Source organism: Bombus vancouverensis, unplaced genomic scaffold (genome assembly GCF_051014615.1).
Source record: "Bombus vancouverensis nearcticus unplaced genomic scaffold, iyBomVanc1_principal scaffold0026, whole genome shotgun sequence".
Classification (NCBI taxonomy): Eukaryota; Metazoa; Arthropoda; class Insecta; order Hymenoptera; family Apidae; genus Bombus; species Bombus vancouverensis.
In genome coordinates this window covers 866,775-938,863 of record NW_027468917.1, presented here as the reverse complement: position 1 = coordinate 938,863, position 72,089 = coordinate 866,775, and the positions used below count along the sequence as shown (strand labels likewise).

General features: G+C 37.4%; 1 protein-coding gene, 1 long non-coding RNA gene and 2 pseudogenes across 12 annotated transcripts; 1 reads left to right on the top strand and 3 right to left on the bottom strand.

Annotated features, from left to right (window-relative positions):
• Positions 1-12,761: 12,761 nt before the first annotated feature.
• LOC117165621 (very long chain fatty acid elongase 6 pseudogene) lies at positions 12,762-15,456 on the bottom strand (annotated as a pseudogene).
• A 2,002-nt stretch (positions 15,457-17,458) lies between these two features.
• Positions 17,459-20,619, bottom strand: LOC143304204 (uncharacterized). Its single transcript, XR_013060904.1, has 2 exons — positions 20,174-20,619; positions 17,459-19,971 (listed from the first exon to the last, which is right to left on the bottom strand). It is a non-coding gene; the product is annotated as an uncharacterized LOC143304204 (long non-coding RNA).
• A 22,127-nt stretch (positions 20,620-42,746) lies between these two features.
• LOC143304206 (omega-amidase NIT2-A-like) lies at positions 42,747-55,091 on the bottom strand. 10 transcript variants are annotated; one of them, XR_013060905.1, is made up of 7 exons: positions 54,982-55,080; positions 51,273-51,454; positions 50,712-50,880; positions 50,164-50,437; positions 46,529-50,052; positions 46,246-46,374; positions 42,747-45,997 (listed from the first exon to the last, which is right to left on the bottom strand). XR_013060905.1 is itself a non-coding variant. In XM_076626592.1 (4 exons), exons 2-4 carry the CDS (start codon positions 51,354-51,356, stop codon positions 50,304-50,306), a joined length of 387 nt encoding a protein of 128 aa, XP_076482707.1. In that variant the 5' UTR covers positions 51,357-51,454; positions 54,982-55,080; the 3' UTR covers positions 49,722-50,303. The 10 variants fall into 10 exon arrangements, 3 of the variants coding, with proteins under 3 accessions (XP_076482707.1, XP_076482708.1, XP_076482709.1); XR_013060906.1 differs by having other exon boundaries at positions 46,529-46,755; XR_013060908.1 differs by lacking the exon at positions 50,164-50,437 and having other exon boundaries at positions 46,529-46,755; positions 50,707-50,880; positions 54,982-55,088.
• LOC143304212 (venom serine protease Bi-VSP pseudogene) lies at positions 53,182-53,847 on the top strand (annotated as a pseudogene). The gene is made up of 2 exons (XR_013060919.1): positions 53,182-53,413; positions 53,582-53,847. The product of XR_013060919.1 is annotated as a venom serine protease Bi-VSP pseudogene (transcript).
• Positions 55,092-72,089: the final 16,998 nt, after the last annotated feature.

The window sequence follows — 72,089 nt, the reverse complement described above, 5'->3', positions numbered from 1 at the left end:
GCATATGCTTGTACGAGTTTAAAATAATCTTCTTACCATTGAAATCTATCCATAGTTACGCTATAAATTATAATACAATTTGTATATTGTATTTGTATTCAACAGTACATCTCAACTGAACAAATGTATTGCGTAACAACTATTTATCACTAAAGCGAAGATGTCTAACCCAATCGAATTTTATTGTCAATGTTAGTATTATTTTAGAAATGATATAAATAGTAAAAATGAAAAGGAAACAACTTTTAATTCTCTGATAATTTAATAAGAGGAGCATCTAACGCTCCTTTTCTCTCGATCTGTTTAGCAATAATTTTATTCACTAATTTTTCGAGAGCTTCCAATATGATCTCACTGCGCTCAAGACTGTCAATAGACAACGTGCAGAGAAAACTTTGATGCCTCATCTGTGAAATGCTGTCAAAAAGGCTTTAAGTGAAAACATACATACATGCCTGTATGAAAACTGCAACTGCTCATGAATTCAATTTCGACTCGGATTTGAGAATCCTATAAGATATCATTTTAAACTATACTAAATATATAGAGTATGCTGTCTCGCGTATCCTGAAGATATCTTTAAAATGACGGTCCTACCAAATTAAATTCAGACTGTTTTCTGAAACTGCTTAATCAAATGATGCATTGATTTATTTTTATAATAGTAAATCTGGGCATCAGAAATTTGCTCCGTCCATTTGAAAGTCCATCGAACTCGGTCTATTTATCACCGTTACGAAACATATATACTCTAGTAGGAACATTCCTAACACGATAATGCTTAGAGGAAAGCACGCCAGAATCGCTGTCTCTCAAATCCATTCAATGAATAAGAGACGAATGAAGATGCGTATTATAGTTATATGCAAGTATCCGTAAAGTGGTGTGAGACGTTCGAACAGGTTTGTTCGATGAAAATCAGCTACATACTCTGTTCCGGGTGAAGAAATGAGCCGCAAGTGGAAAAGGGTGAAAAGGGAAGGGGAAATAAGGAGAATACAAAGAGTTGATGAACGTAAGGAATGGAAGCTGAATCTCAAAATAAAGAACAAGAAAAAACAAGCTACTTACGATAACACGATTGCTAGTCATTTGTTCTCGATGACGATTGCCTATACCACCGCCCTTGTTGAATATTTTAGCAGTTCTAGTATATTTGAGCATATTATATTTATATTTCGATGCACACTACCTCTTCGACCGTTTATTTCCGTGATTATGACTGAGGAACAAACAGAAGATACTTATCGTAAATGAAATTTAAGCAAGAAGGAACTTTTTGCGATGTTAACTCCAAATGAGAAAATATGTATATATCAGTATGGATCATGACCTGCCTTTTTTTTATATTAAATGTTTTGAAAAGTTGTATTTCAAAGTATGGCATGGTTTTCGTCGAAGGAAATCGTTTCGTGGAAGGAAATAGTTTCAAATAGTGAAAGAGCAAAATTATATAACTCTGAAAGAATAATATAATTTAACATGAAAATATTAAAAAACTGAGTACATCGAAATATAATAGATATTTTACAAGGGAAGTAAAAATATAGGTAAATAAATATAAGTAAAAAAGTATAAGAAATCATTTATTTTTTCTAAAATATATTTTGTATATATTTTATCTTCTATTTATATTTCTTTACATAATTTTCACAATATATTTATGAATTAGATGTATTTTCATAACCTACTACTACCGTTCTACTAGCGAGTTTTCGCATGCTCAATGAGATATGCAGTATAGGAAGTGCATAAATATATATTTTTTATGTATCTTCAAACATGAACTAGAATATCGAGCATGTTATCATTTTCCTGTGGATTGTAAAATGATCAACCGTGGTTGATAAATTAACAAATTGTAAAAATTTGTCGATTTGTAGTACGAGTGCGGAGTGCGAGTAGTAACGATAGTGAACACACAATTGAATACCCAAACGACAAACTCCTGAGCTTTATACTTATTTTTACGTGGGTCCAAACTTTATCGATTCGATATAGGCTCTGATCGCTCTGGGTTATTTAAAATATATGTCGGGTTAAGATCGGAATTTTGGGCGCGTGACAACTCTTCGCGTGGACTAGCCATCGTTTCACAAAGCCGAGATTATATGTACGCGTATATACAAGACTATCACAAAGCTTAACAAATAATTAAGTCTAATGAATAATAAATTTGATGAACAATGAAGTTAATAAATAATAAATTATACGAATAATTAAGTTTAACAGATAATAAGTCTAATGAATAATAAGCTTAACGAATAGTAAGATTAATGAATAATATGATTTACGAATAATGAATTTAATGTACACTATTAACAATGTGTTTGTTGGGTTCAAACGAATCCACGGCCAACGAGATAACTCTTTACTAAGCGTAAAAATAATCTTAGGCGCAAAATACGATTGACGAAAATGCTCGAGGTGTCACTCTCCAAGGCAATCGCACGAATTTGATACGCACTCGTTAGAAGCATCGAGAAAGTTCCGAACGCCGTTGCTAGGCAGTTTCTGCTTGGAGTTTGGTTATTGATACAATGTATGTCCCATTGTATCGGCACCTCCGAGGTAACCTCACACGTGGCTAGGCCCGCTCTCGAGGCCGCATGCCGCCACAATCACACTTCTCGGAAAACCCATACAACCACTCGTCAGACCTCCGTTAGGCAAAACGTTTATCTCGTGACCGTGGCTACGTTCGGCGACCAATTGTCACCTCGAAGCCAATCTCGCTATCACTAATTTTAAACAATTACAGCTATAATAAAATCTAGGCTAAAGTACTAGAGGATGTTCCGAAAATTTCCAAGGAAAGACTTCGGCTTTCCTTTCATCTCCGACATATAGGTAGAGAAATAGGAAAGGATAGGGGAAGACGTTTGGATATAGTGGATTTGAAGTACAATTTCATTCGCAAAATATAGCGAACCAAGAAAGAACCGTGGAAAGATTTGGACATTTGTGCGCTTCATGTGACGCTGGAGAGAAGAAAAGAAAAAAGAAACGAGAGGGAAGAGACCAAAAGAATGAAAAATGAAACCTTTCTTCACAAAAGACAGAAAAGATTCACTATGCATATTATTCGCTTCGCCTTATCGTTATCCACGTACGCACGCACGCACGCACGCACGCACGCACATTCACGGTTTCACCTTATACACTTGTTGTCTACTATCGTATCATTTTACCGACCAGTAGCGGTTGAAAATCCTATGTACTGTCTACCTCTCACTCGGTCGCAGATACATCGTTGAAGCCAGTTTAGACTCTAGCTCTGTTTAGACTCTAGGATATCGCGCGGGAATATACGCGCTTTTTCTCATACCTATAGAAATGTTAACTCAAATTTGGCGAAATTACTTATAATATTTATATTGATATTTATTTGATCTATTAGAATCGTTTTTAGATTAATATTTATATAATATTCCATAATCCATACAATGATTTTCCTCAAGCAAATAATAATTTAATATTTTTTTAAAAGTGTGATATCGTCCAAAACAATCGCTTCTGTGTAATGGAACATTGCAAAATTTACAGACAAAACATATTCTACTTCTTTTCTTTTTTAATTGTGCAAATTCTACATTGGGGTTTTGGGGCTTTTTTACTCCGACGACTAGACACTATGTTTATAAGTTTATGTTTTCCGAAATTTGGTAGTCTTTGTGGGTGATCTAGTCTGGATGATCTGCTTGTCATATGTCTCATAAGTGTTTGCTGTACTAGATATTTCTTCGTCGTTTTCCTTTGATCCACAATCTTCTATCCACGAAATTATCACTTTTTGCAGGAAATTTTTTATATGTATTCTTATTCTATGGCCCATAATCATTCCCATTGGGGCCCCGGGAGCATCTTCTTTCGTCCCCTCGTAGTGGTGATCCCCACCGCTTGCCCTTCACCGTCGTTACTTCTGAGGTGATGGGCGTGATAGGTATTGAAGGAACACTCGAATATGTTTAACAATAAATATTTATTAACAAAATATATTCGGTGAGTATACTTGACGTAAAACTCGCGGTTATTAATTTCGGTTCGCGGTTCGCGGTTCGCGATTACAAGTTCGAACTCGGGTAGATTCGGGTAGATACGATTCGATATGCGCTACGAGTTCGGACGATGATTGCCTGAGATGTCGAGCAACTCGGATCAGTGATTGCTGCCAACTATCAACTATCAATTCGGACAGGCGTCTCGCGACTGACTTTCCGTCACGATGATGCTGGATAGGAAAAACTATGATGGGGTGTGTCTAAGGATACGAGATCATCGGATTCGTTTAGGAAAGCGTTGGTTCGGAAAGTGAGGGAAGTGGACGTCGTTGTTAATTGGCTAAATTTTGAGTTGGTGGTTGGAAAAGGATACTAACCATCCTTGAGAGAAAGATGCTAGTAGGAAGCGTCGTACGTGAGAAAAGCAGATTTCCCGTATCTTCCCGTAGTAGGTGGTAGATTTAGGGACTATTGGGATAAAGACTGTTTGTCTGTTTGAAGGACCTTAATTAACAAAATCCTAAGATTTGTAGCGGGCCCTTAGGTTAACTGAAAATATTCTGTAAGAATGTATCGGCATCTGGCAATCATCTTGTCTTGTATAGGGTCTTTGTGTAACGAGCCACGGGACAGAAACCGTTGGAAAGTTTGCTGTCGAGTGTCGCTACAATTCCTTCTGTTACTGCCCTCTTAGTACACATTCCTTGGTCAGCCGTTCCACCGTCTTCTGGAGATGACTGACCTCACTCTCCAGAAAGCGCACCGTCCTCCGCAGATATGCGCTGTCCGCGTGTTCATGTCCGTGAATCGGTTAGCTGTCCTTCTCGGTCCCTTCTCTTTCATCCGATTCCATCATTATATCCTCTTTCCGCGTGTCGTCGCCGCCAACGGCACCGTCGCGGATGCAGAGACGGCAGAGATCGGCCATTGTTGAGGCGACGGCGGAGGTGGTGGTGATGTCACGTAAAATAACAAAATAAAAAAGGAATTTGAGGTGAAAAATAAAAAAAGAAAACTTTGTTTTTTTTTCTAACATCAATACACTTTACAATCTACCTCCGAACTCTAGGCGTGACTTTCTAAGACTGACTCTTATGATTTTACTTTCGATCGGATCCGATTACTTTCTTTTGTCATCCCTCAACATCCTCACCGTCCATGCATTTGTTAGGCGTCCGCGATCGTTGCCACGTGCTCTTTCTTCTAGAACCTTCGGTGGAAGGACCGTTGGGATGTTGATGGTTCATTAGGCACTTCAGCGATATACATTGTCGCCGAGTGCCGCCACATCTTTATCTCTATCGTCAGTCCGTCGGATTTGAAGTATGCCGGTCGTGACAGTGACCACGTGCGCCGTTGGAGTTCAGCGCTGGACGCTTTCGCCCTCCGTGAGGCCAACCTTGACCCAGTAATCTTCCGGTATGATCGCTTGCCGAGCGCGTTCACAACGGTCGAAGAGGAAGAACACGATGACATTTCGTCGTCGAATTGTTGCAAAAATTCCAACTCTGCGTTATTTGTAAAAATCTGTTTCTGCTTATTACTTGCGAGAAGAATGGAGTTTCCATACATGGATCAGTTGACCAATAGTCGTAGAGAGCATTCATTTTTACTTGTCTCGTTAGAACTGCTAGGCCTTAAAATTTCTTTTTTTCTGTTCATTTCTTTGTTTTTGATGTAATTTTGTATTTATCTATAACTTAATAATGATACCTATTCGGTTCTCTCACCAGATACTCATTAAAAGAGTCATTTCCAATGAATAAATTTGCACTGCCTAAAACACATTCTGGAGAATTCGGCATGATTTTTATGTCGGGATGTCGTGGGACGACGACGCACTCAGTGCACTCCGCTTGTTTTCTTTTTTTTTTTTTTTGTACGTGGAGAAATACTCGTGGACACTCCACCTCTGCGGCAGCAGCAGAGCAGCGTCGGTCTCTTACCGACTAAAATTCCACGGTGGTCATCCTGACGTTTGACAGAAGTGTTCCCGGGGTCTCTCATGAATTACTAACAGTGCACTCCTTGCACTCCGATCCTTTTGATCGAGCCAACAATGCAAATTCCCTAACCGATTAATTTGTCGCTAGGGGAGGCCATCGCCCCCGAGGAGACCGCGCGAAGCAGATCTTCGTCCCTCTCGCCCAATATGTGCTAATAATGGGAAGAGAAACACGGAGACCATAGGTGTTTTCTATGATTGAAAACACCGTAATTAGCACAACGTTTCGGCTGCGTCAGATCACTAGTTAATGCAGAGAACGGTCGTTGTGAATCCAAAATGTCTTGGGCAAAATCCGCGTTAATCGTGTGCTTGATATTCTTGTTCGTTGATTGTAACTGCCAACGGATACTTTTATTCCGATTTCAAATATCGTACAACTGCGAAGTTATCAGAGAAGAGAATATACAAACTTTAAAATTCTCACCTTAAATGTATGCGGAGTCAATCGTGTTCTATTATACAATTCGGCGGTTAATCGAACTTTGGCACTTATTTCGCTTGGGCAACCTTCGTAGTTAACACTTATAAATTTCGTTTGAAACAATTATTCGAGAGATAACTGGCAGAGTGACGGTGTAAACACTTCTATCGAAAGATGGTAGCTCTTGTTAATACTTATAAATTTCTACTAACTTGATTCCGATTAAGACAAACTGTAGTTAATACTTATAGATTTCAATTGAGACAGACTGACAGAGTGGAGGTGTAAACGCTTCAATTGACCAAATGGTAACTAACTTGTGACAAAATGTGAATATCGTAATTGCTAGCTTAAGCTGAGGTTTCGTTTTTTTGGTTGTCTTGTTTACGCTGTGTCTTAATTTCTCATATTCCCTTTTACCTGAGGAAACGCGGGTGCTGCTTATCTTCTGCTGAAGTTTCGTCTTCTTGATTATCCTATTTACACCGCTTATTGCATAACCTGAAGCGTCTGTCGTAAAGTTAAAGGGTTTGGAAAGATTCGGACATTGCAGAATAGGTTTTGTCATTAGCGCTGTTTTTAAATTGTTAAATGCATTTTCTTGATTCTCCGACCATTTAAAGGTGATGTCTTTGTTCAATAGTTGTGTTAATGGTTTTGCAATTTTGGAAAAATTAGGTATAAATCTTCGGTAGTATCCCGCTAGTCGCAAAAACTGTTTGATATTTTTTGCTTTCTTTGGTCGTGGAAATTTCGATACGGCTTCGATCTTCTGTGGATCGGGTTTTACACCATCTTCACTGATTATGTGTCCCAAATAACTTCGTGTCGTAGGAATCGGGTTGCAATCGCAATTTGGCTTCCTTTAGTATTTCTATTAACTCGTTAAATTTAATTTCGTGTTCGTGAGGAGATCTTGAATAAATCACTATGTCATCCAGATTGTTCACAGAGAGTATAGTTTCAAAATTGAAATAATCGTTCTTGCTCAAGATTTAATGAATTGTCTGGAATAAAACAACTCTATCAACTTTCGATCTATTTCGTTCACAATTGTTCGCTGTATCAACCAGTGATTACGGTGTTTTCAACGCAAAAAACAAAACATATCTTATTAAATAAAATATAAGAATATAGACAAAATCACTCCAATAAAATAACACCCGCTGGGAACACATTTAGGCATATATACACACATGAACAAATAAGGCACTGTTACCAAGTAAAGTCAAAATCCACACACGGAGCATCCGGATACATCTCACGAAACCTATTTAAACACCATGAGAGTACGTCCGGACAAGTACCCCCCTGACCTGAGGAATGGTGGCGTAGGTAAGCCTCCATCACTTGATCAGGGATCTCCTCCCAAAAACGAACCTTGGCACAGGCATCTGTATCAACCACTTCGATCGAAGGAGAACTTGGCGGCAACTGAAGGGTGTCCTCATCGGAGAAGGTTAGATCAATAACCAAAAGGATCACCGAGACTCGACGATGGGGCTGGAGCCACACTATTGCTACCCTCTGTGGAAGACGATCCCTCCAGCCTCCTTAACCTCTGCCCACGAGCTTTTGCGCCGCCACGACGACCACGTTTCCTAGAACGTTTCGGAGGAGGTTTGAACGGCCTACGACTTTTTTTCTTCTTCTCACACTAAAATAAAACACACAAGTTTAAGAAAACGAACAACAATACGAAACAGGATGAAGTCAAAACAAATTAAAATAATACATACTTCTACAGCTTCAGACATATCAGTATCCATGATCCAACATAACCTGTATTCATAAGGGAAAACATGAAAATGCAATAAACAAAATCGACACTACCAATCATACAAAATATCGAATAATCAAACACTATCAAAATCACTTATTACTATGAATTAATGCATATTATTACCTAAAAGGAAAAACTAACCTAAAAACTCGCCAAGCAAATCAAACTCGCCAAGCAAATCAAACTCGCCAAGCAGAACAAACTCGCCAAGCAAATTAACAATTATTACAAACTACCACTTGGCGCCACCTCCTATGGAATGAAGTATTAAAAACTTGCCATTGGAATTTTAATAATTCTTGGGGAACATAGGAAATAGAGCGTGTTACACGTGCAAAGACTCGACAAACACTAAGTTGCCACACGCCTTGTACGTTTCATTGACATGAGCAAGGAAATTACCAAATACATCACAAATGCAACCTCAGCAAGGACAAAGCTGCCACGCGCCTGGCACGTTCCACTGGCATCAGTAGGGAAGGCCTGGGAAGCATCGCAGACGAAACATCAACAAAATACGAGCTACTACAATATCTACATTTTATCACGCACCTCGTATGTCACTAACACCAAACGAAACATGAGAAATTAAGAAGACGAAACTTCAGCAGCATCTACGTGTCTCAAGGATGTGCAAAATTAAAAATAGCGTAAACAAGATAATCAAGAAGACGAAACTTCAGCAGACTCCGTGCGTCCAAAAAAAGGTGAGATAATCAAGAAGACGGAACTTCAGGCGGCGAGGCGAGGTTCTCAAATTCTTTAATTACTATTGTAGGTGTGATAAATTCGTAATCTTTCGATGTGGTATTTATTATTCTTGTATATCCTTGTCCCTTATGGTTCTTCGCACCTACATTACCAAAATAGACTCCCTTGATTGGCTCGATTTTGGGAATAAATCCCTCTTTTATCTCCAGATTTGTAATGTTAATCGAACATTTGTAATGGTACCGAACTTCGTTTCCGCACGATTATCTTTTCTCTTGTATCGAAGGGGATATAAATATTTCCCCACTTACATGCTTTCGCTCGTAATCCAAACGAGCCTTGCATCCTGCGAAAAATTCGGATCCTAAGATTCCATCTTGATCGATCAGCAATGAGTCAACTACGTGAAAAATAACTTTTTTTTTTATAATTATTATTATTAACGTAGAGGAAATCCGCACGGACACCAGGTCGCTTCTGGGGAAAAGCGGCGTGGTAATGCCGGACTCCAACCGACTAAAACCTCCACGATGACCGTCCCGGCAGCGGTCGAATAGGAAGAGCATGACGACATTTCGTCGTCGGATCTCACCGCCCCGCCGCGATTGCGGCGTCGCCGCATCCCATCCCGTGAGGGTCCCGGGCCGACGGTCATAACGTCGAGTTCCTCCAACCCTCTCCGAGACCCCCCAGTTCGTGTGTCCCCTTCGCCAGACGCATGAGCGTGTTCGGGGGCCTGGCGGCCCACCCCCGGACGGTCACGGTTGCTCGATGACGACTCGGGGCCCGTTTTACAACCCGCGGCTGCGCCGGTACTATGGTATCCCTCCCCTGCGCTGTAAACGATTTTTTGGTTCGTTTCTCTGTCCATTGTGATTCTGAAGTCGCCGAGGTCGTCAACAAGGGTTTTCATCCTGGTGCCACTCACTCTTTCGCACCCTGCCCCAGCAAAGGCCGGCGCAGGGTGACGGGGAGCCCCACAAGAAGGTGAGGTGAGTGGTCTTGGCAGATACGGGCCCACCAACTTCTCCGAGGTTCTTCGCACCGGATCGGCAAACTGGCGAGGGCCGAAGACGCCGACCAGTCACCACCCGGCTATAGGAGAACATTAGATTCATCGTGGTTTCCCGATGGGACCAGGGCGTGGTCCTACGCCCTGAGAACCCGTAGCCGCCTCGTGCTCCCCACGTGAAAAATAACTGGATTTCCCACAACCTGCATTACGATTGCATGATTGCTGCAGCATGATTGCTGATTCGGATAAGGCAGGTTTCTTGATGACATTGATTTCTGATCCGGGGTCTAATAGTAAATTTGTCTTAGTTTTTAAATCTGGGAAAATTATTCTAGCGGTGGGAGTACTTGGAGTTTCGTTTATTTTTATTGAAATAATCCGGAGAGGTCGTCGTCCAAATCTGAGTCCGGCCGAACATATCCTTTAATTTGTTCCCGAAATCGTTCAAACTGTTTAGCTAACTGTCCTGTATGGCGAGGAACGCGTGTCCGCGAAGCTACGCCGCGAAGCTTACAGAAACCTGATGCCGCGGAATCATGTTTCGTGCGCGCTCGCATGCTCTTAAATATTGAAATACTGAGGGTCGATATCTGACGAATATTGGTACTGAATCGATCGCGTCTTTTAACTTAATTGGTTGGGGGCTACCGTCTGTCGGTATTGTCACCTAGGGAATTATCGGCGGTGATGCGGGTGTCTCGATTTCCTTTTTTGTCTTGAGTGAACGCATGTCGTCTTTTAATTCATTGATTTTTGTACTCATGTCGGCTATTACTCGTAAATTCGCATCGCATTCGCATCTCGCGTCTCCCCTATCTTCCGGTAGTTGGGACAAAGACTGTTTGTCTGTTTGAAGGACTTTAGTTAACTAAACCTTAAGATTTATAACGGGCCCTCGGGCTAGCCGAACATGTACTGCGGAGACACATCGACATCTGGCAATCATCGAAGAATAGGGTCTGCGTGTGGCGAGCCACGGGACAGAAACCGTTGGAATGTTTACTGTCGCGTGTCGCCACAAATATTTCTTTTAAGGAGAGCTATAGAATTACTCCATACCTTTGTTAAACAAAGCGTTCATCCCGTGACCGCGGCTACGTTCGGCGACTGACTGTCGCCTCAAGCCCAAGCTCATTATCACAACTCTCGAACAATTACAATTGGACTGGGTGACTGCAATTATTTAATTACAGCTATGGTAGATTCTGAATTACAATGTTACGGGATTTTCCCAAAATACCAAAGGGAAGGCTCCGGTGTTCTTTCATCTCCGACATATTAATAAGGAACCATTTGGCTGAATAACGAAAAAACATATAAAGATTTCTTTAGATTATGTGACGCGGTCAAAATCAAATTTCAGGAGTTGAATTTAAAAACATTTTGTCCCTATGAATTCACAACCTCCCAAAGCTTCGAAATCCACACATATTTCTTCCTTCAGATGATTCTGTGATTACATTAGGGTTGTGAAGACATATTTTAAGTGAAACTAATTGTTTTAACTCGTAATTATTGTTAAAATAAGAATATTTAATGACAATTAATTGTTATTAAAAAATGTATAGGTTTCACTAATTGCTATTAATTTTTACTAACTAAAAATATATTTTTAGCATAAGAATATTTAATAGCAAATAATTTTTAATAATTTTTATTGGGTAAAAATTAACTCTTAAAATAAAAGTATTTAATAAAAATTAATAGTCACTAATTCGGCTGCAGTGGTCGGATCGCAAAACAGCTTCCAAGCCAGTCAAATGCGTGTGTCACGTCGAAGACAGAAGAAATCATGAAACCAATAGATCGCTGGTGATCTCCTCTCCTCGCGTCGCAGTAAATATATTCGTACGTTTCACGAATAACGTGAAGGAATTGAACTTCGTATAAGATGATGGAAATTTTATTGTATAAATCCAACGGAGTGACGGTTCAAAGTGTTACAGAATAATTAACAGAATAATGTGTTGAGCGCTAATGTAGGAGGGTTTTTATATGGAGGTTTTAGTCCCTTTGGAGGGGTTATCGTCCGATGTATATCAGAGGCGGCTATTCAGTTGCTGTTTTGTTATTATTTCGATAGCTGTGGCATGCAGGATGTTTCGTCTACTTTATTACTGTTTCTGAGCGGGTGACAGGTGCATCAGACGCAATGCAATACTTGAAACTTGCTTGTTGAAAAATAGAAGCAGTGCTGTCCATGATATTAACGCTGTGGTATATGTGTCAACACAAACATGGCATACATATGTTGGAACTAGTGCGGCTATGGATATCGCCCATGTGATTCGAGTTTTAACAAACGTAGCCGCGTATGGCGCGGGGGTACCGGAAGAAATCCGTCCTTAATTAAAGCCTTAATTAAAGCTTACCGTCACACCGACGAATATTTTTTCCTCGATTCTGAAGTTTCATAAGGCTGCTTTTTAAAATATTGTAACAAACTAAAAAGAAAGCACTGTTTGCAAAAATTTTATCATTTCTTTAATTTTTGTAGTAATAACTCTTAAATTCATAATAAAACTAGTAGATGATTTTATATAGACGCAATGGGAAGGTTATCAATTCTTCACCGGTAGTGTGTATTTTACAAAACAATGAGTATAAGTATTTTCTTACACCATTAGAATATGTAATACCACCAGAAAACGGCGGTATAATATACATATATATATACGTACATAGACAGTTCGAATGAAAATAGAAAAACGTTTGAGAGGCGTTCCCTACATACTAAACAAGATAATAATCAATATTGACACTTAAAAATAGCAGAAAATATTCTAAGGCTCAATAAAGATTTTGAACTAATGCATGATCCATTTTTTAATATCACTCGTACTTTATTCATACAAATTGTTATGTATTCTATGGCTTCTTTCAATATATATAGTTTCATAGTTTTATACGTACGACAATAAATATGTCAACCCTATAATTCATTATTATAAAAGTATATCAGATTTGCCGGCGAATCTGTGTTTAATATTTTTTTTACTATTAGATGATTCAATATTAGATACGTTAATATTACCCGAATATTTACACATTACATTTTCAAATATTATATCGCTTCCGTTCTTGTTCCAGTAAGGTTTTGTCACGTTATCGGAAGAAGGAAACATTACAAATAAAAGAGACCAAAAAATTTCTTTGGAAATCGTTTCATAAGTAAACAGATTAGGGATATATGTGTTTCCAGGACGAGATTTATTAATTCATTCGTACTATAGTTAACGATAATATTGTTAAGATATTAAAAATTTATTTCTGATTTAGTGTGCGAGATTTACTTTAATTCTATTTCTTCATTTTCATTCATTCACAATCAATCTTTACAACTTTGCCTTCACAAAGGCTTGAGAGAACTATATTCATCAAATTATTTCTTGACGTCCATATCCATCACATGAGATTTTGATAAAGTTTTTCTTAAGATATGTCACTGAAAAGCATCCGTAAAAAAGATTTAAAAAATTTTTCACCTGCTCTACATAAACTTCAGCTTGTTATAACTTGCAGATCTATTGGGCTAATCCTTCTTTCCAATTTTTTTTATGTGTTTGTTAGATAAATAAGCCTGTTGGAAGAATCTGGCAAATAAAATGAAATAGCTGAGGTACATCAGCATAGCAAGTTTGATGTTCAAAGGCGTAACGTGACATTCAACTTGGGCACTGTGTACATAGTAGTAAGCTGATGCAGTTAAAATGCAACCCACAACCATTTGTGATAGCTGTAGCGTAGTAACAAACATGGCGACCCATTTTGGTATATTGAACCGCATTGCTTTCAGAGCATAATAGGAGTACATCCAGGCATGAACGAAAGAGTTTACCAAGCCAAACCACTTGCCATTTCCTGTGGCCTCTGCATAAGAGAACCAGGTATAGAGAAGGACTGTTACGTGATGGTACCAATGTAGAAAAATCAACGGTTGCTTTCGTAACACAATGAAGGCTGTGTCGCCAAATTCTACTAGCTTCGATAGGGCAAAGGTCCACGACCAAAAACCGAAAACTGGATCTTGAGTAAGATGGCTGGAAAGAATATAATTACATTTCTATTATGATATAATATTTTGGAAATATTGTTATATGTTATGAACATGATATATAAATTGAAGTTACATAGTGTGTTTCTTAATATCTGTCTGATGTTGTGTATTTTTCATATTACAAACAATTTACTTTTATGTTGGAAGTGGCTGAATTTATTTCAAGTATAGTACAATAATAACAAATGCAGTTATTTTTGTTATAATATCAAAAATAAAAATTTCCATTTATCCATATTTTATACATTTCTTTGAAGTTTCTCAATTTTCCACAGCATCGAACAACATTTTGCAATAAAAGTTAACAAAAAGACGCGAATTTCTAGTATTAAAGAAAATTTGCAGATAAAATTAAATTATAGATTAAAACTGTTTAGCTGAATTCCTTGCTTGTAGACAATTGCTACGTTTAAACTGTCTTTCTAAACGTAATAATTTCCGGGATATTCCGTAAAATATGTTTTCAGTCTCAATTTTGCAGGATATTTTTGCTCCTTCGACATGGATTTTCCCGTGTAAAGATAATATGTGTCAAATATATTACGAATCCCCTGTTAGATACGTATGCTATCGCAAGGCGGATTGAGCATGTACAGATACTTTTAGCATAAAATCAAATTCTGTATGCATTTACATTTAAAACGTTTCGGGCTAATATTATTAAAAAGAACAGTTTTTAAGGTAAATGAAGTTTTATTATCTATTATTCAACACACATCCCTTCCTTGTCATATTTTTTTGAATTGCTTCTACAGTATTGAGTTGATGTAATGACCCACTTGAGAGGCTCGAATTGCTTGACTGACTATTCCCTCTTATGTTTTTCCGGAGGAAAGTTTGGCGTGGGTGTGCCCTTTGAACGAAGAACGCGGATTCGTTGTTCACACTTTTCGTCAAGGAAGTGAGGGTAACCATCCGCGATGCCGATTGGTTATGAGCCATGCTAATGAAAAAGGATATGAGGTAGTCTCCCACCAACGTGGATCGGGGGGTGACTTCGTTCCTGGGGAAAACCAGTCCTTTTCGATAAACATGTGTTCGGTATTCCCATTCGGTGACTACACGCTTTCTCCGTGATTTCTAAGAGCCTAATAAACTCAAGGACTTTTCCGAAACCCGAAAATAAACTGAAAATACTTACTTCTAGACAAACAGTTTGACTGGCAAACATGTGGAAACAATGAAGCCAAAGTTGACGGTTTATGGTGGGTCCTTGAGTTTATTGAGGGCCGCTGGCTGCCAGGTAGCGTCGGCTGGAGTACAGCTGTTCCATGCGACGTAACAGCGTGGGAAGCTAGTAGCGCTGTGTCGTCAGCAAATGTTGCTATTGTTATCTCTGTTGATGTTGGTAAATCGGTAACAGTGTAGATGGAGAACAGCAGGCGTCCGAGGACACTACCTCGGAGTATGCTAGATTCCATTGGGAACGCTGTGGAAGTGACGTCTAAGTATTTAACCATGAGTTGTCTATTGGTTAGGTAGGACTTTAAGATGGAGTAGTTGGTGTGTGGTAGGACTTTTTTAAGTTTGTATAGTAGTACTTCGTGTCATACTTTGTCGAATGCCTGTTGAATGTTTAGGAATATCGCTGAGCAATATTTTTTCTTTTCAAGGGATTGGTTGATAATGTGTGTTATGCGATGGATTTGCTCTACTGTTGAATGCTGTTTCCGAAAACCGAATTGATGATCTGGGAGTATTTTCAAATCCCCCAAGAGTGGAAGGAGTCTATTCGTTAGCATTTTCTCGAATAGTTTTGACAGGATAGGTAAAAGACTAATTGGGCGATAGAAGCAGAGTTTCATATATTGGTTTTCCGAGTTTAGGGATGAGAGTAATCAGTGAAATTTTCCAGGCCTTAGGAAAGTATTCAAGGCGAAGAATTGCGTTAAAAATCGATGTGACGAGTGCAATCCCTTTTATGAGAAGTTCATTGATTGCTCTATTGCCTATTAGGTCATGCCCCGCTGCTTTCTTGGGGTTTAGGCGACTGATTGATTCTATAATCTCTGCAGAAGTGAAGGGTTCAATAGGAGGAGACATTTAGAAGGGAGAGTGCAGGTGTTCAGTAATGTCTGCGGCAGCTTTGGAGGAATGGGGTTTAAATACTTTAGACAAGTATTTAGCAAACAGGTTGGCTTTACCTATAGGGCTACACGCCCATCCACCTTGCGGATAGCGGATTGATGGGATTATTTGCGGGGAGCGCGTGAGTTTCCTGGAAGCCCTCCATAGTGAGTAGTTGGAGTCAGCTGTGGGGGACAAATTGGCGAGATATTTATGAAAACAGTCGTTTTTATAATTTTTGATGATTGTGATTGGCTTTCTAGTTGCGTTGTTTAGTTTGCGTTTGTTATCCGGTGTTCTATGGGACTACCATACTCTTCTTAGTCTACGTTTTTCTGCTATTTTTTTAAATATGTAATGGGGATATTCACGTTTGCTGATAGAAGTCTTAGTAGGTGTGGAGGAGCGGATAGCGTTTATTATGCTCGTGTTTAAGTATTTCGTGACTGCTTCGATATCTTCATTAGTTTTTAGTGAAATTAAGGCTGAAGTTGAGTCATTAAAGACTTCTCTAAAGAGCTGCCAGTTGGTGAGTTGATTATGAATAAAGCCATTAGGTGTATTCTCGATACTTGTTGAACTGACTGTTGCTATCACGGGCGAATGGTCAGAAGAGAGATCAGCCGAGGAGTTGATTTGGACATATTTTGGCGAGATATTTTTAGTTATGAAGAAGTCAAGTAAGTCAGGTATTTTGTTAGTGTCAGTGGGCCAGTGTGTGGGTTCATATGTGGTGAAGTAGTCGAGATTGTTGGTGATTATGCTGTTTAAGAGATTTTTGCCTCTTACTGTGACCTCTGCCCCATTGGGTAAGTTTGGCGTTATAGTCTCCTCCAGCTATGAATCTATTGCCCAGAGTGCCAAGAAAGTTATCAAAATCTTCTTTGGCGATGGAGTGTCTGGGAGGGCAGTATACTGCTGAAGTGGTGATTGTACCATGGTAGTCTTCTATTGCTACGTTTGTTGCTTGGAGGTAATCTTTCTGGAATGATGGAAGTTCGTAGTGCTTAATGCTGGATTTGATAATGATTCCGGTGCCACCGTGGGCCTTTCCGCTGGGATGTTGGGTATGGTAGAAGTTATAACCATTTATTTTCAGATAGTTTTTGTCGGTGAAGTGGGTTTCAGATACGAGCATTACGTCGACTTGCTGTTGCTTTAGGAAGAGTTCTAGTTCGAATTTGTATTGAGCTAGCCCCTTGGCATTCCAAAGAGCTATGCGTCTTGATTTTATTTTGCGTCGGGGCGTATTAATTTATCCATGGTGAGTGTTAATAGTGATAGCAAATTATTTATTTGTTCAGATTGTTTTTCTATTAACTTTTCAACTCTAATGTCACGTTGATTCGGGATTATTTCACATTCCGCACGTAAGGTGAGAGATTCGTATTCCAATTATGATCGTTATTACAAAATTTATTAGAAACTGACAAAGTAACGATACAGAATGTTATAACAGAACAGAATAGAATGTCGAGTACTGACTTGGGAGGTTTTTTTATATCAAGGGGTTGGCTCCTGTGGAGGGGTTATCGTTGGATGCCGGTCACATAGGGATCCTGTTACTGCTTAGTTACTGTTTCGATGGCTAAGGTATGTGAGAGATATGATTATCCTATTGCTGCATTCGCGGGGCCACTGTGACACTAGAGACGTTGTCTGTGTTCTATGAATTGGAGACATTATTTTGAGAATGGTCCCTGTGGTTATTTGGATTATTTTGATTTCCTTGTACTGTTTGGGAGTAGTATAGGAGATTGAAGTAGTAGTGAATTTCGGAAGACTGGGTATTTGATTGGTTGTCTCTTTGGCTCTAAGCTTGGGATACTTATTTATACATAAGGTTTTGTAGGCTGAGCGGCCTTTGTAGTTAGCAGAATGGTCACCTTGACAGTGGATGCACTTCGTTGGGGTTTCCGGTGATTTAGTGCACTGGTCAGTGGGGTGTGTACCTGCACATTTAACGCAGCGGATTTATATGCAATCGCTTCCTCTGCAATGTTTGCATTTTTCAAAGCTTTTGTTCATGCAATAGCTCTAGTGTTTTGTTCTCGTGTTTTCGTTCTAGTTATCCTAGTTGAACAAGTTTTGAAGTGTCCGTACCTGTGTAACGTCAATTCACATCAGAGACCAGGCCACACACCACGGACAGGATGGCACCCAGATGTCTGCATATCCTTGGCGCGTGCCCTCAGTAGTCTTAAGTACCCACCAGGGGTCTTGGCATTTTCATAGTTAAGGTCCTTCGGACCAAGCGAGTATTTCTTGTCTTAGATTTCCCTTTACGTTTATTGTCTACCACGTGTTAGCCTAGAAAGTTGGTTTCCTTCACATCTGACATGTTCCGTTGGCAACTTTCTCGCGAGAGCGGCTAAAACCCTTCCTGGTCCACCAACCGTCCTATTATCCAATCGGAGACGGTATCTACTGCCCTCACTTCCTTAACCAAAATTGTCATCAACAAATCCGATAGTCCCGTGTCCTTAGACACACCCACCCCTAGCTTTCCTCAGACACAGTATCGTCAGTAAAACTTCACTTATTCTGTATCCTTAGAATAGTCAACATATCTATATCGGTCTCTACCCTTATAAGTCGCGTACTTAATATATTGTTGTAACTAAGTCTTACATAACGTGGTTGGAGTGAATTGTGATTTATGCTAATTCAGTGCATGTTACATTGTGATTGGTGAATTCACAATAAAGGTTGATTAAAACAAAGTTAATTGTTGTGTTACGACTCAACTATATTTTATTTCCACCAACCAACCCTAAAAATTACGTGACACCTGCCTGTTCAAATGGATCGAATAGAGCATTCTCTCTTCCTCCGAAGATGGTTGTATTTCATCTTCACTCAATATGTTGCGTCGTGCAACACTCTACCTGGACCCGGCCATACACCGCGGGCCAGACAGGCCCCAGATGTCCGCTCATTCTTACGGCGTACCCTCAATAACCTTAAGCACCCGTCATAAATCCCACTAATTTGCTTGCTAAGGTCCTTCAGACCCAACAAACATCTGTTTTCTGAATCATTTCTAAAGATTATTGTCTACCACGGCTTGACAAGGGAAAGTTGGGTTTTCCCACGTACGATGCTTCCTAATAACAACTTTCTATCGAGAGCAGCTAAGACCCTTCCTAGTCCACCAACCTTCGTTTAACCAATTAACAACAAATCCGATGGTCCCGTGCGCTAGACACACGCATCCTTAGCTTTCCTCCGCTACAGCATCGTCACCGAACATCACTGATTCTTCAACCTTCAAACATACAACATCCTTCGACCGGGTCTACACCCGAAGATCAGTCAGTCACTTATCTTATACATACGCACCAGCGTAACTATCTTCTTCACAAAGTTGTTGGAATAAACTGTCATTCACACCTTGTTACATCAGTGTCATATTCAATTAACCACCTCTATTATCCTAATCGAAATAGGGGATCGATCATTTCGTGGCGTCGATTATCTAATCGTGACGGGAATTTACGACTCCCGTTGGCGTGCTTCCTCGCGATCGCGTCTCTCCGCGATCGAAACACAATGTCATAGATCTGTTTTGCCGCTTTTTAATTTCTTGTTTCTGAATATTTGCTTGAAACTTTTTCACTTCAGGGAATGACTCATCTTCTTCTTTTAGCTGATGCATCTTCGTGTTTTCACTCTGTGAAAAAGTTCTCTTTCTATTACTATTTCTTGTTGTCATTGAACACTTTTCTGGCTGTATTGCATCTTCTCTTATAGGGAATGTGTCTGTGAAGTACCCGCGATTTTCCTTGAAATTGTTTCGCTTAAAACACTTTTCTCATTTACTATGTTTTGTAGGGCTTTGTGTTATTTCTTCTTCTGAGCTACTTCTAGCACTTTTCCTTTTTTTTAGATCGGTTTTCACGTTTCCTCTAAAAATGTAGGATATATTTAATTACGTTATAATAGAATTTATATGCACAATGTACATACATTGAGCGATTAGATTTCAACATATTAATTAACCGATATCAAGCATTATTAAGTACTATATATAAAGGTTAGTATTGATCAGTAACATGAGATTCGGGGTAAGATTAAAGATATTAAATTTCATCATAATATGATACAAACATTTACATTACTGTCATCGTCACGAATTAATGGCTTTCGTAATTTTGCAACAAGTGACATTGACTGTTGTTTTTTAATATTAATTGCAGCTTTCCTTCAACCCTCTCTTTTTGCTCGGCTCTTCAAAACTTTTGGCGTAGTTGTAGTTGAAGGGCCAGGTTGTGGTGTTTGAGCAAAGTATCTCCAAAATGGTCGTTAACAGATTTTTTAACACCCAAGCAACGTATATTCAATATATCTTTGGTAATTAGTGCTTTAATCCGATTCTTTGATGTAGTGCCGATATTCCTACAACCGATAAATCTACAAATAAATTCTTTATAAGTGTAGTATCGTGGAAAGAAGGGCCTGTGGTGGCACTCGATAGTTAAATAGCACCACTCGACACTAACTAGTGTCGGACGACGAAGTGGTTAGCGCCTTAGGTTACGAACGTAGGAGTCCGATTTTTCTTCCACGGTACAAAAAATGAGGAAAAGAGCGGCCGTACCCAGCAGCGACCTCTACAGCGCTGAGCACAGCTCAACGATACTACATAAGTATTTAATATATACATTAAACTATAGTTTGTAATAATACATACCATAATTTAATATTGTGGTTGAAATTATGACATATGTAACAATTAATACAAACACTTAACTTGGAAGTATATGTAAATTATTTTTCAAAAAAAATATTTATATGAAACAATAATAAAATAATGAAGTAACGTTGAGAATAAAATCTAGTTTAATTACAAATATATGCACTGTTAACAATACCGTTCTTATCAATTTTATTAAATTTACAGTGAAGCTTGCAATTACACTAATGTCAATGAATATTAACGTATATGTTTATTATTACACCAAATAAAAGTGAAAGTACTCTAATGAAAAATACAATATACTTTAATGGAAATAAAACAAGTGAAGCGTTTATTAATATTATTATACAGTACTATATTATATTATTATAATATTTATTAATATTTACTTACCTTTTACGTTTGCATAAAAACTACAAAATTGTAAATATCAACTTTTATAACAGAGATAAAACAAGTCACAGAAATTCGTGTCTTTCAATGGCAAAATGCGTTAAAGGAAGGGAAACGATAATCTCCGTTTCGCGTCACAAGCGGGACTGTGCCAGTTTTGCTCCTTGAAAGTACATGTAGCGGTACATGAGCTAGAGGACAATTCAAATTATGTTGTTTTTTTGCCTCGGAGTATCAATATCGTTAGGACATACATAATGTAGCAATAAATAAACTCCGAACAAAACTATGTTGCCGCTACGTGCAACTGTCGAACGAAGACGAATTTGAATTTTCCGATTCTCCTCCGACCAGTTTATACTGTACCAGTTTAAACGGACGCAATCGTAAAGAGTTATCGATCATGTAGTGGATCGTGTGAGGATCAATAATGTAGAGAATACGAGAAATTGCTGCTGCAACGCCTCAAATATATTTAGAATAAATAAAATAAATACGAATAAATATAAATACCGTCGAGAGACGCTCGTACAAATGTATTCGCGAAGCTAGGGTATGGTCGCTTGCGAAAAACTCGATAACTATAACTCGGATGACTCGGATAATAACTCGTAGATATTGATCGATAATTCGTAGGTACTCGGTATATACAAACTCGCGATCACGTCCGTTTATTTATACTGGGGGAGGGGGGGGGGAGTCGGAAAATTTGAATTCATCTTAGATCGACGATTGCCCATAACGGTGACTTTGTTTTGTCCGGAGTTTACCTATCGATATGTTTCGTGCGTCAAGGCGATGTCCGTGTTCCGAGGCACAACAACATGAGTCGCTCTCGATCCGCCACGTCCTATGACTCTACCGACTATCTACCGAGTATTGATCAGTTACTAACGAGTTATGAGCGAGCGGTTATACACTGTCTTAGCGAATCCGTTAATACGAGCGTCTTTGCGAACATTATCTGTTCTTATTTATTTAATCATTTTAAAATATACTTGACGGTTTCTACAACGGGCAATCTCGTCTAATAAATCTCTCGATTAACCATCCTCTACACACAAGTCCCTTAATACATAACGACTTTTCAGTTCAATTGAGATCATTGCGTTTAACGCCATCTATTCGCCCGGGCGCGCCATTTTTCTCTAGAATATAAATTGTACCGCATGCTTGAATATGTACCGCATGCTTGAATATGTACCGCATGCTTGAAATAGCCAGCCATGTTGATATGGAAGAGGAGGCGAAAGTGGAGCATATTGTAGAAGGAATAGTAGATGAAGAAAACAATAAGTCTACTACATCCATTAAAGAATTGAGGAAGAGATTAATCATGTACGAGGAACAGAATTATCGCAGAGCAAAATTGATTGTGAAGCTAGCCAAAATTGAAAGGAGCAGGATGCCCAGTCAATCTGGAGATATGAAGAAGACGAGATGTTACAATTGCGGCGACGAAGAATATGAGTGTGCAGAGTGCCCGAATAGGTCGAGAGGACCCAAGTGCTTTAAGTGTAGAGAGTACGGACACATCGTATCGAAATGCGACAACCTGAGCGAGTCCCATAAAGTTGTTTCTAGCACGTGGCAATCGTTGCAGACGAAGCGTGGTAAAGACTTCAAGATCGGAAATTTCGAATTGAGCGCGCTAATAGATACCGGTAGCGAACTAACTTTAATGAGAGTGAATCAGTATGTGAAAATTGGTATCGGGTCCGGAAGAAATTGTACACTCGAAGAATTTTCGACGAATATTGTGATAGATGATGAGTCGTACGTTGTAACGATACATGTAGTTTCAGATACTTTGATGCAACACTCGTTCATAATTAGCACATACTTCCTGAATACCGTCGAATTAAACATAAAGGACGGAAATGCTTCTATTCGTAAAGTAGAGAAAAAAGATTGTAATAGACACCCAGAGGTGTTTAAAGTAGATATAGAAATGCGGCAAGACAAAGTAATTGAGTCTTAAAGTCTTAATCCGACTTTGCAAATCCGATCGTAGTTGAAAAAAGGAACGGATCTCTTCATGTTCCTATCGAGGAGAATAGTAGAGAATGTACGGCAGTTGTAGTTACCATGAGTCCTTATCTCGAGGACACCGTCGTCATGAAACAAAAATTTGTTGGATAAACCGGTTTTTTTGCGTGAAGAGGGAAAAATGCTATTACGCGTACCCAGAGAGATCCGCGTCTCTGGGTTATGTAGGACTCGGCAGGTGACATCGCCATACGCCCTAAAAACCCCTCGATCCTTTATTTGATTAGACACGGACAACCCCGGCATAGCCGATCAGCATTCATCAGGATTGTCATTAACCGCGTCTCCGAATATTTAACGTTGCATGCTGGTACCGCTCCTCCTGTTCGCTGACCCCATAGCCATTTCCATTTCTCTTTTGTAATTTATTATCGATTTGCAGAACGCTTTGAGCTTTGTCCAGTATTCGTCCTTGGTAACCACGGTGTCCACCAAGTTGACCACACTTATCCTGAGACCCAGGAAATTCTCGAGTTCGATCGTTATGTTCATTAGGTCCATTTAGGACACACGAACAGGACGTGTTCTGCATCGTCGTTCGGGTCACCACAATCCCTACACTTAGTGTCGACCCCCTTACCGATCCTCTTTCTGCAGCTGTTGAAGATACCATGCCCCGTTAACATTTGCATCGTAAAGTAATCGATGTCTCTCCTTTCCTTGGCGAATATAGACGCATTACCTATCAACTTCCTAGTAAAGTTGTCCTCTTTGTAATTGCCCTATTCCGCTTGTCACTCCATTAGGGCTTTCTTCCTTATGTCATCCAGTTCTTCTTTTAACATGATGTATCTATCGATCACTTCACCTTCAACAGCTAAGCTCTTATAAATCTTCATTCTCTCGTATGATTCTTTCAACATCCTAGCTTTAATGTTGATCGGTAAGTTGCCGGTCAATACACAAAGCACCGCATGAGATACAGTGAGGTAGGCTGTAAATGTAATGCACAGGGCAGTACGTTGGGTCCTTTTTATAATCTTCCTGTTCTTCTCATAGTTCATTGCATCAGCCCACACAGGCGCACCATATGTCACGATGGGTTCCCAAACATTGTAATAGAGCCTGCGCGCCAAGCCAGGCGGACCATTGATATTCGGCAGAATTCTTAGGAAACTAAAGTCCTTCAAACAGACAAACAGTCTTTGTCCCAACTACGGGAAGATAGGGGAAACCTATTGTTACGCCATACGGTTTACCATAGATCATATTCTTAACTGTCGATCGCGCCACTATAATGTTGCAGACGGATCGTCGCGTCTGCCCGGCAAACAAACATTGTAGTGGCAAGCGCGTGGTTCATTAAGCAGGGCGACTTCCAGAAACGTCGACTCGTGGCCGTTATTTTACCTCGCGTAAAAGAATGTGGCGTGATCCGAACGTAGTGGGGGTCGCCTTCCAGAAAAAACGAAAAAAAATCGAAAGGCGTGCAGAACTTTTCGAGAAGCCGAACCGTCAACACATCTCTTATATCGCGCATTACTTATCAAGCAAAACGCAGTTACATTTCTTTTTGTTGTTCTCTTTATGTCTTCCTAGTTGATAATTTGTTAAAATAAACGTTAATTTATTTGTGTTAATTCTGTGGAATTCATTGAACTACCCTTATTATCCTAATCGAAATAAGGGAATCGATCAGTTCGTGGCGTCGATTATTTAATCGTAACGGGAACTTACAACTCTCGTTGACGTGCTATCTCGCGATCGCGTCTCTCCGCGAACGATCGAAACACAACGTTCAAACGACAATTGATAGTCCTGACGAAATAAACGTCGCTCAGAGAGTCGAAAATTTGTCTCTTCAAATTTTAAGCGGATACGAGTTATCCCCACTACTTCGCGGAACTGATCACTGCATGTAGTTTCCGGTGTTTTCTTTGTCTGCTCCAGCGATAACGCAATTACTCATAAATTGCCAAAATAAGAAAAACGAAATTTTCATATTTTTTATTTCATTGTTATAAAACGATTTAATTGGATTTTTGAGAATCTCACGATCAAAATGATATTGGACGATAGCTAAACTCTGGAAATGCGCAACGTTCGGTCAACTGCACAGAAGACCATGCCTAAGTCCGACACAATTCTTTGAAGTTACAATGAATGTTGATACTAAATCCGTCGTTTAGAGATACCTTGGCTTCTTACGACACTAAGTTAAACAACTTCCGTTATTTGCTGACTAGTCCAAATGGATCCAGACACTGGTTAAATTATATTTCTTTTGACTTTATTTGTCTAGATATAAAATCTGTAAGGTATCTCGTTGTATCTCAATTGCTTCCCTTCTTTCTTATTCCTACATTCACCGTATTCACAAAACAACGATCCAAAGACAAGTAACAGCGGTCAGTTTGTGAAAAGTGCTCGTTAACAAATCTTAAATTACAACGAAACGAAATTGTTCAACACCTTAAAATTGAAAATTACCGAACTAAGTAGGAAAAAGGCCACAATGTTTGTAGAACCTCGATAAGTGTTCGCCGAGACAGTTTCGACATCTGGACTACGTCGGACAGTTTACGACGGATATCCGTCACATAAAAGGGGTAGAAAATAACGTAGCCGATACTCTATCTCGCATCGAAGCGATCGGAAAACCAATAGATCACCATACGCTAGCTGCAGCGCAAGAAAAGGATAGCGAGCTACGCAAAATTATCAACGCTGGCTCGAGCGCGTTGCAGCTGAGAAAAGTACGATTTCCCGATCACAACGTCGAGTTATACTGCGATATTAAAACCGAGACCGTGCGACCGTACGTACCGGAACCGTTACGCCGCACCGTATTCCAAGCGCTACATGGACTTTCCCACCCGGGGATGCGAGCTACGCGAAAATTGGTAGCGACGCGCTTCGTCTGGCCGTCGGTAAATAAAGATTGCCGAACGTGGACACGACAATGCATACCGTGTCAGCGCAACAAAGTCACCAGACACGTATCCTCGCCCGTCGGAACGTTCGGAACGCTAGCGGGCCGGTTCGAGCATATACACGTAGATATCATCACAATGCAATATTCGCAAGGATACCGTTATTGCCTTACGTGTATCGATCGTTTTTCGCGTTGGCCTGAAGCCATACCTATCGCCGATATGGAAGCGTCAACCGTGGCTTCGGCCCTCCTTTCTACCTGGATATCTCGTTTCGGCGTACCCTTGAAAATTACGACTGATCAAGGACGTCAATTCGAATCGCGTTTATTCGAGGAATTATGCCGGTTGCTCGGCGTCAAACATTTGCGTACAACGGCCTACCATCCAGCGTCTAACGGGATGGTAGAACGCCTACACAGACAATTAAAGGCGGCGATCAAATGCCACGACACGAGCAACTGGGTCGGAATTCTCCCGATCGTCTTATTAGGTATAAGAACCGCGATAAAGGAGGACCTAAACGCAACGGCGGCCGAAATGATTTACGGCATCGGCATACGTCTGCCGGCGGAATTCTTTTTGCCAACTAGTCAACGGGCCAACTTGGAATACGCGCGAAAATTTTTGCAAAAATTTCCTAAAGGAATTATAATCTATGAGATAAATGAAATAAAAATACAAAAACCAACTGATATTAAAAGAAGAATGATTATTTTACAAGATAATATGAAACTGTGTAAGGGATTACATATGTAACATATTGTCCCGATGTACACATATCTGCGAAGCGACTTACTACCCTGTATATTCCAGAAACTTCTTAGTTTGCCCCAGCCTTAGCAATTTGAAACTATTTTATTAAAATTAAGAATTTTCCACATTAGATCGAACGCACTTCTAATAGGTACCAAACAGTATATATATATAGCAAAATTTCACATATCTCTAAATTATTCACAGAAAATTAATACGGCACATAAATTAGACTTCGGATTGTAAAAATTAAGAATAAATAACCGATACAGTCTCACAAAAATAGAAGGATAAAGATAGAGATAAGGGATCAAAAACAACAGTTATTTTTCAAATTTGTATGAAAAGCCCTTAAGAAAATAAGTTCCTCCTTAAATTGAAAACAGTTATAGAAATCAAACTTGCGATAAAAGTAAAAAAGATAGAAAATAAGAAAATTGTATTTGTTTTTATGACTCACTTTTACATGTAGTATAATTTCCACCGCTATTTTAGCATAGAACGCTATTTTCAAACACGAATTGTTCCAACTCGATAGTCCCTTGCTTTACTGTAAACGGAAAATTCTTTCGTGTTCTCAACCAAATTTATCAAATTCCAGCAATGACACATGCTATGTGATTGTCAGTAGAACATGGAGAAATGTTTCCAGTAAAGTTTCGAGCGACTTATCGGCGATTTTCAGGAAACACGACGCGACGATATCGCGTGTACAGTGCTTCTATCGGTGTTGATGCGCTTTAATACATAGTGCAAGAGAACACTAATAAGATTTCCCAGTGGGCCTGTAAATCCTTATAGATCACTCAAAAATATATCATATTGTTTGTTTCAACTACTAGCAATTTAAAACGTCGTCTACATATATTTAGAAAGTTAGCAAAGACATATATTTGTTCCTGAGCATAATTTCTATCAGTTGAGCGTTGTAGCAAAATGTCCGATACAATTTAATGTTGAATTTGTCTTTTTTTTTAGGCTAGCTTGATTGGATTACAGGTAGATTTAAACGATCCGTGTGTTGCATCTCCAAGGCATCTTCGACTCATCGATACGCAGTGATACCCGGCAAACTTCTAGTGGACAAGCGACGTTGCTTGCAGGCAGTTTATATACATGTTTTGGCATGTGTTGTCGGCAGGCAATGTCTACAGACGCCTGTAGTCTGCCCGTACGCGCCTTAAGTTTCACTGACAGACATTGTCCGCCGATTACTACGACATCTGTCTGTGGACAATAGGCCGTCAGTGTGGAGTTATCTTTACCCGAATAATTTAAGAAATATAAAATAAACTTCAACGAAAAGTTGCTAGCTTCGATATCTTACTAATACAATGTTATCGAAATTGAATAAACCTCGTTACTGTATTTAAAAGGAAATTGCATTTATATTTCAAGTTTATAGAGACAACAACAACAACCAAACAAAGAATCGCAACGAAGAAATAAACGGATACAACAAACAGAACACTGGATCGAAGATAGAACAATAAACAAGATAGAACCAAGAAAACAACAGTAACGAAGAACCGGGGCGCAGAAAAAAGCACGAAGCGTGCGAGCTGGAGAGGAAACCTGTGACCGTCGGTGCAAGCGGTAAGCCTACAAAATGGTTGCCGAGCAGGAATAATCGGCTGGAGAGCCAACCTGCTGGGACCGAGCTATATGGTGGCAGGTATCGCGTGGCGCCAGCTAAGCGAGCTGCCGCCCGAAAGGGTAGGTTTAACTTGTCCAATGATCCGCAAGGAGAGGGCAAGTCGCGCGCCGACCATCTATGCGCGCCATTCCCAAGTCGAACGCGAACATCTAAATGCGAAGCCAGTATGCGTTTTTACTGCAGGTATGGCGCGGTCGACCAAAAGGTCGGGCCCTCAAACGCACACATTACTTGTACAATTCGAGTGCTGCAGATACGGAAAAGCAATTTATAATTTATCGTAATTTATCGTAATGCGAATTTTGGCGCGTCGTCATAAATAGATTTTTATTTAAAACGAAATTGTTAAATATCCTTTTGTATCAATTCACATAACGTTAATAAATCAATATTAGACATATTACTCATAAATTGTACATATCTTTGTGCATATACGCATAGTTTTCGTGCATATATCAATATTTGTATATTTTATGTGTATAACTTTCATATGCTTTTCGCAAATTTTACATTCATAAACATCTGCAATCTACACGTTACGTTTTTCGTTGTATTTACAAGTACGGACATTAGATATTCTATTACATTCTTTTATTATAATCTTTTGATATATTTATAGTTGTTTAATTATTAGGTCATCCCATAAGTTCGTGCCGTTTTTCGAGAGGTTATATATGTTAAGATCGTTTACATACCTTTCAGTTTCATGAAAAAATGTAATCCCTCTCTCGTTGTACAACTTCTTCCCATTTTTCTGGTAGGTTCCGTCTCGATAAAAGTTCTCTTGTTTTTCTTTAAAATAATTTTCTATGCTATTTTTGAGAGTGTCAATATTTTCAAATTTTTTAGCTACTAAAAAGTGTTGTAATGCTCTGAACAGGTGGTAATCAGATGAGGCAATGTCTGGGGAATATGGGGGATGTGGTAAAATTTTTCAATTAAATTCAGACAATTTTTTTGTAACGCTTTTCGCGACATGCGGTTTAGCATTGTCGTGATGGAAGATAACGTTGTTCCTATTCACTAAACCTGGCCGTTTTTCAGCTAGTGCTTCCCTTAATTTTTCTAACTGAGCGCAATATTTGTCTGAATTAATGGTATCACCACTAGATAAAAGTTCAAAATAGAGTATTCCTTTATAATCCCACCATACACACAAAAGAACTTTACGTGGATGTAACCCTGGTTTTGCACAGCGTTCAGGTGGCTGATTTCGTTGGGATCGACTACGTTTCCGTTCAGGGTTTTCGAAAAGTATCCACTTTTCATCACCAGTTACCAGGGGCGTTTAAGGAATGGTTCACGTTTATTACGTGCAATTAATGACATGCACGCTGTCGTTCGTTCAAGACGGTTCCGTTCCGTAAGTTCATGGGGCACCCAAACGTTCAACTTTGACACCATCCCCATTTCTTTTAAACACCTATGAATCGTTGTCTTAGGTATTTTCAGGACATTTGACATCTCTTGAACTGTCAAACTTGGTGATTTTTCAACAAGATCCCGAATTTTATCTCCGTCTGTCTGAGGAGGACGCCCGGAACGTACCTCCTCTTCTAAACAGAAATTCCCAGCTCTAAAACGTTGGAACCACTTCCTACAGGTGCGAGATGAAAGCGTATTTTCTCCGTAAACAGCACATATGTTTTTCCTGGCAATTGTTACCGAACTTTCTTTCCGAAATTCATATAACATGAGATGTCGAAAATGGATACGCATTTCACTCGTGATTTTTTACTGTTAGAAGTCACTGTGTTCACTATATTACGATCTTATGCCCACGAAGATCTACTCTAGCCTGTTCTCGATCAGCTAAGCTCAAGTGCATTGGTCCCGTATGGCCGTATGTTTAGAAATCGACACATGAAATATATACACAAAAGTGTATAAATATATACACAAAAACTTATGGGATCACCTAATATGTAAACGATTTTGAACTATTTAATTTAATAAAGACCTTAGATCGATGGATTTTAATTGCTGTCACATAATCGTTAATTCATTACTTTTCCTCAAACTGTCACGAATTTTCACAAAGTGTGTATTTCGGATCGTTAATCTCATACGGATGTAAACTTCATTTTCTTAATAATCTTGGTCAATCATGTATCACATTTTCTATAAAATCTATAAGATCAGCAAGTGCTCTAATACTTGTTAACAATCATATATCTTAATTCGTGCCTTTTGTATTAATACAGAAGCTTCATGCGAGAAAGAATTTTCGATATAAATGTTCTCAATGTTGTAAATCGAGTTCTGCCAGAGCAACCGAGCCAAACGGACGTGTAAAACAGTGCTTCAGAAAAAGTGCGGCAAGTGGGGAAGAGAAAGTTACGAACGGCAACGTCCATAGCTAAATGGTGGAAACTCGTGTCTTCTACTAAGAAGACTACAAGCAAAACTAAAATGAAAAAGCACATCCCACCGATAAAAATAATTAACAAAGACGAACAATACTACATAAATAAAACAACAAACATATCAAAACCAAGCCAACCAATAAACGAAGAACAGGAATGCTCAGCTACAAACGAAGTTGATATGGAAACAATACCAAACAATGAAGAGAATATTATCAATAACGAATTAACCCAACAGGATGAAAGCTGGAAGGTGGCAAGTTATAACAAGAAACGAAAAATAACAGGAAATTCAGATACAGAAAAGCAGCGATGGCTGCAAGAATTACCATTAAGAAACTCCTTCAGCTCACTTACGGAAGAAATAGACGACCCAACAACCAAAAACACAACTAAATCAACGCAAACTACAAAACCACCACCAATATTTGTCGACGCCCAGATAATAGGCCCGCTTATTGATCGACTAAACGATATAGTTGGGAAGGAAAACTACACAATAAAACAAACAAAATTAGAACAAGTAAAAATTCAAATAAACACCCCAGAAAATTATAGGAAAGTGATAAAAGAATTAAAAGAAAAAACGCTGTGTACCACACATACCAGCTGAAAACGGAAAGGAACTGCGAAATAGTTATAAGAGGACTACATTCAAAAACTACACAAAAAGAATTAAGTGACGAATTAGCAAAAATTGGTCATCAAACAAGAGCAATAAACAATATGACAAGATACGATACGAAGCATTTAACAACACAGTGTCCATACGTAGGGAAAATAAATGAAGTAAAATGTTACAACTGTAATGGAAACCACCCAGCCAGCTATAAAGGATGCGAAATCAGAAAACAATCACAACGTAAACAGTTTCCACCACTTGGCAATAGATCAATCAACAACTACCAACCACAACAAACTATAACGGATAATTAAGCAACATTGAAAGCACAAAATGAACCAAAAGCTATAAACGGAAACACCGATCCCCAAGGAAACCGCAGCTACGCGCAAGTAACCCAAAACATTAGACAAACAACGCCCACAAACAAACAGAATCAAAGCAACAACACCGAAGACGATACAGAAATCAAAGAAATGCTCAGACAATCCATTAAAGGTACAGAGATATTAAGAAAAATGGTAAGTGAGAAAAACACAATACTAAGGCAACAAGTACAACAAACAGTCATGTTACAACTACTCACAAACTTGCTAAGTAAAAAATAAAAATGGACATGCTTAAAATAGCAGCTTGGAACTCTAACGTACTACAACAAAGGGCCCTAGAAACTAAAACATTCCTGTATAATAATAATATCGACATACTACTCGTATCGGAAACACACTTCACTATAAAAAGTTACATAAAAATACCGTACTACATAATATATGATACCAAGCATCCCTCAGGAAAATCACACGGAGGGACCGCAGTAATAATAAGAAACGACATTAAACACCACTAACACAGCCAAGCTAGTAAGGAATATATACAAGCAACCACCGTTACTGTACAAACTAGCAGCAACCATTTACAGTTGTCAGCAGTATATGTACCACCGCGACACAAAATGACATCACAAACGTGGGAAGAGTACTTTCAACACTTAGGTGACAAGTATATCGCAACGGGAGACTACAATGCAAACCACACGCTATGGGGATCAAGAATTACCACACCTCGAGGTAGAACCCTGGAAAAATACATTAACAACAATCTCAATATATTATCCACAGGAAGACATACTGGCCGACAGACCTGAGCAAAATACCTGGCCTACTCGATTTTGCAGTTACAAAGGGACTAAACGCAAATAAACTAAAAATAACACCCAGCCTCATTGCATACAGCCCAATTGCTTACAGAAACAAATTAATACTTTATAGCAATCCAGGGACACTATGCAACAGAACAACCAAATGGCAAATTTTTAAAGAAATAATCGAGAGCAAAACCAGTTGCAGCATCCCATTGGAAACACCCGAACACGTCGAACAGGCAGTAACACCATTGACAGAAACTATCCTAGAAGCATCATGGACAACCACTATACCTGAACCAACCAACAGACAAACAAAAATAATTCCATCAGACATACTTGAAAAAATTAGAGAAAAAAGAAAAGCGAAAGCAAAATGGCAAAAACATAGAACACGAGAAAACAAAAAACACCTAAACAAACTTGCAAAGGAAATAAAAAACAAAATAAAAGTGCACAACAATAATGAATTCACAAAATTCATAGAGTCACTCTCTGCTCACGAGAACTCCAACTACTCCCTATGGAAAGCCACGAAAAAAAAGAAACCAATAAAACTAGTCCCAGCAATCAGGACGGCAGACAACACATGGGCAAGAAGCAACGAAGAGCAAGCTGAAGAATTTTCCAACCACCTTTGAAACACATTTATACCACATAATATCAACAACAGCAACCCCAAATGTCATACGGACGAGGATGCGTTTACCACTAGTACCTCAACTGACAACCACTATACCATACCTAAAACAACAGCACAAGGAATTAGAAACATAATCGAGAAAACAAAAAACAATAAAGCACCACGAATCGACCTAATCAATGGTAAAATCTTGAAAAACCTTTCGCCAAAAGCGATAACACTAATGACAATAATATTCAATGCAATACTAAGAATCCAATACTTTCCTAAACTGTGGAAACTAGCACAGGACATAATGTTACCTAAACCAGGCAAAGAACCACACCAAACTGCATCTTACAGACCAATATCACTACTTCCTGTGTTTTCCAAAATACTAGAGGAAATAATATGCAACCGCATAAAACCAATAATATAGAAGGAAAAATTAATACCAGATCACCAATTTCGATTCAGAAACATACACTCCACTATAGAGCAAATGCACAGGCTCATTAAAGAAATAATACTAGCATTAGAAAACAAACAATACTGTACAGCCCTCTCTATGGACATAGATAAAGCATTTGACAAAATAAACCACGAAAGCCTACTACAAACAATCAGGAAACAATTTCCGGAGCAAATATACCAATTAATAAAATCTTACTTAAGCAGCAGAACCTTCGTAATAAAAATCAAGGACACATACTCTGAAGTTAAAGACATCAAGGCAGGGGTTCCGCGAGGAAGCGTCTTAGGATCAATACTATACACAAAACATACCAACAACTACCAATAGCAAAATACTGACACTCACGGACGACACAGCTGTACTAGTCAGGCACACTAACCCAGAAACAGCAGTCAAATTACTACAAGAACATATCACAAAAATAGAAAAGTGGCTGCAAGATAAACAAATAAAAGCAAACCCCGATAAATGCAACCATATTACACTCACACTGCGAAGACAGACACCATCAAACATCCTACCGAACGGCACGCACATACCGCAAACAAGGCAAGTCAAATACCTAGGACTAGACCACCTAGAAACACAACTCACATAGAAACAGCATACTAAATCAATAATAGACAAAATACAGACAACTAGGAGACAAATGCATTGGCTAACAAGTCGAAAATCCAAATTAAGCATAGAAAATAAATTAAAAATATACAAAACGATCATAAAACCTATCTGGACGTACGGAATACCACTATGGGGGGCAGCGGCAATGAGCCATATAAACAAAATAGAGACAGTACAAGCTAAAATTCTTAGAACAATAGTAAACGCCCCATGGTACGTTAGAAGCGAAGGCATACGGAAGGACCTGGGAATACCAATGGTCAAAGAGAAAATTAGCAGACACGCAGAAAAATACAAAGAAAGAATAGGAACACAGCCAAACTGGCTAGCTGCGGAAACGATCAACACCTCAAACATGGATAGAAGGCTGAAAGGGAAATACCCAGCAGACCTCACAAAGGACACAACCAAACAAACACGAAGATGGTATCCCACTGGGGGTAGCTACCCACATAATAATCTAATAGCTAAAAAATTCTACCAAATGTCCAAACTGGACAAATTGTGAATCTAATCTATAAAATAAAAAAAACCTGTGATCTGAGTTTAGATCTCAGTTTAGAGTGATACATCTCCTAAAAGGATTAAGAGATTTTTTAACAAATTCCCAAAATAACAGTGAATTTTAAAACAAAGATAATGGAAATACATAAACATCTTGTTAATAACGACGTGGGTATACTGATAGGAACTAATATCTGCAGAATATATGAATGTCTTAAACATAAGGTAATGCTAAAAAACGTTCTCTTTGTCCAACGACCTCTTGATTCCTATACAACCTCTCCTGGTTATCTTGCGCACGCGTAACATTCACGTACCGTTACATGCATTGCCATTCCATACTTTTCGTATCCTTTTTATACTGTTACTTGAATATAGAATTGTATGAAAAATACAAGAGCACAAAGATATAGAAAATATAAAAATATAAAAATAAAAGATTACAAAACTGTCAAAATTACAGAAAATCAGATTAAACATTAGTACCTATATTCTGCATTCTTTTTGTATTACATATACATTTTTTACATTATAAATGTCGGGTTTACATTAGAATTAGGGTTAGGGGCGTGAAACGAATCTTCATTTGGATTACACATTGTCGTTGTGCAATAGGGAAGACATTGACTAGTGCAACTGCGATTATTATAGAATCGGACAAGTAACCGTGGTAATTAGATACTCGAGAAACTAATGACAATGATCCTAAGTGCAATAACGAATCCGCGGTCAACGGGATAGTAGATGTACGGGCTCACAAAATCTAAGTCGGACTCCTTGTTAATAAAACGCGTAATATTCACTGGTCGTATGGGGTTACTCTTTTCGTCGATGAGATCGCAAGAAAGAATGAATTTCCGTCCCGATGATGCCACAGAGAAAAACTATGATGGGGTGTGTCTAAGGACACGAGATCATCGGATTCGTCGAGGATAGCCTTCGTTCAGAAAGTAAGGGAAATTGACGTTGCTGCTAATTGGTCAATTTCCATATTGGTGGTTAGAAAAAGATGCTAGCCGCCCTCGAGGGAATGTTGCTAGTTGGAGACGCCGTTCGTTGAAAAATAGGTCTCTCCTATCTTCCCGTAGCTGGGACAAAGACTGTTTGTTTGAAGGACTTTAGTTAACTAAATCCTAAGATTTATAGCGGCTCCTCAGGCTAGCTGAACATGTACTGCGGAGACGCATCGACATCTGGCAATCATCTTACTCGAAGAATAGGGTCTGCGTGTGGCGAGCCAGGGGACAGAAACCGTTGGAATGTTTACTGTCGCGTGCCGCCACAAATATTTCTTTTAAGGAGAGCTATAGAATTACTCCATACCTTTGTTAGACAAAGCGTTCATCCCGTGATCGCAGCTACGTTCGGCGACTGGCTGTCGCCTCGAGCCCAAGCTCATTATTACAAATCTCGAACAAATACAATCGGAATAAAAGACGACAATTGTTTAATTATGCCTATGATAGAATCTAGATTACGGTGTTAAGGGATTTTCCTGAAGCTCCAAAGGGAATGCACCGATGTTCTTTTATCTCCGACATATATATGAACCAAAATAGAACATATAAGATATATTTTATATAACATGTTTCATGCCCCACTCTTTTCTTAATCATCCCATTTTATGTCAGACATTTTCCTTTCACAATTTCCTCAGACTTTTCTTCTGAACCTCTACCAAGTTGCATATCACTTTTTACTTTCCTCTTGTTCTCCCTCCCCCCCTCGTACTTCTTAACCTCGTTCTTGTCTAACACTTTTACCGACACGCGCATTTCCTTTTGTTGTAAGCTTCCTCTAAGAACGGATATTTCGAAAACGCTCGTTTATTATTTGTAACATTTTCCTCTCAAGCAAACGGCGATTCGAAAATCGTTTCCCATACAGACTCTGATTCAGTGAATGTAGCTTGTATGTTAATGGCTCTATCTATAACACAATGTTTACATGATACTCAAACAACGTAAAAAATTACATGCTACAACAAAAAATAAGCTGCCATTCGAAACCCCGGTTATATTGGGCATATGTTTATATAAACCATTCTCCTCGTTTTATTGTGGTGAATCGGCTTACGTACTTCCCATATCATCTGAATCACTTTATATGTCTATATAGGATGATTTTTAATATATACATCAACGTCAATGATTTCAATATATACGTAAAAGATTTTGATACAGTTTTTTGATACAGATATACATAAAGTCAATGATTTAAATATATTGTAGTATCGTAGACTATTATAATTAGTTTATTAATAATAAATGGATTAAACAGATGTTAATTAACACACACACACACACACGCTCACGCACACGCTCTCCGTTTCTCTATCGCTGTCGTGGAGATATTGTTCTTGCTGTTGAGAAAGCTAAAGACTGCCCGCAGTGCCGAGATAAAATGGGACGACCGTACGCTGCTGAAGCTTCAATCTACGCATACAGCTGCCTTTAAGACTTTTCAAGATGGAGGCAATCCTCCCGACCTCCTCCATCTCTCTGGTAATTTCAGTTCCAATGTCGGCGGTCGTCATATCGATCGTACCAAGTTTGATTTGCGCCATCGACTCCAGCGATCCCGAGCCGGTAGTAGTGACGGTGAATGCGGCATTAGTATTGGTATTGGTATTGATATTGCTGTTGATGCCGACGCCCCTCTTCCTTTTTCCAGGAACTTCCACCATCTGTCCGATACCGCCGCCACCGCTCGTCGTCGCAATATCGTAGTAACCATCAGTGCAAGTAGCAACTTGTGCAAGAGAATAAATATGAACCTAGCGCGGAACGTGATGCGAAGAGTAGCGGTGAGTCGAACGAAGCTCACGGTGCTAATTATTAAAGTTAAAGTAGTGTCGACTATAAAAGGATGAAGAACACGCACTCAGCTTATTTATTATTCATATTAACTCTTCCGAATTTTTCTGTCCCGTGGCTCGCCACACGCAGACCCTATTCTTCAAGCAAGATGATTGCCAGATGTCGATGCGTCTCCGTCTCTTGTCCTTTCTTTGCAATGCTATATCTTAGATATAAAGATATCTTAGATATATATAGTCCTCAAATGTTCCATATCTTTTCATTTACTTATACTCTGATCTTATTCTTCTGGTCTGAAAGTATAACTGTTACAACTTTTAATGGTGTTTTGTTTTTATCTTTTGAATATATCCCGCTTCATTTATCACTTTTAATTTATCGTCATCCCTTTGAGTTCATCTATCTTATCTTGTACTTCCAAGTTTTCTTCTTCTTCTATCCATCTTGTTTCCTTATCTCTTGTTATTTTTCTCTAGCTTAACATCTTGTATTAGGTGTAACTAAATATATTATTTGCCTTTCTTATCTTCTTTAATTTGTCTTTCATATTTCTCATTTCCCTAAACATATCTATCTTTTTCAGGATTTCAAATTTCATGCCTTATTCCCTGTGTTCACAACTATATTTCCTTTGTTTATACTTGTTGTTATCTATTCTTTGTCTTTTGTTGCCATTTTGCTGTTTATGATGTGTTTTTCTAATTTTCCTCTTGTGTTTCTTTCCTCTGCCATTTTAGTTGTAACTGTCTACTTTCTTGAGCTTTCTTTGTTCCGTTGTAGTTTCCTATTATCTGTTTTATCTTTTTCTGTTTTTTTATTTATTTCACTGTCAGAATTTCTTGTTTCTTACTGTTCGGGAAGTGATACATTTACACTGTACATGAGAGTGTGTGTGTAAGGGTCAGAGGGCGTCAAGGCCTTAGTGGAGACAAAAGACTGTTGCCAGATGTTAGAAGAATCCAGGATAGTCGGTTGGCGACAAGCGTGCGTGCAAGACGTTCTTCAGAGTGTAATATAGATGTATAGCTGTTGTGTGTGAAATATAGTCAATTATTTGTATTTCCAAATCCTCGAATTTCCTTAACACATATATGTGAGTATGAGTGTGTGTGCAAGTATGTGCGTGCGCAGCGTCTCGTAGAACAAAAGAACGGAGAAAATGATTGTGAGACAAAAAGAGTGCTGAGACACGTTTAGTGTGTATCTACGAATATCTTGTAAATCACATATTAAATAAATATGAAACTATTTTAATATCATTTCTATGTGTAATGTGAGTGTTGCTATATGCTTATTTCGGCAACTAAGATCCACAATCCTCAACAATAATAAGACTATTAAACTGTTATAAAAGTAATATAGAAACACGGCTTATTTAAAAATTATTTACAATGTAATGTTTTGTCTATGATGAAGTATTTACTTCTAGAAAAACTCTACTTCTTTTTCTTCTGTATACTCGTGACCTGGACACAGCTGTTACTGTGAAAATAGAACTTAGTGAAGCAAAAAAATTAACGAAAAGGAGAGGTCCATATTATTGTGTCCTTGAATATAAATGTTGTTTTTGGGTCACAAGGTCTAGAAACAAAAGAGCTATAAGTAGATTTTTATTGCTGTTTCTTGTAACTTACAACTAGAGTTACATACCAAGATTAATGTTTTGGTAACGCCCATTGCTGTCAATGTATCAACGTGCTCCCTATTATATTCTATTGTAATGTAACACTGCTAAATTCATCATCTGGATCAGCATATACTATACCTGTACTTAAGCTTACTTCAATATATATTTCTATTAGAAATTTATCCACGCGTTCCTCTATCAGATAACCTCAACAGTCCAGAAGCACTTTTTCGGATGACAATATTATGATATCTACGTTAAACAGAAGATTTCATTACATTATCAATCAGCCCTAATATTTTCATAACTAATAATTCCCTAAATTTTCTATTTGTATTCTTCTTTATCGTAATCTTGTAAACTATTAAAGCGTTTTTCTGTAATTCCCAGAAGAAACTGAATGTCAAGTTTCCAGTATCGTTTGAGCCCTTTTCTAATTGTAGTGGCATAAGAAAACATTTGATCCGCTATACTTTATTGTATGCAAGAGCAGCTAGTAGTTTCAATCTTCCAGATGACTGTTGCCTCGTAAAAGCAGCAACGAATATTTCTTGTACTTGGTACCATGATGGGAGTGAGCTTTGTTGATAAATCTCACGAATCTCTCCATTTGAGTGCGACAATATCATTCTTTAATACATATATTAACTTATAAATTAATATATACATTAAATTCTAAAAAAAAGGCAATAATTTCTTTGGATAATATCTCTCCTGTTTTTTTAATAAATCAGTGTATAGTGTACCTCACAGATTGATAGAAGCAATAAAAAATAAAGGAAAATCCACTGAATATTAAATAAAAGGATAACAAAATTATCATTGAATTGTTTCACAGCCAAGAACACAATTTTAAGAGGAAATTTAAGTTTTTCCAGAGTTCGAAAGGAAACAATTTTTGTTTGTTCTATCTTCAGTTTTGTTTTATATTGTAATACGAAATTATACAAACGATTCTTTCAATTTTTGTTTTAGTATCATAAAAAAACTGAAAATAGGGTTGAGTTTATAATTATTCGCAGCAGTATATGTGGTAATTAATACAAGTGTTAAAAGATGTATAAAGGCGAGAAAAATATAACTAGCAGGAGAGTTTGAAAACGTGTCAACAAGTATCTATGAATCAGAGTTATTTTGTTATGAAATATATTGGCGCACGATAACTCACTTATTATTAGCTTTCCTTATGTTTTGAAATATTAATTTATGCTTAAATATAACAAAATATGCAAAAATATCTACATTACGTACGCTTTGAATATATTTCATGTGTGTTTTACATTCTTGAATACATAAAAATTTAGCTCAATCTAGTCATGCGGAATCGTTGAATTAATTCTTATGTGCAGTACAATGCAGATTCATGATTAGGGTCAGGGGCGTGTAACGAATCTTCACCTGGATTAGACATTGTTGTTATGCAATAGAGAAGATATTTACTAGTACAAATATGATTATTACAGAATTTGACAAGTAATCGTGGTAATTAGATACTCGAGGTGCTAATGACAATGAAATGCGGTAGATGATGCTTGCCTTAGCAGAAATATTTGTTGCATCGCGTATTGTGGTTAGGTTTTCTCCTAGACCTTTAGCTTTTTCAATAAACTAAGAAATGTAAGAAGAAATGTTGCGTTTGAGATACCTTTTCGCTCTAATTATTATTTAGACTTGTTTAAATGTTCACAATGCAATAACAATACGTATCATTTTATTCGGGAGAGTCCACAGAATTTTTTCGTCTCAACCCTAACTCAATAGCTGCTACTATAATAACGTAAAATATTTCCAAAGTTGAAAATTTGCAATTCTCTTCAAAATTGATTTTTTCGAAAATTGTGAGTTATAAAGAAAAAACGGTTTACAAATTCGAGTGTAGCTTGCAAAAATCTACAAGAATCGCCTATCGAAGGTTGCAAAATTAGATACGTGTCGAACAGTGAACAGATTTTATTCCCATTTTTCACTTATTTTTGCATGTAAAGTAACTTCCGTTTGCCTAGTCGGTAACTAACCGAATTTACATGTTTCAAACATATTTCCAAGATCAATTTTCTTGAAAACAAAGCCTGTTATTCTTTATATTTTTCTTGTTTTTCTTCGTGTAAAATTGTTTATCGTTTGTTGACCGTATTTCACAGGACCTTATGTTTCATATATTCTAACATAACGTATTCATATAAATATTCGCAGTATAATAATCGCTATTTTCGATATTAAAATCATTGTACAAGCGGAAAGGGGGTGATTCTACGCGAAAAAAGAAGTCGAAAAATAGAATAAAAATTTTTCGTTTGAGGCTTTGTTTTCGAGAAAATCGACTTTGAATTTTCGCTCGGTACGCGTGCACTTTATCACGTCTCGTTATAACGAATCTCACTGTAGATCGTTGTCTCGATGGAAAAATTAAAAAAAAAATTAAAAAAGAAAATTTTTATTCTACATTTTCGACTCCTTTTTTCGCGTAGAATCACCACCTTTAAGCTTGTACCACCAGTTACCAACTACCTCGTATATGTCGGAGATGAAAGAACATCGGGGCCTTTCTTTTGGAATTTTTGGGAAGATCCCCAATACTTTAGTCTAAATTATTTATTATAGCTATACTTAAATAATAAAACTTAGAGGTAGTTGTTATGATTCAATCTGTAGCGGCACACGAGTCAGAGGACAATTCAAATCCTGTTGTTGTTTTGCCTCGGAGTATCAAGACCGTTAGGTTACAAGTAATGTAAGAACAAATAAACTCCGGGCAAAATAACGTCGCCGCTACATGCAACCGTCAAACGTAGACGAATTCGAATTTTCCGGTTCTTTCCCGACCAGTATAAATGAACGGACGCGATCGCGAGCGAGAGAGTATCGAACAGTATCGAAGAGCATCAACGAGTATAAACGAGTATCGAAGTGTATCTGCAGAGTTTCTCCGAGTATTTATCGAGTATTTATTCCGCGACTTGTATTTGTACCAACGATTCGCGAATTAGGCTGTAAATAATTTAGTTATTTATTTATTTATTTACTCACAATATTGTATTATCGTAAAGTAATTTGAATTAGAGGTCGGTTGAAATTAGAAAAAACCGTGTACGTCGTCTTTCTGTGGTTCGTTTACATTTAAGAGCGCTTATGTGACTAAAGTCACGTAGTTCTTACAGTGATGTGAGAAAAACAATAAACAACGAGAGGTCAGAGTATGCGAGTTGAAAAGTGAGTGGATTGCGAGAGTCAGAGTTGATCGAGACGTCGGAGAGTAGAGTTGAGAGAATTGATCGAGTTGTCAGAGTTGCTAAAGAGGGAGGGAGGGAGAGAGAGAGAGAGAGAGAGAGTGAGAGAGAGAGAGAGAGAGAGTGTGTGTGTGTGCGTGTTAGATTCGTTGTGACGAGAGTTGCCAAGTAACTGTAAAGTTATTTGAGATAGATACGAGCATCGCATTTAGTTTCAGTTAAACAAACATCGTTCTCTGTCCAATTAATACCTCTATATTCAATTCATTATTAATAAATTATAAGTAATCAGGAAAAAATTTATATCTTAATTTCCACGATACTACAATATATTTGACGGACTGAGACAGCAATATTTCGCTCTCGTTATTTCACTCAACCATTCATCGACCAATCCTTCACAAATCCGATTATGTTTGGCCGAGATTTGTGACACTGGCTTGGCCTCGAGGTGACACAACTGGTCGCCGAACGTAGCCACGGTGACGCGATGAACGTTCTTGCCTAACAGAGAAGTGCCAATATTGTGGGACACATGTTGTATTAACAATCAAACCCCGGGCAGGAGCAATGTCGGCTCTACGCGGGTCTGCCTAGCAACGGCGGCTGGAATTTTGTTGATATCCCCGGCCAATATGCAATGAACAAACGCGATCGTAAGGAGAGGAAAATTTCCATCAGTCTTTTATTCTTGCGATCACCTTGGAGAGTTTGCACATCGTCTTTACGTGCAGTATTATACCAAGCGTCACAGCAAACGTTACTTTGTGCTTCAAAATATATTCTACGTTTAACAAAGAGTTACCCGGTTGACCGTGGATTCGTTATTGAACCTAAGAACATTGTCTTTAATATCTCGAGTGTCTAATCACCACGGTTATTTATCAAACTTTGTAAAAATCAATATTTATACCAGTAAATATAATCTCTATTGTACAACAACGATGGCTAGTCCGAATAAAGATTCGTTACACGCCTCTAAACCTAACGCTTACTCGACATATATGTATATGTAACGAAAGTTAAGAAAGTTGGAAAGAAAACCCACGCTGTCTCGAAGATATCTTGTTTTTCAGATGCTATAAATTGACAAATAACTAGATATTAGTATTGACATTATTTGATGTCATATCTGACCTTAAAGTATAAATAAAATCAATCTAGGAATTAATGAAATTTCAAACATTTTTTCTAAGAAAACAGAAGTTTCGTTCCTCCTAATGAGTATCACATGATGCAATAGGAAAATAATTTGACATTGAAAATCGTGTCAAGATCAATTTCGAAGCTATAAAATCGTCTTAAAAAAACGCCGTGATAAAAAATTTTTTGACACCTTGTACAAAGGTGTATATCAACGTAAGTGTACCTGTATGTCTATATTCGAGGTTATTTATCTATTCAAGATAGCAAAGTAAAAATACTATATAGAGGATTTAATTAATGTGTATATCAACGTATGTATCACTATATATAATACAATAATATTCTCGATATACGTACATGCGTCATAGAAGGTCGTTCGGGGAAAAATGTTCATGACACCGATACAAAAGTACCATATGGAGGATTTAATTAATGTGTGGATCAACGTATATATCATTATATGTAATTATATCATTATTATCAATATTATATATAATTATTATATTGTTATTATCATTATATGTAATTATATCATTATATGTGCATTTGGCAAATATTATTTGACATCTGGAAGCGACATGTTATTTATCTATTCAAGATAGCAAAGTAGAAATAGCATATAGAGGATTTAATTAATGTGTGGATCAACGTATGTATCACTATATGTAACAATAATATTGACTGTATATGTACGTGTGTAATAAAAGATTTCCGGTTTACAATGTTTACGATACTGATATAAAAATACCATATAGAGGATTTAATTAACGTGTATATCTACGTATATATCATTATATGTAACAGTAACATTATGTGCATATGCGTATAATATTGGTTAAATGCGTTAAAGTGAAATGTTATTTACCTATTCAAGATAGCAAAGTAAACATACCATATAGAGGATTTACTACTGTTAACACTCGGTATTCTCGTATTCAAAGTATTTAACCAAATAATTTGGGAATCCAGCGGACGAGCTTGTATTTAATATGATTATATTTAATATAACAACTTTACTCAATATACGCGTAGGATTTTAAATGTCATGAGGGTTGCAGTGGACTCAATTTTAATGTACCACACTTATACGTTAAACGTTTTGCTCATTGGTGACCTTATCTTAATCTTTTTCTTCTGCTATGCGAGTGACAGTAAGTTTGATAGTAATCGGAACACGCGATTTCTTTAAAACACAATCTTATTTTCCGCCCGACGAACACGATACGAGACGAGAGAATGATTTATGAACACGATTTTCGAGTGATTCTTTTCGACAACTATTAAGCTTCATTTATAGCAATAGTCACTACCATAATCATGGTCAATCGTGGATGACGCAGTTACGCATTAATTCACTTTGACAATCCTCAATAATGGTTAATATCATACTGTAAATGTACACGTTAAAATTACGCTAATGACAGTTGCCTCGTGCAATTTGTTCATTTACTTTGCAACAAAAAGAACGCATCTGCAAGCGTGTTAATCGGATAACGACGAACTTCATTTCGCAAACACAGTTGAAAAGTAGCAGCGTTGTGTCCGTACTCTTTAATATCCCATTATATGGAAGTTAACGACCGGAAAATACCCGGCTCGACTACTTGAAGGAAGTAGCTCATGAGCAAGTCTTTTGTATCCTCGCAATGGTATAATTCCTGTAACGTCTCGTTCTCGGAGGATTTATTTCGTTGATTTGTACTTGTTTATTGCTTTTGTGTTTTCATGAATGGAGCATGTCGCATGCGAATCGTAATATGGTTTTAATGGCGTTTCGACTTCAATGATATCAGCGGCTGATTGCGCTTCCCGTAAGAAGCTTCCAATCATTATGTATTTTAGGAACAACAAATAAGGATATTTAGAGAACGAATTAATTATTCAATTGTTCGCGCAAGAAATACCTGTCTCTTTTTCGAAAGTTATAAATGCTGTTTTCAAAGAGTTCCTTAGCTCACCATAAACCAGATAAGAATTTTTGGTTCCGTCTAGAAAAAGAAACCTTCAGATCAAACCGAAAGGGGTTCGGATTATATTTTCTAATCGTATTTGTATATTTCTTTTTACGGTCAGCTTGTCATCCACGTACAATCGAACAGAGAGTCCATTAATTATTTCCCTTCGACTTGTTTCAGGGGGAGCATCTCGGAAGCCATGCCGGCTGACGAGTTCGCTGGAAATCGAAACAGAAGCAAACCAAGACTGCAACCACCTTAACGAACCGCTATTATCACTGGCAAGGTCATCGGGCAGACCGGATCTAATCATGCTCACGCCGACCATGCTTCCTGTGCACTCGTTCCTCTTTCTTAACGACGTCAACCAGAAGATCGGGTGCTAAAAAATTCGAAATCGAGTTGATTGAAAATCTCAAGGAATATTAAAAAAAAATACGAATAAACAATTTGATATAGAAATCATCCATTTTGGGCAAAGAAAAGAAACAATCAGAAAAAGGAATAACCACAGAAGCTCTGAATTTCATTGCTTCCTAATGGTACTTCCTTGGATATTTTTACATTCTGGAGGCGTGAACGAACTCTGAAAAACAGAAACGACTTCTATCGGATGATCGAAAGAACTACCTGGACACTGAGTATAATTATTCACACGTGCGGATGCCATTTCCGGCATGTTTCTCCATGAAGAAGGTCAGCTTCAGTTTTTGCCACTTGTAGATAGAAGTTGAAGTGGCGGACGTCTTAACGAGGTTGCTAGAATGTCAAAGAAATAGATGAGGGAAATATTATGAAGATATATTTATGAATATCTAATTGAGCATTTAATTAAGAACTTAATCGAAAGACCAAAATAAGTTGGTTCTTGAGACCAAGTACCTATCTAAGTATAATAGTCTTTTGTACTTACGGTTTAGTAAGAGGACTCGAGTAAAACGATTATTCGTTAAAAGGAACAATAGAATAATCATGCCTCCGCAGACGGTGGTCTCTGCTTTCATGCCTCATCGCGGAGAATCTCAGCGAAAAAAGTGTCCCGAAGCGTGAGCTGAAAGGTGGCTATGTAGGCTGCCTAGTGAATGCCGTCGCCATGGTGGAGCTGGCGTATAGCAACTCCCTAAGTCCAGGAACCTAATCCTGCGTCAGAAAGACAAAATTCGCTGCGGAGAAAAGTAAACAAAAATATATATATAGGGAAGAAGAGACAAAGATTAAAGATCGTTAAGAATTAAAGGTAATTTAATGATAAAAGGGAGAAAGAATTGTGTAAAAATTCTACTGGGAAAGAAAAGAAAGAAGAAGCCTCCAACGAGAAAGATGTGCTCAGAAGCGAGTCCCGCGTAGCGCCATGTAGAGGAGCAGGAAGAAGCGCAGTCCTCCACTTAATTTAATCGTTTTACATAAAACATTTTAATCTTTTTTCTTCTAAATACTTTACCTATATTTCATCTGGCTGAATATTCCATATTTTTAAAGCTTGTTGATAATTACAAATGCGTAATTATCATTCTGAAGCTAGAAATTTGAAATAAAATTGCTCTGCGCGAAAGGAAATAAATCAACGTTTTATATATAGCTGTTAAAATGATATAATAAGTTTCAGTAAAATAGCTTCACTAAAATTTGTGACTTTTTTCCTTTTCTATTTTTTTTTTTTTTTTTGATTTTATGTGTTCAAGGGCGAACGTTCCCTCTCATTTCTTGTAAAGGGCTGACGATTCAGTGGATGGTCCGGGTAAATTTAAATTGTAAATGAACGCATTGCTGGTTTCAAGTAAAAGCCTGGATAAGAGCGGATATGGTATGAGAGTCTGTCGTGGAAAGGGGAACAGGCCGCTTTTATTTGTAAAGTTTGAATCTCCTCGATATTGAAGATGTTGAAGCTGCAAGTATGTATTTCATTTTAATCCATTCGAGATCGAGATTTAATTGTAAGACGATACCTAGGTGTCGGTACGATCTGAATGTTTAGTTGGAATGATTCTGTGTTTTACTCTCTCCAGGGTATCCTTTTCATACTTTGATTTTAAATCGATGACAATCTTAAATAGTATGCCTCATATTTTTAAAATATAAAATTATATACTATGTTATTCTATAATGTATTATGTACAGTTATATATATATATATATATATATATATATATATATATATATATATATATATATATGTAGTATCGTGGACGAAAGGCCTGGAAAATATCGGGCGAACTATGAACAATGTCGCGAGAGCCGAGGCGCCGTCGGGCCCATCAATGTGTCATCGGTCTTTTCAAGTGCATAGTTTCGTGGAAAAGACCTACGTGACCCTGGCTACGAGCGTCTGCAGAACACGTGTGCGGTGGGCCTAGGAAAAAGGCAATAGAATGGGACAACGGCCAGAGAGGGTCAGTCGAGAAACAGAGCGGGAGTCGAGAAACAGAGTGCGAGTCGAGAAACAGAGCGCGAGTCGAGCGGAGACGGAGGTTGCGAGTGGCGTTGCCGAGAGAGTGTGGATTGCGCTGTGTTCTGTACGTTTGGTATGAATAGTTCAAGTTAAGCCACAATCGTCTTTTCTGTCTGATTAACATCTCTATTGTCCACTTTTTGCAAACATATTACATCACGATATTACATATATATATATATATAATAATTCTATATTGAAGAAAATATGAAAATAACATGATATATACATTACTACATATGTAATTTCGACCAATTGCGGGGAGACGTAATCGCGAGGAGAGACGTCAACGGGGGTCGTAAATCCCCGTTACGACTGTAGCAGTCGACACCACGAATTGATCGATCCCCTGATTTCCGTTGAGATAATAAGGGGCGATTGAGTTTGTATAACCCTGTGATTCACAGAGTTATAAATTATATATGTCCAACACTTAGACTACACTGATGCCGAAATAAATAGTTAACAACTTGTCGCACAACGATGCGATAGATATGTGCGCTAGAGCAGGGCTCTTATACTGGAAATTAGTGTATTAATGGACTTAGCACTATGATGTATTTAGGAGAGAAGATGTATGTTCGACCACACCGAGAACCGACAAAGATTTGCGGGAAGTATGCGACTCTCGCGCTATGTGCAGACTGCCGCGTTAGGCGTTAGTTTTTAGACTGACTGTCGCTCTTTTTTTAATACGGAAGAAAAGTTCGGCGTGGGTGTGCCCCTGTGCCTAAAGAACGCGGATTCGTTGTTCCCAATTTCGTTAGGAAAAGTGAGGGTAACGAACCGAGGTGTCGATTGGTCATGACCTGCATTACTGCTCGAAGGGATGAGTAGGGAGTCTCCTACCATCGTGGTGGATAGATGACTGTGTGCGTGAGAAAACCTAGCTTGTTTTATTACAGGGCTATTCGGATTTTCCTCATGGGTGCATACCCGCTTTCTCCGTGTTTTAAGTGCGACTAATAAACCCAAGGACCTCTCTAAAAAACCAGATGTGCGTCGAAAATACTTTTAGGCTTAAGAAATTCTTCAGGACAAACGGATTGACGACACATGGCGAAACAATACAGGAAAGTGAAAGTTATGGTGGGCCCTTAGGTTTATTGAGGGTCGAAGTGACGTTACGCAGGTCGGTTGTTGTCCGGTCGCGCGGGCTGGCGTGCAGATGTTTTAGGCGGCGTAACAACATAAGTTATATATAAAATATGTATATTATACCCTTGCCTACTGACTGATATGAATTTCTTTCGGTCTCGAATGCGTTAAAAGAGAGCGCAAAGAAGTCGAAATTACTTATTGTAATTAGTAAAACGACCTGAGAGGCAGACAGATACAAGAAAGAAGGAATATTATATTAGCGGCATTATCATGTTTTTGTTCTCTTTAAGTCTTTCATCGAGACAGACAATCTACAGGTATTAATCGACCAATTTCTCCAAGCTGATAACTTCGAATTGATGTTTATATATAAGAAGTGTTATGTGTTAATCTGTCTAAATGTTTAAAAGGTGTTATAAATTAAATGTTGTTAAACGATACGTAATTGCCTTTTGATCGTAAATTTTACTATCAAGGGGTCTTTTATGTATGCGTAATCATTGTGAATTATAACAATTTATGTGATCGATATTAAAGGTGTTTAAAAGCATGTGTGTTTTTCTATATTATTATTTTCCTATATTATTATCCTATATTATTATAGCATTCCTATATTATTATAATATCCAATTACATGTTGATACACAAGATATACAGATTATTATTTATAACGTTTTGGTTTTCTTAATTGAGTCATTCATTTAGTACAAATGATAAGAAATTAGTAATAATTCACAAAAAAAGAATATGGTAGTAGAAATATTATAAAAAAACATTTTCTGTTTTAGTGTAGAGTTACTCCTTCTTACAGACAGTGTCGTACAAATCTGTACGTCTCTGAGAAACTGTAGGTATCTGAGCCCTTACTTCCTCAACAACTTTTAGATCTGATAGAAAAAAGAAACATACGAAGTAATAAGTAATGCTTACTAATAAATTCAACAAATACAGAGGAAGATGGCTAAATCGATAAATTAACGAGGCTAAAAATTAATTACATCATGGATCTCTCGCTTTTAATTTTAAGCTGTAAATTACAGATATCGGTGACTGCCATATTCTCTTGAGTTTCCAAATCGTAAAGAATCTTTCCCCATGGATTGGTCAACTGTGTATGTCCCCATGCGACGTAACTTGCTTAACGAACACGAGCCGGTGATATGCAGGCAACGTATAATTGATTATCATTCGCTCTGGAACGCTGAAGTAATGACCAGTGCAATGGTCCAGTGGTCATATTGAATGCCGCTGGATATATCAGCATTTGGCAACCTAACCCAGAGAAGCAGGAAATATGAAGCCACCGAATACCAATTAACTTCGTAGTTGCACGGTTCACATTCCATCATTTCTGAATATGCGAGGACAGTCCTCTTATTGTGCTTTTAATTCTTTTATTTGTTTCATTTTCAGCAAATATACTGGTTTTTTAAATTAAGCTTCTTTTTATACAGAGTTACAGATTATATTAATTTTATATAGAATATATTTAAGAAAGATATTTAATTTTTTGCTAGTTAAGTATTGATCGATTAACTTACTGTACCTTTGTTCCGATAAATGCGTGCCATTTCCTCGAATCTAATATCATAGCAAATGCCAATACCTATTTTGCAGCCCTTCACATCGAACGTCGTTAGGGAGTTACCAGGACTGAGTGAATCACTCTCTCGAAAAGTAATCTTATTAGGAATGTCGATGTCGAATAGATGTACCTAATAACATAAAAATGTGGTCGCTAATTCTATTGCTGCAACTTTTGTAATTTAATATCAAAGTTACCAACTCCTAAACTTTAATTATTTTTTATTTAATAACTGACAGCGTTTTTATCACTTTCTTTTATTAAAAAATCTTATCATTTAATAATGTTTAAAAAGGAGAAAAAATAAGTATTTTCGTATGTGAAAAATTTATACAACAACAAACACATTACAACAAAAATGGGCGTTTCCCGTATCATAACGTATTTTATAAACCGTAAATTATAGAATTGGTTATAGTATACGTATGTACATATGTATATTCCTAAATTATTCCTAGATAGAGTCACTTTCTTTACCCCAATATTTTCAAATTCAAAGCCATAAAGGAATATATTACTTACCTTTCGGTGTTTTGCTATCAAAGTTCCATCGGGACCCCAAATAGTACAGGTATTGTACAATTTATCGCCCTCTATTTCAGGCATCGTACCACCAACTACATAGATGTTTTCTTTAGCTGCGTTCGATGAAGCAACGCTCGTTTCACCATCAGGAATACTCTCGGCGTATTTTGGAAAGTACTCTGCATTGCAATATTTCAATTAATGAAAAATAACTGTCTTTTGTTCCAACCATAAATTAAATTGAAATGTTTGTCAGTTTTTTATTTTCTAAATTATTAAAATAACTAAGTTTTATATTTCGACTTAATTAAATATGCAATTACTTAGCTAATAGTATATATAATAAATTGTTTCCACAGGTTCAAAATGAAAAATGAATATTTAGAAATATTTAATTACGACAATGCTATTTGTGTTAGCATCAGTGGCTTGTTACTCAACGACTTTGCTAGTACTTTTTGAAACATAAAGTTAGTTTTCAATTAACACTTATACTAGAGGCGGAATTATAAATGCAAAATAATTGATAATACTAATTTATAAGTACCTAATTATTAGTATGTTAAAAAATATATTTATACAAAAATCACGATAATCATGAAAATGGGGAAATCCTATATTCTCGAATCAATTCACAATTTATTTTGTATATTAATTAGATTCCGCGCTCATCAGTACGTACTCACTGGCGACATCGAGAAAATGTATCGGCAATTCCTCGTACGACCAGAGGATCGGAAATATCAAAGGATATTATGGCGCAGCGCGAGTGGAGAAACAGAAACATATGAGCTTAACACCGTAATATTCTTATCATAGAAATAGAAGCAGTCCTCAATTCCCGCCCGCTAACTCCTATCTCCACCGATCCAAATGATCTCCTAGCCCTCACTCATTTTAAATTAAATTATTATTATTAAATTATAATTAAATTATTAATATGACAATTAAAATTTAATATTTTCACGTGAGTTTCTTTAGACAATTATTATCAACATGATGACTAACTCTTACGGATTAATACGTGTCTGTAGGGCAATCCGGTGGACTTGATCGGCTTTTTACTTCGAAAGTTGAGTAATCGGTGTCGCTTTCTTACGCATCTTTGAACTGTATAAATGTTTTAAAATTGTTTGATCCAGAATGTACCACACCGGACAATCAAGAAGGCAGGTGCCTTGACTACAGAAAATGTAAACCTCTGCAAGAAATATGGCAGATACAGTACCGTACAGCCACCGATTTTTATAGACGATCAGTGTGCAGATACCAGGGCAATGTTACGATCGTTTGCTGTCCGAACGATCCAAACAAAGAGAAGAGAGAAATTTTAATAAAAACTGTGTATAAGTATAAGGCTTTGCGACCACCATACTGTGGTTTTAGCAACGTCTCTCATACCAGGGTGGTCGATGGTAAACCAGCTGAACTTGGTACGTTTTATGTCTTTCTTTCCGATTAATAATAAGCCATTTACTGCAAAGAATGAACTTTAAAGGCATTAAACAGCACATCAATGTACATTTCAATTAGACTAAATAATAATGCTATGATTCTATCAGTAGTAACTTTACTTATTAACTTGAATTATTTCTTTCTTTTACTTCATGTTAGGAAGAGTATCTTTTTGCTTGAAATAAAAAATTGATATAGGAGTAATAATATGGATAGAGATCAAAAACTGTTAGGGCAGAAATTACACGTTTGAACTTTATAGTTCAGTATAGTTCAAATAGAAATTATATAGAATTATTTAATAATTTGTATTCCACTGGAATAAAAATTTAATTTCTGTCTTTATCAAATCTCTATTTCAGAGTATTTGTACGTATGTACTTATCGTCTGCTGTATGATCGAATATCGAATAGGTAATAATCGTTGTTACTCATTATGTGAGAAAAAATTATGTATATTCACAACTATGACTATTGCATTTTAGGCGCTTGGCCATGGATCGCTGCATTAGGTTTTCGTAATCCCCGAAACCCAGACAAACCACTATGGAAGTGCGGAGGTTCCCTGATATCGGCTAGGCATGTTTTGACCGCAGCACATTGTGCACATATGGATGGAATAGAAAACATACACAATCATAATATTGCCATTCTTAGATTGATGGAGGAGGTGCCATTTTCGAGTAAGTCCTCAAATATATATATATATATATGCTATTGAGCATTACTGAAGTATCATATCCTGAAATTTCTTACTGTACACATATATTGTGTCATAAAGCGTGTACAATTCTTTCTCATACTTTTGGTCATTCGTTTCCTGCATTTTCATTTATTTTTTTATTTTTCAGGGTACGTATATCCCATTTGTACGAAAGAGCCCCTACGAAAGAGCAACTTCGTCGGCTATAACCCCCTTGTTGCTGGATGGGGAGCATTAAGATATAGTAAGTGATATCAATTTTATAATAAAATTAAACAGTTCCAGTCTTAAATATCTTTCTTATTTTCTTCGTAGGACGACCACGACGTAATGCATTAATGGAAGTACAAATGCCAGTGATTAAGAACGCCGAATGCAAAATAGCTTATTCCAAATTTCCTAATGCACCTGATATCACTGATGGTATAATATGCGCCGAACATGCTCAGGGTGGAGAGGATTCTTGTACGGTAATTAAGTTATAGAGTTACTATAAACTATACGGTATCTGAAGACACGTCAATTCGAATTAACATCAAATCGACGTCTTAAACATTAGAAATAATAGATAAACACAATTTAATAGTCTTGCCCACTTCTCACACCTCATTATGGTATTTAATCTAATTTCCTTCTAATCTTAGTTTTGCTCAAAATACATATAACATGTACATTATAAATTGGAGTATTTCAATACACAAATCAATAGAAGATTATTACTGTATATAAGTATAATTTCAATACAATTCGATCGATATATTTCAATATCTTTGATTAAAAATTTAACGATCCTTTCAGGCTGACCGCGGCGGACCACTGCTGATACAACATGAATGAACCTCGTATTTAATAGGTATTGTGTCTTATGCTTATAAGTGCGACACAGCTGGGTATCCCAGCGTTTACACTAGGGTCACATCGTACCTTGACTTCATTCTCCAAGCGATGCAATAATATGATATTACTGTTCCATAAATATCATTGTGTAAAAAACGTAAAGTTGGATTTTCTTATTGTGGAGATAAGAAACAGCTCAAATTTACATTGTTTTGTACGTTACAAATTATAGGCTTAAAATGTACGAAATGTAACTTTGAAACGACACTAATTTTTTACGCACGATAAACCTCCACGACTTAGGTATGTAAAGATGATAAACGTATATTAATTCTATTAATTTGGTAATAATAAACCAACTTTCTGAGAAGTTCTGTAAATTTCGTTTCTGTTGTATCAAGAGAATAATGGAATATTCCACTTAGATCGTATACTTCTTGTATGTACATACAAAATTTTCCGGCTAATCTAAAACACTTCATAAGATAGAGAGCTTCTGGAAATTCGGACACAGAGAGTACATGAAATACAAGATAAGTCTCGTGTCTTTCAAAATTATTTTTTATTCGCTAAAAACGTCCTGTGTACTCATGCAATCACATGCAACCTCGAAACTTCACTTATTTTTTATCACTTTCCAATTCAATACACTGTTTCTGCATTTTTGACTATATGTAAGAGAAATTTCCATTCAGCCAAAGGTGTACTTACAGATTATAGATTCCTATACGACTCTCGGTAAAAATTTATCCGCACTCCAGATAGTTAAAACTTCTGTCGACCGTATTGATCCATCTGCACTCTTCGTATGACGTCAATATCTGTTCAGTGCTGCTGCGTAGGTTTCATTGTGTTACGTCAATTCGTTTGTGACCGTTGCGCGAGTAATGGCGCTTTGCAATGGTGATTTGCAGGAAAACAGTGCAGGATGCTGTGATTCGTTTCTTGTGGTCGGAGGTTATGTTTGATGCCTATATTTATCAAAGATTTAATGCACATTATGGAGAAAGTGTTTTGTCACGAAGTGTGTTTGAATGGGCACAAAAGTTCAAAGAAGATCGCACAAGTGTTATGAAAAAACAGCTGGAAACCCGTCCACATCCATGATGACAACATTGAACGTGCTCATGAACTTATGCTCTATGGAATAGACGAGTGAAGCTGGATAATGTGGCAAATCATTTGCAAATCAGCCACGGCTCTGCTTATGCAATAGTGCACGACAGATTTGGATTTTAAAAAGTTTGTGCGAGATGGATGCCGAAAAAGCTGATGAAAAGGTGAAGACGACGATGCATTCGTGGTTCGCAGCTCAGCCCAAAACATTTTTTAATGAGAAAATACGAAGGTCTTTCAGCAAATGGACAAAGTGTATACAGAAATTGAGTGATTATGTCAAAAAATGATGTATGTCTTTTTTGACAATTGCTTAAAATAAATTCTACACCGACAGAGCGGGTAACTTTTTACTCACCCTCGTAAGACACTTAAATTTCCAATCTATTATGATGAATAAAAGAGCTTATACTATTAAATCTAATTGTATTTTGTTGCATGAGAGTACACGTGTATGTGATGTACATTACCTTCATATCCCCTTGAACGCTTCAATATTGCGCATATATACTATATTTTGTACAGCTTCTATAAAATTTTGTATGTTTGTTTAGGCTGTTAATCTAGAGGCTGGAGTACAAAGAAGTGGCACAATGATGTGGGCTGATGACATTTATAATTATCAAGGAATCACCCCTACATTCGCTCAGGTATATATCGTTGACTATAATGTATTTAACATATATGATTGTTAGAATATTAATAATTAATTTTTAATTCTATCAGAATTTTAATGAAACTGTCCCTTGGGAAGGAAGAACTGATACCTTGATATCACGGTTTGTACATCCTATATGTACGACAAATTTTAGAACATTATATAACGAAGAACCAGATCGTCGTGGCCATGTGATGTGAATAAAAGGACTTGAATTTGATGATATTTTTATAATGTCAGATAACATAACTAAGTATCTTCACAGTAAGATAGGATGACATGGTTTACATGATCTTAATGTTGTTCACTTGAGTGATGATATTATAAGGAAAAGTGTAATATCACAGGTAGGATGATTCATAATTTAGAACTACTAACTCATGTATGTATTAAAAATTAAAGAAATATATTAAATTTTATAGGATATTTATGTTTAGTAACCAGTAATTCAGAGATTGGTATTCATGGTTACTATAACGAGGCTGTAGAAACGCACCCTTTCTTCTTTGCAAATGGTCCTGTATTTATGTCTAAGCCGAAACTGGAACCTCTGAATAATTTAGATTTATTCTTGTCATTTTCTAAAATACTTATCTACAGTATACCATAAGGAATGATACCGTATCACACCTAATCAAGTGCCTTAAGAAACATCAACAGGATATCACAGTAATCCCTTATCGACTGATATGTAAGTAAAAGTTATGTGTCATTGTTATACACAGTTATGTGTTAGTGTTATACACAGTTATTTATCATTTTCTATTAATTCAGTTGTAGCCACTACAATATCTATGACACCGGTAGTAATTATAAGAACAATAATGATGTTCTATAAGAGGAAATGATGATTAGGAACAAAAACTTACAGGTAAGTCAAAGTATATGTTATTTGCCATTTGAAAAGAAAGTTACTAACTTAGAATTTTTTGATAAATAATAATTGTGCAAAATATATTGGATTTCAAATTTGTCAAAAATTGAAATTTAAGAAGCATTGTAATAATATAACATTAATATTTTGATTTTTCAGGAGATATCATGCGGTGGATGGATAATATGTAAAAAATATTAAGCAGTATATGAATTTTCATATTGCGTAGAGATAACAAAATGAATTTTAAAAAATGTCGACATGGTAATAAGAAATAGCATCATGACAAAGAATATATAACCACAGTTTCATTTTTTATAAATAAAAATTTGTTGTTCCAGATTTTGAAATATAGTGAAACGTTTAATTAGTATCTTAATATCTTTAAATAATTATTATTTTAGAATCAATTGTAATTGTATCATACGTACTTTTGAATTCGTGCAAGAACATATGTAATTTTGAAGTAGTTATTATTAGGAAATTGTTAGACGCGAACAGTATGCGAAAAGTTAGTATGCAGCGTAATAATTATCAATCAAAACACAAGAATTAAATTCTTGAGGAAAAAATTTCCGGAATTTCTTATTTACACGATTATAAAGAAATCCATAATAAAAAGGAGCTGCTTTCTAATACTTCTCTTCCTTGTAATGCCTATGTTAATGATAACGAGGTTCGACTTTTTGTTTTTAGAGGGATACTGGAAAATTTGAAAGTACAGTACCATTGGGAAGAAAATCACGATATTGAAAACGATATTTGCAAGTAAATTTCCAAAACATCTGTTTTCAAATTTTCGCTTTCTATTTCACATTAAAAGAAAGGGCTGCCTTCTTTCTCTGCAAGACAAAACAAACATTCTGAATCTCGTATCAATGAATGATGTCAATAAGTTATTTTTCTTTTCAGATTGAACAATATTCCAGATTTATTCATAATTTCATACTACGCGAAGAATAGACTTTCATAGGTATATAAAGGAAATATTAAGTATAGGAAAACTCTTTTTCGTTGTAGGTGACATATGCTTCACGGTTAAACACGTGTATTTTTGAACACATATAAATGAAAAAGTACTCTTATGGAGAAAAAGAATTGATACCTTCGATTGACATTAGATAATGTATATAAACTTATGAACAATCACTATCAGTTTGTATTTTAGGTGCACACGCAGATTTGTTGGAGTTCTTATAAAATGTACATCCTGTACGAACGTTTTATTCTTCCAAATTTTACGATACTATGTCTCATATAATAACTATATGGATTAAACGTAATATAAATGATCCGAAAATAGACTCGAACGACATTAATTGTCTTTCTATTTATACCAATATCGAAAATACAAGTAAAGCTGGAGCAATAGTATGCAAGAATGGACTATTTATTATTTTAAAGCAAATCATAGCATATTCAGAATGCACAGTATTATCATGAAATGTAAATGAATCAGTTATAAACGAACGATTTTACTGTAAAATCATTGCCTCCTTTTTTTCATCTGAAATATAGCAGCAATGAGTACATTCTTTTAATATATAATAAAACGAGATATCTTTATAAAGTTACATATGTCATCACTGGTAACTGTTATCTCGTATGACACCAAATATACCGTTAGTATGGAATGATATTTTTATGAAGATATACTTTAATGATAGATTTTATGAATGAAACGTTATATAAGAAAAATTATCTCTTGTTATTCTATGAAGTGTAGTAGCTAATGAAGATTAATTTTACGAAGTATTAGAGCAAAAGAGAATTAAAAAATTAAAAAGATCTAAATAAGATTGTTCGTGTGGCTTAATTATCTCAATTCTGGTACACCACTTGTTACATTCTAACTAATTAGCGCTAAACAATAACTTGCAAATATTAAAGATATTAACACCTTAATATTAACACCTAAAGGTTTTCAGGAAATTTTATAATATTTGATTATTGTATATCTAGTCATTGATTGATAAAATTTCTTGTATAAGCATAGATCGAGGTTGACGTCATACGCAGATTGCATTACAGGTATCGTTTTAATTTATTTTATGGCTAGAATCATTTGAATATTATACGAATAATTATTTCCATTCGAACGATTAATAAATCACGTACCTATAAAAGATATATTATGAAAAAGACGTGACGAAACAAAAAAATATTGGAAATTCCGTTGTCATTAGATCAATTATTTTTGCAATGATTTTTATTTCCATGTAATTACATATGAAATGGGTAATTCATTAACATCTCCTCGAATCGAATATAATTCGTTACACTTCACAACGATTCAAATAATGGACGGGAAATATATAATAACTTTCCTGTCCTTGCGTTAAAATAGTACTGTACAAATCAGATGATACAGGAAATACCCAAAAAACCCAATTACATCCACATTGCATGACAGCACACTTGCAATGGATTTTTGTGATTTCAATGTCACAGACAATGACACAACTAATCAGAACACGTTCGAGGCTATAGACATTGAAATTACCGCGTGTTTAATACGTTTAAAGCATAAATCTAAATTTCACGCGATTATTTCTTTGTACATTGTGAAACTCTTAAATTATCTTAATCGAATAAATAATCCTAATGTAATAAAACATCTTGAAATAGACCTAGATATCTGAAACAGAAACTCGAAGGATAAGAAATCCTAAAAGGTACTAATCCTAAAATAACAAACTCCTAAATAATAAACAAGTGATAAAACCTGTTATAAATAATAAAGCTTACCTGGAATAATCAAATCCTAACTAATCGAAAATAAAATAAGGCAAGCAATTCTTAATCTTTCAAGTAATTTTTCCGAAAACACAGAAAGATAGAGAAATTAAAAAGACGCAGCACAAATTGCAGCACAATGAAAGTTTCAGAGCGATGAATACGATCGTATTAAACTAAATAATTTTCAAAAGTGAAATTACACTGAAACGTATATCGATGATATTTGTCATTTCTACGATCTGTTTCGCTTGATCGTGCTTCTTTTCTGATGTAAATTCAATTTATAATACGAACTAAGTTTCCTTTATTATTATTAGTCCTGCGTCTTTTTAATTCGTCACTTCTTTTATTTCAGAACAATGACGGGCTCCAAGATGCTGTTCGGATGTTTGGCGTTAATTGCTTTTCTGCATCCATTAGTTCACGTTTGTACTTCGAGTAGTACAGCTCAAGGTTTGTACTTCGAGTTGTCTTTTTCCATGCACTTCAAATTCCAATACGATCTGGTCACGTGGCCTTCGTACAATTTCGAAATTTTACCTGTTTGGTAATCGTCAATGAAAAAAGAAGTTATGCGTGACCTCAACACATTGAAACAATTTTTATGATTTTTTATTTGCCGGTTGGTCAGCAAGTTAATGGAAAAATTTCACTTAACTATTCGCGTTAATTTCTTCGGTTTAACTTTTGGGAAATGCTTCGTTAGCTTCGGGAATATTCCAACGATTCGTTTTACGTACAAAATAAGCATGATAAGTATTACATAACGGTAATGTAATATCGGAATATATTAAAGGTGTAATTTTGTCCGATTAATTATAATTTATTAATAATGGATTGAAAATACAGATATTAGTTAGACAGAGAAACGATGTTTGATTAACAGGAAAACTAAATGCAACGCTCGTATTTACAACAAATAACTTGACAACTATTTGGTAACTCTCTCTCTCTCTCTCTCTCTCTCTCTCACACTAGCAACTCTAACACTCGACAACGCTCGCAACTCAATTCTAACGACTCTATGCTTCGACGTCTCGATCAACTCTGATTCTCGCAACACGCACACTTTTCGATTCGCCTTGAATAGCGAAACCGTCCTTCTTCTAACGTTGTCTATTGTTTCCCTCATACCTATGTAAGAACTACCAACTACGTGCCTTTAGTCACGTAGGCACTTTTAAATGTAAACGAACCACAGAAACACGACGTACACGGTTTTTCTATTTTCAGCCGATCTCCAATCAAAGCTATTCTACGATATTACAATCGGCCTTTCCTGACAATCACATCTGCCCTCAGATGTGCTCATCATCGCCGCTCGCACTTACATCACTATCGTCAGCATTCCACCATTTCATGTGATCGAATGCCGTGGAAGTTGTACGTGGCCCTTCGTGCTCCCCCTCTCGCTGCACTATGTATCGGTCATTTCGCAGGACTTTTATCACCCGATACGGTCCAAGAAACTTCGGATGCAGCTTTAGCCCGGGACCCCTCTGCATCCTCTCGATTGCCACTAGATCTCCCGTCCTGTATGCTGTCGCCTTCTTGCGTCTCCTGTTATACGCCCGCTTGTTTCGGATTTGGATCTCCTCAATCCGTATCTTTGCGTCCGCACGCAGCTGATCTCGTTCCTCTTGAAACACCGCGGCCTATTCGTCCTCGATGCTACTGCTCCTCTTTCGCTCTTCCTCTATCTTCCTCTCCGTTCTTTGTTTACCCATTTCACTCTTGTCAGGGGCTTTGATCGTCGTGGCAGCATCGTGACATTTTCGTAGGCTCGGTTCGTACATGGAAGACGTTAACAACTTACCATCTACCGAGACTATGATCTCTTCTTTTTCGAAGGTCTTCACGTTCATCGTGTCCTCGACAATCCCATCGTCGTCCTCGTCATCCACATCCTCTGTATATCGAATCTTCGTATCGATATTATTGGAGGGATTCCGCACGTGCGACTTCCCTTGTCTTTTCGTTCGCCTTGCATTCACTCTCTTCGAGTCTATCCGAAAACTTGAAACAACCCTCACACCCGCAACGCTATCCTTCTCAGTAAATTCGCAAATATCATCAACAACATCCTGCTGCTGTTGTTTAGCCAGATTCTTCCTCCTCGTGATGTTCGCTAAGTCCTCCTGCTGGCCGCAAGAATCCGACGAGGACACCATCTCGTGGTCCACTTTACCAATCACCACGTGTCTTGCCACTATTCTCCGTTCCTCCGACACTTGCTGCACAGCTGCCCGATACTTCTTCAAAACTTCTGCTAACTCTTCTTTATTTTCTTCCAATTGCGACAGTAGCTCAGTTCGTTCGCGACTAGCTACATTAACACGATCTTCTGCTTCGGAACGTTGCCGCAGTACTTCCTGCAACGAAGCCTGCGTCTCATTCGGTTCTTGCTCCAGTGCCTGTTTCGCTTTAACTGCAACTGCTCTAGCGCATTCTGCATCTTCTAACTGGTTCTTCAGCTGTCGTAAAGCTGCTTTACCCGTCGAGTCACCTTTCGATCTCTCCAGCATCGTTTGAGCGTCTCTTAGCAATGCTTTGGTTCTCTTCAAATCTCTTTTTAGCCTATGTTGCATGTCCTTAACGTGTGACAAATCTATCTCACTCGCCTGTGTCTCTACATCTATCTTGAGGACTTCCGGACACTCATCGGGATTTTCGTCCTTTATTCTACTAATAAAAGATTCTCCCCCTTTTATACTTATTTCAACAGTGTCCAAAAAGTCTGCGCCAATAATAAGCGAATGTTGCATCACTGTGTCTCGAACTACGTGTATGGTTATACAGTACGACTCATTGTCTATAATAATGTTCGTCGAAAATTTCCCGAGCGTAAAATTCCTTCCGGAACCGACACCGCCAAATCCAACGATTTCCCGACATAATCTGGACGCTCCGATTTTCACATGCTGATCTGCTCGCATTAGAGTCAGCTCACTACCGGTGTCTATCAACGCGCTCAATTCGAAATTTTCCATCTTAACATCCTTACCACGCCTTGTTTGTAACGACCGAAACACGCTGTAAACTTTTTTTGAGGGCTCACCCAAATTGTCGCAACTTGATGCGATGTGTCCGTACTCCCTACATTTGAAGCATTTAGGTCCTCTCGACTTGCTCGGACACTCCGCACACACGTGCTCCGCATCACCGCAATTGTAGCATCGCGCCTTCCTCGCATCTCCAGATCGACCGGGTTCCTTGTTCCTCTCGGTTTCGGACAGCTTCGCCACCGGCTTTACCCTGCTACTCTTCGGCTCCTCAAATTTCGTCCTCATCTCCATATCTCTTTTTATCGCTTCGTAGCGCCTGAAACGCTCTTTTAATTGCTCGATATTCCTGGCTCCGTATAGCACAGTCTTGTTCGCGACCTCGTCGGGAATGCCTTGAATAATGTAGTCTATCAAGGATTGCGTATCAACCCTTCCTTGTTTTGCAATCCCGCACATGTGATACATATATTGTTGCAGACTCTCATCTGCTTTCTTCTTTCTATGGGATAACTCGCCATGTATCTGTTGGTCGCTTACTACATTTTCAAACTCATTCCTCAACGCCTCTTTTAGCTTTGCCCAGAACTTCGCGCATCGCTCTTGTCGTACGAAGGCCTGAGCGGAGCCTGCGAGTAATTTCTTAGCATAGGCCACCATGTGGGCGTCTGACCAACCCCACACTTCTACCATTTCCTCGAAGTCTTCCACCCACTGATTTACACTCAGCAGATCATCCCCGCTGAATTTCTCTAATGAGTCTTCCACGTCTTTAAGACTCAACATCGAACCGACGCATACCTTCTGGTGATACTCATCGCGGTCCTGATACACCGCTCGCGTGCCTCTCCTGTATTCTCGCGCGCCTTGTTTATCGTCCTCCCCTTCACTTTCGTCGGAGCTCTCTTCTTCCGACGATACATCGTCTCCTTCTAGGGCCGCCTGTAGCCGCGCGCGTAGTTCGGATTTTCTTCCCGTTACCTTCAACCCCAAGCTAACGAGACGCGCTCTCAGCTCTTTCGTCCTCAGCTTCTCAAGGTCTTCCTCTCCCTCTTGACTGCGTTCGGCTCTCTGCTTGCTTCTTAGATCTCGCTGGTTTGTTGGTTCTTCGCCACGCTTCGAATCCTTAGGAGTAGATCGACCAGGTTTGCACGCTCTGTTCAACCTGGCAACCAGCACTGATCTCGCACCGGATATAGGCAGATTCATCTGTGCGAGCTTACTCCTCAGCTCCTCCAGCGTCAAATTCTCTTCACCCGACAATCGTTCGTCTTCAACGTTTGCCATTTTATTCTATTCTTTTCTACTCCCGCACAAATAGCTCCGTTCAATCGTATCGTTTCTCTGTCTTATTCAATCCCGGACGAGCCCCCACTTGTAATATCGGAATATATTAATAATGGATTGAAAATACAGATATTAGTTAGACAGAGAAACGATGTTTGATTAACAGGAAAACTAAATGCAACGCTCGTATTTACAACAAATAACTTGACAACTATTTGGTAACTCTCTCTCTCTCTCTCTCTCTCTCTCACTAGCAACTCTAACACTCGACAACACTCGCAACTCAATTCTAACGACTCTATGCTTCGACGTCTCGATCAACTCTGATTCTCGCAACACGCACACTTTTCGATTCGCCTTGGATAGCGAAACCGTCCTTCTTCTAACGCGTTTTTAAAACGCGATGGCGCTATCACTTTCTAAAAGCGTCGTCTTTACATTTCCGATGGCCACGGGCACATCCGACTGCCAGATATACAATGTATTATAAGAGTATCATTACCATACTTTTCATGAAAAGAGCAATTTTTCTTGATAACTATACTCTGTAACATAGATTGAAGTCGCTGATTTGATCCCTCTGATATCGTTGTCTTATGAGAGTCTCGCCTGGTCTTGATTGGTTCTGTTGACTCTTATCGTTGTGAAAAATCGATTCGTTGTGTACCTTTTTTGTATAGAGAATTATTTTGTGGTAGAATATAATGTTGTAATATTTGTGGTCTTTACTTTACTAATTTTGTCACTGAGCCGCTCTTTGGTTCGTTGAGCGATTCATATTCCGCATATATCCCGTACTTGCTTCGCTTGGTACTTTTATAATTTTCGCACTTACAATAAAAAATTTAATTCTTAACAGATTAAAGATTTAACTTCTTGCTTTATAGTGTACCATAATTTTTTTTTTCTTTTTTTTTGTATAGGTTATGTGATCCATAGTTTGAGTAAGTAGTACATATATATATATATATATATATATATATATATATATATATATATATATTTACGTGACAAGCTTTCATTTCAATCTATATTTAAGATTAATATTTTATCAGTTTCTGTTCGTAACAACATCGAAGTAGTCAATAAGTTTGAAGAGTATAATTAAGGAAGTTATGAAGCAAGAGGTTAAGAACAAATTCTTAAAGAGGTTATGTACAACTCAGTAGTACTGCTTTACATTACTTTGCGAATTACTTTTCAAGCATAAAAATAGTTTAACAGCCACTTATAGTTACTTCCTTACCATTACATTCATTAAATTCGTTTGATTTTGTAAACAAAATAACCACGCTGACCAGTCTCTTATTTAAAATAGAATTATTTTGTCATATATCCAACAGTTTACTTTCTCTTCGCTTTGTCTCGTATTACGACTTTATAACGGTGTTTCTTTAAACTTTAAACGATCGTAATAAATGTATTTACGGACGATGACTGATATCTGATCTGTGTTAAAGTTTCAACTAATTAGTGCCCCGTTACTTTGGACGTTATGAAATGTTGTATAACCAAAGACTTATCTTCTCTTTTGGTAGTTGCATAAGAGAAGACTGAGCCATTGAAACGCTCGAATAGATTAGCTGATTCGCTTAACGTATTTTTACTTCCGACGAGCTAAACACAAGCGCAGAAAGCACATAAGGAATAATACAGAAACGTCAAACGTATACAGAAATATATTTCGTAAAAGCATTAGTACGTAACATGTCTTTATAATTCTATTTATGTATAGTAAAATGGCTTGTGTCCATTTTCATGAATTATAACTGACATTTCAAAGCATTCATGTAGATATGTAATTCTCGTTAATTAATAATTTAACAATGCGTCATGAAACGTATCATTTTCGTTTCTTCCTTTGTTTCGTTATACACAGGAACGAATTTGTAAATAAAGATGTATAATCAACGATAACATATGACAGCGAGTATAATAACTGTCAGCAAAGGAAGAGGTCGGTAAAATGATTGTGGTTGATTTTAGTGTATCGGTAAATAAGCTTTGACAGACGTTGCCGGGGGACTCGGTGTCGGTGAAACCGCGTCGATGAAATGATTGTCAGTAATTTAAAGATAACCCAATTTATTGATCTGTCTCCCCTTCATGGCGTTGTACGTCTCTCTATAAAACATATTCTACCTCGGAGGGCTGAAAAATTTAACTTGGTCTCACTGGACTGTAAGTAAGAAAATTGAAATGCAAAATCCACGTGTGAGCGCAACGGTTTAGATGGAAAGTTCGATAGGACAATTATGTATATTAGCCTGAAAGAAAGCTCGTGGCTTCGCACGCAACACGTAATTTCCCTCGCTGAAATAATCCTATTACAACGATACGATTTAAAATTTTCCTTAACAGACCTCGCAATGCAATTCTTCATCTACAATTTTTTATTCGGCCTGAAACAAGAGACTTTCGAAGCCTTATAGAGTCTCGCGAATCTAAAAGTCAGGTTTCAACGTATTTTCGCGTCTTATTCTATAATACTGAAGACATTAAAGGTGTTAACGATTACTGTCTCGCTATGTACGTACATCAAACGAGTACTTACGTAAGAGACGAATGGAAATGGAAACAGCCGAGAATAATTGAAGATAATTTGAATACGTTCCAGGCTATAATACAATTTCTCGTGAACCGTAATTGATTCGCAGAAGGGAATTGCTGCTTCTCACGACTAGCAAAGTGTTTCGCGAAAAAAAAAAAAAGAAAAATGGTATCGGAAGGATAGGAAAAAAGCGGTGGCCTACATCAAGCAATCTTCATGCCGATAATGCATTTATTATTCAGTTCGTTCATTTTCTATCGCGTAACAGACACTGGGATAACTGACAGAACGAGCGTATAAATCTTGCATCTCTCAACCTGACTTCTCCCAATTCGTATACTTCCATCCTTCGTATAAGTGACAATGAATCAGAAGAGTTTCATAGCAATATTGAACAACATACAGTCAACTACAACACCATTAGATACATCCACCATACAGTCAACTACAACACCATTAGATAACAGCAATACAATAGATTATAATTTTCTACGTGTCATTGATTCATCGTCATCATTTTCCATTTTTTTAGCATATGTAAAAACGTATCTGACGTAATCTTACCTCGCTCTTTGAGTACAAAAATCCATTCAAATGAAACAAAGGGAAAATAAATAAGAAAACAAACACTCACATACGAATCTTCATTACATAACTGTATGTACTCCTCGAGGTATAATTACTCAGACACGTTACAGCGTACCTTCTTCGTTCCCTGATGGCTGATGTTGATCGTTGACGTTTATAATGAAAGAATTTCGTCAACGGCGCCATCTGGATCCTTGTTGAAAAATTAAAATAGCCGCAACAGCACCATTAAGCTCATCACTCAGAGTAGCGTTTGTTCGTGAGTCGTGGAGGAATTATTATCATCAACGACATAAATTTTACCAGTTCCGGTAATGTTCTTTATATGGTCCAGGCACTCGAACTCGCAACATCGCTCTCCAACACGGAATTTCTTGCATGTCTGTAGTAAAAAGAAATCGATCAATTGTACAGATCAATCGTCACTCGACTGCTCGAGAATTCAGATCATCCAGAGAATAGAATAGAGACGTGGAAAAATGTAGTGCGATCATCGCAGTGGGAGGAAATAGGGGGATAGGGACCAAATGAATGAACGAGATGTTAAGGACAACTGACGATAAGTTCTTCTTTTGTCGAGAATTGCATGTTTGTGAATGGTTTGTGGGTGGTTAGGTGGAGAGAATTGAAGAGTTTGGAGGTGACTGGAAGAGTGTTTTGGGCAAGGTAGATTGCAGAATGGTTGCGGTAGCATTGTGTTAATTATGGGTTTGTACATGTAATCTTTGTATGTATCACTACATACAACCTAACGTATATTTTTAATAATACATCAGAGTTTTAGTTATTTCATAGCTATGAATTTTATACTCTATAATCTTGACGTTTTATTTCACAGAAGCGTTTGAATATCCATAAAAATTAAATGAACCAATGTATTCATTATCTTATAGAGAAGATAATGAGAATATATTATTTTTAATTATGTTCCAATTATTTATCATGATCCTGATTTCCTTATTCTGAAAATTTGAAAGGAAGTTTTGTAGTTTGATACTTTCAGCGACAAAGGGTCAATATTGCTTTAGTATATTTCGTCACATATACATGTATATCTATATGTCGGAGATGAAAGGACACCGAAACCTTTGGATAGCCCCGCAACATTGCAATCTAAAGTCTACTATAACTGTAACTAAACTATTGTAGTTATTCAATCCGATTGTAATTGTTCGAGATTAGTGACGGTGAGCTTTGGCTCGAGGTGACAGTCTGTCGCCCAACGTAGCCGCGGTCAAGGGATGAACGCTTTGCCTAACAAAGGTATGGAGTAATTCTATAGCTCTCCTTAAAAGAAGTATTCGTGGCGACACGCGACAGTAAACATTCCAACGGTTTCTGTCCCGTGGCTCGCCACACGCAGACCCTATTCTTCGAGTAAGATGATTGCCAGATGTCGATGCGTCTCCGCAGTACATGTTCGGCTAGCCCGAGGGCCCGTTATAAATCTTAAGGTTTAGTTAACTAAAGTCCTTCAAACAGACAAACAGTCTTTGTCCCAACTACGGGAAGATAGGGGAGACATATTTTTCAACGAGCGGCGTCTCCCACTAGCAACTTTCCCTCGAGGGCGGCTAGCATCTTTTTCTAACCACCGATATGGAGATTGACCAATTAGCAGCAACGTCAATTTCTCTTACTTCCTAAACGAAGGCTTTCCTCGACGAATCCGATGATCTCGTGTCCTTAGACACACCCCATTATAGTTTTCCTCTGTGGCATCATCGGGACGGGACGGGCATTCTTTTACGCGCTCCCGTCGACCAAAGAGTAACGTCTTTACGCTCAGCAATTATTTTTACGAGTCAGACTTAGATTCAGCGAGAACGCCCATCTGTCATCCCGTTGGCCGCGGATTCGTTATTGAACCGGAGACCACTGTCACTAGTGTCGCGGACGTCTCACCGCCGTGGTAGATTGTCAAACCTGTGTTATTCATACCTGTGTCAATAAATCGTATCTTCGTTACACCGCAACGATGGCTACCTTCAATGAAGACTCCTCAAACACCGACAACCCTATCCCCAATGTCATTCCGACATATATATCCACCGAAAATGCGCTCTTGTAGACAAACGCTCGATTCGCGTCATAGCTTTTAAAGCTTGTCGCATCTCAATCCGTTGGAAAAAGTTTTTCCTGTAGCATATTTTATTTTTACGAACCAACAAGGTCTTTGTTTATTTCCTTCTTTTTTTTGCTCCAATTCCCCCATTGTTTTTTCAAGGATAGTATTTCAGAGCCATTAGTCAAGTTCATTGTAACAATAAACGTACGTTTCGGAAACATTTTGTGCTGTGAAACAGAATACACTAAAGTTTGAAGGTCACATCGATTTTCGAAAGTTTATAAATGGAGGTGTATGACAGTATCACCAGCTGTTGCTGTCCAAGTAACTCCAACATCGAAATACTACAACGATTCCAATCGAAAACGCTAAGAGCCTTAATAGACGCACCTTGGTATGTTACCAACGAAACCATCCATCGCGACCTCAAGATATCTACAGTCAAAGAGGAAATAGCAAAATATAGCGACAGATATAGCAAAAGAGTCAAGAAACACCGAAACCCGCTAATCACTGGACTACTCGATACGACGGACCAGATTCGATTTCTTTTTACTACAGACATGCAAGAAATTCCGTCTTGGAAAGCGATGTTGCGATTTCGAATGCCTGGACCATATAAAGAACATTACCGGAACTGGTAAAATTTATGTCGTTGATGATAATAATTCCTCCACGACTCATGAACAAACGCTACTCTGGGCGATGAGCTTAATGGTGCTGTTGCGGCTATTTTAATTTTTCAACAGGGATCCAGATGGCGCCGTTGACGAAATTCTTTCATTATAAACGTCAACGATCAACATCAGCCATCAGGGAACGAAGAAGGTACGCTGTAACGTGTCTGAGTAATTATACCTCGAGGAGTACATACAGTTATGTAATGAAGATTCGTATGTGAGTGTTTGTTTTCTTATTTATTTTCCCTTTGTTTCATTTGAATGGATTTTTGTACTCAAAGAGCGAGGTAAGATTACGTCAGATACGTTTTTACATATGCTAAAAAAATGGAAAATGATGACGATGAATCAATGACACGTAGAAAATTATAATCTATTGTATTGCTGTTATCTAATGGTGTTGTAGTTGACTGTATGGTGGATGTATCTAATGGTGTTGTAGTTGACTGTATGTTGTTCAATATTGCTATGAAACTCTTCTGATTCATTGTCACTTATACGAAGGATGGAAGTATACGAAATTGATAAAATTATTAATAATATTTACGAAGAGAAAGTAAACTGTTGGATATATGACAAAATAATTCTATTTTAAATAAGAGACTGGTCAGCGTGGTTATTTTGTTTACAAAATCAAACGAATTTAATGAATGTAATGGTAAGGAAGTAACTATAAGTGGCTGTTAAACTATTTTTATGCTTGAAAAGTAATTCGCAAAGTAATGTAAAGCAGTACTACTGAGTTGTACATAACCTCTTTAAGAATTTGTTCTTAACCTCTTGCTTCATAACTTCCTTAATTATACTCTTCAAACTTATTGACTACTTCGATGTTGTTACGAACAGAAACTGATAAAATATTAATCTTAAATATAGATTGAAATGAAAGCTTGTCACGTAATATATATATATATATATATATATATATATATATATATATATATATATATGTACTACTTACTCAAACTATGGATCACATAACCTATACAAAAGAAAGAAAAAAAAAAATTATTGTACACTATAAAGCAAGAGGTTAAATCTTTAATCTGTTAAGAATTAAATTTTTTATTGTAATTGCGAAAATTATAAAAGTACCAAGCGAAGCAAGTACGGAATATAGGGATATAGGAAGCGATGGGGAACAGCAAGTAACTCCAACATCGAAATACTACAACGATTCCAATCGAAAACGCTAAGAGCCTTAATAGACGCACCTTGGTATGTTACCAACGAAACCATCCATCGCGACCTCAAGATACCTACAGTCAAAGAGGAAATAGCAAAATATAGCGGCAGATATAGCAAAAGAGTCAAGAAACACCGAAACCCCCTAATCACTGGACTACTCGATACGACGGACCAGATTCGCAGGCTGAAGAGGCACTACCCGCTAGACCTAAACGTTAGATTCATTTAATTATCCAAATTAAGTATATCCACTTACTTATAATACTTATAAATTATACCTATCTATAATAAGTATTAACTTATTGTAAATAAACAGCCATGTCACTGCGCCACGCCAGAAAAATTACTGAAAATTCTCAACGCGAGAATTGATTGTATTCCAACAAATGAATAAAAAAAAAAAGCTGTTGCTGTCCCCAAGCGCCAAAATACGTTCTGACTACTATTTTATGCATCTCACAGAAGTATGTCTTCATTCATCATCTCCCATGTCATCCACCAACGTGTTCTTAACATGTTATCTCCTAGTAAAATATTGATGTTGAGTCAGATATCCAATTGAATAATCTTTTCGGTGTCTACTATAAGACATTTAAAACCAAGGCTCGTACACACGTGTGCTTATACGTCAGATGTAATACTTAACACGAAACCTGCTTATATTAATATTAAATTTATGCATAGTAGGATGTTCGACCTTTGTAAAAATGAAATTATAATACATACAGTTTCACCGTGGAAAAGTGAATCTTTCTAGCATGTCCACGCAAATGCAGGGGAGGGGAGGACTGTGCATGCACCAAACAACTTTACGTTCGTAATTTTTCACACAAATGTACAACTGTAGGGAAATAATTATCTCTGATTTTTCGGATGTTAGGAATCGACAATATCGCATAACGGAATGCTGTGTTCTACGTATTCTATTTTTGTTACGAAAGTGGTACAAACGAAGTCCACATAAGAATAGTACAACAAAATCGGTTGAGGTTAGGTTATCGTGCAGATATCGCGGCTTTTGCATTGGAAATCACGCAACTGCCAGTCTCGTCGTTCCTTGTAAACGAA

Coding starts and splice junctions, on each gene's coding strand:
- LOC143304206 (XM_076626592.1), bottom strand. CDS start 51,356: ATGCCTGAAATAGAGGGCGATAAATTGTACAATACCTGTACTATTTGG. Junction 50,881..51,272: donor TGATAGCAAAACACCGAAAG/GTAAGTAATATA, acceptor TTATGTTATTAG/GTACATCTATTCGACATCGA. Junction 50,438..50,711: donor ACGCATTTATCGGAACAAAG/GTACAGTAAGTT, acceptor TCTCTGGGTTAG/GTTGCCAAATGCTGATATAT.